Source organism: Corylus avellana, chromosome ca5, assembly GCF_901000735.1.
Source record: "Corylus avellana chromosome ca5, CavTom2PMs-1.0".
Classification (NCBI taxonomy): Eukaryota; Viridiplantae; Streptophyta; class Magnoliopsida; order Fagales; family Betulaceae; genus Corylus; species Corylus avellana.
In genome coordinates, this window is record NC_081545.1 from 34078659 (window position 1) to 34147559 (window position 68901).

At 36.4% G+C, this 68901-nt stretch overlaps 9 protein-coding genes across 17 annotated transcripts in view; 5 read left to right on the plus strand and 4 right to left on the minus strand.

The window, feature by feature from the left end:
• The first annotated feature begins 2900 nt into the window (after positions 1 to 2900).
• On the plus strand, positions 2901 to 5880 carry LOC132182351 (protein KINESIN LIGHT CHAIN-RELATED 2). The gene is made up of 3 exons (XM_059595577.1): positions 2901 to 2974; positions 3326 to 5286; positions 5428 to 5880. The coding sequence occupies exons 2-3, from the start codon at positions 3341 to 3343 to the stop codon at positions 5642 to 5644; spliced, it is 2163 nt and encodes a 720-aa protein (XP_059451560.1). The 5' UTR covers positions 2901 to 2974; positions 3326 to 3340; the 3' UTR covers positions 5645 to 5880.
• A 1455-nt stretch (positions 5881 to 7335) lies between these two features.
• On the minus strand, positions 7336 to 12127 carry LOC132180814 (L-aspartate oxidase 2-a, chloroplastic-like). Of its 3 annotated transcripts, XM_059593779.1 has the most exons (7): positions 11849 to 12126; positions 10483 to 11085; positions 9779 to 10021; positions 9520 to 9576; positions 9358 to 9438; positions 9006 to 9067; positions 7336 to 8607 (listed from the first exon to the last, which is right to left on the minus strand). In XM_059593779.1, exons 2-7 carry the CDS (start codon positions 10720 to 10722, stop codon positions 7596 to 7598), a joined length of 1695 nt encoding a protein of 564 aa, XP_059449762.1. In that variant the 5' UTR covers positions 10723 to 11085; positions 11849 to 12126; the 3' UTR covers positions 7336 to 7595. The 3 variants fall into 3 exon arrangements, with proteins under 3 accessions (XP_059449762.1, XP_059449760.1, XP_059449761.1); XM_059593777.1 differs by having other exon boundaries at positions 9358 to 9576; positions 11849 to 12127; XM_059593778.1 differs by lacking the exon at positions 11849 to 12126 and having other exon boundaries at positions 9358 to 9576; positions 10483 to 11835.
• Positions 12128 to 12575: 448 nt separating this feature from the next.
• Positions 12576 to 18397, minus strand: LOC132180815 (L-aspartate oxidase 2-a, chloroplastic). Its single transcript, XM_059593780.1, has 8 exons — positions 18093 to 18397; positions 17230 to 17374; positions 16542 to 16896; positions 15824 to 16066; positions 15397 to 15453; positions 15208 to 15288; positions 14389 to 14450; positions 12576 to 13782 (listed from the first exon to the last, which is right to left on the minus strand). Exons 2-8 carry the CDS (start codon positions 17361 to 17363, stop codon positions 12771 to 12773), a joined length of 1944 nt encoding a protein of 647 aa, XP_059449763.1. The 5' UTR covers positions 17364 to 17374; positions 18093 to 18397; the 3' UTR covers positions 12576 to 12770.
• A 4111-nt stretch (positions 18398 to 22508) lies between these two features.
• LOC132180749 (uncharacterized) lies at positions 22509 to 29303 on the plus strand. The gene is made up of 14 exons (XM_059593680.1): positions 22509 to 22784; positions 23277 to 23421; positions 23576 to 23643; positions 23750 to 23803; positions 23929 to 24012; positions 24113 to 24198; positions 24889 to 24969; positions 25439 to 25569; positions 26833 to 26874; positions 27659 to 27735; positions 27807 to 27894; positions 27975 to 28056; positions 28483 to 28555; positions 28844 to 29303. The coding sequence occupies exons 1-14, from the start codon at positions 22696 to 22698 to the stop codon at positions 29010 to 29012; spliced, it is 1269 nt and encodes a 422-aa protein (XP_059449663.1). The 5' UTR covers positions 22509 to 22695; the 3' UTR covers positions 29013 to 29303.
• A 2257-nt stretch (positions 29304 to 31560) lies between these two features.
• On the plus strand, positions 31561 to 38357 carry LOC132180751 (uncharacterized). Of its 2 annotated transcripts, none has more exons than XM_059593681.1 (14): positions 31561 to 31850; positions 32343 to 32487; positions 32649 to 32716; positions 32823 to 32876; positions 33002 to 33085; positions 33186 to 33271; positions 33958 to 34038; positions 34482 to 34612; positions 35891 to 35932; positions 36703 to 36779; positions 36851 to 36938; positions 37019 to 37100; positions 37514 to 37586; positions 37875 to 38357. In XM_059593681.1, exons 1-14 carry the CDS (start codon positions 31762 to 31764, stop codon positions 38041 to 38043), a joined length of 1269 nt encoding a protein of 422 aa, XP_059449664.1. In that variant the 5' UTR covers positions 31561 to 31761; the 3' UTR covers positions 38044 to 38357. The 2 variants fall into 2 exon arrangements, with proteins under 2 accessions (XP_059449664.1, XP_059449665.1); XM_059593682.1 differs by having other exon boundaries at positions 37000 to 37100; positions 37875 to 37963.
• An 8615-nt stretch (positions 38358 to 46972) lies between these two features.
• On the plus strand, positions 46973 to 52156 carry LOC132180898 (protease Do-like 1, chloroplastic). Of its 2 annotated transcripts, XM_059593886.1 has the most exons (9): positions 46973 to 47450; positions 47544 to 47666; positions 48461 to 48632; positions 49166 to 49203; positions 49398 to 49596; positions 49735 to 49887; positions 50096 to 50230; positions 50739 to 50847; positions 51980 to 52156. In XM_059593886.1, the coding sequence occupies exons 1-8, from the start codon at positions 47032 to 47034 to the stop codon at positions 50814 to 50816; spliced, it is 1317 nt and encodes a 438-aa protein (XP_059449869.1). In that variant the 5' UTR covers positions 46973 to 47031; the 3' UTR covers positions 50817 to 50847; positions 51980 to 52156. The 2 variants fall into 2 exon arrangements, with proteins under 2 accessions (XP_059449869.1, XP_059449868.1); XM_059593885.1 differs by lacking the exon at positions 51980 to 52156 and having other exon boundaries at positions 50739 to 51277.
• A 1548-nt stretch (positions 52157 to 53704) lies between these two features.
• Positions 53705 to 55124, plus strand: LOC132180900 (transcription factor WER). The gene is made up of 4 exons (XM_059593887.1): positions 53705 to 53787; positions 53908 to 54053; positions 54165 to 54294; positions 54544 to 55124. The coding sequence occupies exons 2-4, from the start codon at positions 53924 to 53926 to the stop codon at positions 54914 to 54916; spliced, it is 633 nt and encodes a 210-aa protein (XP_059449870.1). The 5' UTR covers positions 53705 to 53787; positions 53908 to 53923; the 3' UTR covers positions 54917 to 55124.
• A 1166-nt stretch (positions 55125 to 56290) lies between these two features.
• Positions 56291 to 59748, minus strand: LOC132181057 (carbonic anhydrase 2-like). The gene is made up of 10 exons (XM_059594101.1): positions 59508 to 59748; positions 58511 to 58572; positions 58257 to 58400; positions 57991 to 58039; positions 57667 to 57783; positions 57424 to 57477; positions 57249 to 57334; positions 56868 to 56973; positions 56601 to 56759; positions 56291 to 56394 (listed from the first exon to the last, which is right to left on the minus strand). The coding sequence occupies exons 1-10, from the start codon at positions 59700 to 59702 to the stop codon at positions 56356 to 56358; spliced, it is 1011 nt and encodes a 336-aa protein (XP_059450084.1). The 5' UTR covers positions 59703 to 59748; the 3' UTR covers positions 56291 to 56355.
• Positions 59749 to 64449: 4701 nt separating this feature from the next.
• LOC132182346 (phosphoglucan phosphatase LSF1, chloroplastic) overlaps positions 64450 to 68901 on the minus strand; it is a 6867-nt gene continuing 2415 nt past the window's right edge. For all 5 annotated transcript variants that reach the window (XM_059595569.1, XM_059595568.1, XM_059595567.1 and 2 more), the window contains 5 exons: positions 68668 to 68883; positions 66449 to 66554; positions 66101 to 66213; positions 65299 to 65443; positions 64450 to 64780 (listed from right to left, as the gene is read on the minus strand). In XM_059595569.1, coding sequence (XP_059451552.1) covers positions 64661 to 64780; positions 65299 to 65443; positions 66101 to 66213; positions 66449 to 66554; positions 68668 to 68883 — 700 coding nt within the window. In that variant the 3' untranslated portion in view covers positions 64450 to 64660. The remainder of the gene's footprint in view (positions 64781 to 65298; positions 65444 to 66100; positions 66214 to 66448; positions 66555 to 68667; positions 68884 to 68901) is intronic.

The window sequence follows — 68901 nt, forward strand, 5'->3', positions numbered from 1 at the left end:
TATATATATATATATAGGGAGTTATTTCTAAATTTCTTTAGGCATTAGCCAGAAGCACCTTTGTGTCTAAGTATTCACCTTTTCTTCAGCGAATGATATATGACACCATCAGGCATCAGCCTCGAAAGCTGTTGACTTATTGGATAGATAAATCTCAGCCACAAACGGCGCCACGCGCCATCTCATTTGCCACTCACTAAAAAATCTTCCACTCTCAACCACACCGACCCCATGCGTCGCCTTCGGATCCTACTCCAGACAGCCTTTTTCTAACAACCAAAAGTACTCACATGCTCTACTAGACCCGAACCGACCCAGTCCCCGCCCAATCCAACTCGATCCAATGTTTTATTAATTTCACATTTGTTTCTGTCGCACGAAAAATATATACAGAATTCCCAAATGGCCCACTATATATATTGTATAACTCTATCAACCTTTGTTGGGCCTCAATGCATGGCCCGATACTCAGTCCATCAACCACTCATTATCAATAAACAATACGCCGTCACTTCAAATACTAGGTAGCAAACAACCATAATAATGCACGTGGAATTTTCAGAATTTACCTTTAATTTCTCTAAACTTCACTACATTTTTCGTTCATCCAAAAGAGCATGGATAAAATAATAATAATAATTAAGAAAAATAGCCATCCATAGCTTAGCAGTTTATATGCTTTGTATTGGATATAATATGACTAAGTATATATATCTTTTTCATATGGGTTTCTATTTTCAATTCTGGTGGGTGGTGTCTTATTGTTGCTGTTGAAGATGGGACAATTTTTCCACTCAAGTTGAAGAGCGGTTTAGGCATATTTGAAGCTTAAATTGTTGGTTGGTGCATCAATTTTAGATTCCCTATCATGGAATTAGTGGGACACCTACTGATCACCTCTATTATGCAAGAAAAGAAATTAATTAGCACCATTAATTCCCATTATAATCAATTGGGATTTTCTCATCATATTTAATCCTAATATTAATCTTTAGGGTTCCTCAAAGTTGGGTCCTAGCAACCTAACCACTACTACTAGACAGGGCTTTGCACCATCAGAATATACTGTGGTTATGAATTAATTATGATAATGTTAATTATAAAAATTAATAACCTTGGCAATTGCCATGTCTTTTTGTCTTCAAGTATGGAATATATATATATATATTCCCTGGAATTTGTTTCATGACCCTCCATGGAATCTCTCTATTCTTTAATAAGAGTAGAGTTTTCTACTTTTTGGACCTGCGTGTTAGGTCTTCTTGGGCACCTCTCAACTCCAAAAGATAGTTCAAGAGGTGAGGCTTTTCTTCACACTTATAAAGTAACCATCAGCCCCTTCCACAATCGATGTCGGATAACCCCAACAATCTCTCCCTCACACATTAGGCCCTGGGTCAGAGTACGTAGCGACAACCCGTTTCTTCCATAGACTGTTGGGTCGAGACTTGTTGGTAAACTTGGGCTATAATACTAATGTTAGGTGCTCTTAGGCCTCTCAACTCCAAAAGTTAGCTAAAGAGATGAGGCTTTCCCTCACACTTATAAAGTGACAACCAACCCCTTTCACCATCGATGTGGAATAACCCCAACACTGCAATCATGTATATATATATATGAGCTCCAATAATTCATTTCGGTCAACTCAACTGAGCTTCCTAAGGCCCTTCTATTAACCGAAAAATTAGTGTTAATAATGGCATCAAAGTTTCAGCCATCCACCCGAAAAGGTTTTAAGAAGGAAAACCTCCTTCATATGAGTCCATTGGTTAACAATTTAATAAGCTAAGGTAGTATTTACTCTAAAATTGGTTTGTTAAATCAGTATTTACCCCAAAATTTTGTATTCATAAAAAATAAAAAATTTAATTAATATTTTAATACATTTTGAAGAATATACTTGAATTGCTAGGTGAGATTATCACCCCGCTTTACCTTGACCTTTTATCAAAGCAAAAGAAGCGCTTGATAGATTTCCCTGTCTCCTTTGGGCGATACGCGCCCGCTGTGTTTGCTTGGGCCCACATAGCCACACATTAAATTTTTTTAAAAAAGAAGCTGGGCCCAAACAGCACCAGCGCGGCTGGATGTGGCCCACGTGGAATCCTTCAAAGGCCTCCAATCATTAGATCACATCAAAATAAAGCTGAAATCTCCTTTTGCCACGTGGTAAAGCAAAAAAAAGTTAAAAAATGAAGTCCCAAAAATTCTCGAGGGGGGCAATCCTGTCAGATGAACAAATCCCCAAGTCCTTTTGGCGTTGAAAAGCCGTTAATCCCGCCAACTTGCAACAATTACAGCCAAATATATTAAGATTAATTAAAATATCATTTAATTTTAATCAGTTTTATGCATGGACAGTTTTCTCTAAATTAAATTGAAAGAATTTTCCACCATAAATTGTTATTTATTTTTTTTTTTTGACATGTCCTTACAATAAAAATGAGGGAGATTCGAACTAGTGACCTCCGCTTCATTAGGCGTGGTCCCAGCTGATTGAGATACCTTTTGGGTTAGGACAATTGTTACGTGTTCATTAGCATACAAAAAACACTTTTTGTTTTTTTAATTGAATTTATTTCAACTCTGTTAATATTATAAAAAATATATATATGAGGTGTTGGAAGAATAGATGACAGTTTTATAGGCTAAATTATAGGAAATTAGTTTGGAAGAAAATTCTATAATTTATGTAAAATTGTTTATTAATTTTTTTGAATCAGAGGGGGGTGTTGGGGTGGGAGAGGGGTCACCTTCCTTATTGCTTCAACATTCCAACTCTATGCAACCCCACACCTATACATATATTATCTGTTAAAACTCACAAATTTTGAGAAACCCCATTTTTGCCCTCACCCTTCTGTCATATATAAGTTCATAGACATATCAACCTCCCCATACCTCTCTTCTATCTTTCTGTGCATTAACACCCTGAGAACTTTGGGAGTCAAAACTTCTGGGCACAACATTTAAGGTATGTCTCTTTTATATGGTTTATGTACGTCTTTTGTTGGGTTTCTTTTGAAAGCATTGATGATACAAGTACATTGACTTCTATTTCCAAGGTTGACTTATTTATGTATTTTTTTTGTTTTTTTTTTTCATGTCAAGTGTTGTTTGTGTTCTCTTCTTTTGGCTATTGGAGTTTGATGCCTGTGTTATTCTTTGGTGCTTGGTTCTTGGTTCTTTTGATCATTGAGTTATAAGTACTTCTGTGGTTTGCAGAGACCCCATTAAAGCCAATATTGAATGGCTTTAATCTGCATATGTGTAGTTTGTTGTTTCTATCTGATAACTGTTTTTGTGTTGTGTTTTATTTCATTAGTATATACTTAGTGCAATGCCTGGATTAGCTATGGAGGCATTATATGGGGATGGTGTAGTAGACGAATCCAATGGAGGTTACACCCCATATAAGGAAAGCTTTACCCAGCAAGGCTCTCCAAGAAGTCCATTGAGTCCACAAAGCCCTCAAAGTGACTCCATTGATCTGGCTATTGATGGTGTGATTGACACCTCTATCGATCAGCTGTATCACAATGTATACGAGATGCAGAGCTCTGATCAGTCACCCTCGAGGGCTAGCTTTGTGTCATATGGTTGGGAATCGAGGATTGATTCAGAATTGCGTCATCTTGTTGGATATAATGAGGAATTTGAGGTGACAAAGGAAGTGGTGATAGAAAATAAGGAGAAGGGTAATGGAGGTGACTTGACTCCCGGGTCTATTGGTAAAAAGTCAGCAAAGAACCAGCTTTCTCGCTTGCACTTGGACTCTGGAGCATCAGCAAAATCAAGTCCTAAGAGTAAATCTTCTCATGAGAAGCCTCCAATTGATAAGAGGTATGAGAAGAATTCAAGAAAAGGGAATGCAGTTTTTGCCATGAAAAGGCAGAGAAATTTGGCTTTACTGGGAGCTAAGTTTCAGAATGGAGTTGATAATCCTGTTGTGGCAGCACTAGATAATCCAGACCTTGGCCCCTTCTTGCTTAAACAAGCTAGGGATATGATTTCTTCTGGTGAAAATCCTCAGAGGGCTCTTGAACTGGCTCTTCGGGCAATGAAGTCATTAGAGATATGTGCACAAGAGAAGCCCAGTTTGGACCTGGTCATGTGTTTGCATGTTTTGGCAGCAATATACTGCAGCTTAGGCCAATACAATGAGGCAATTCCAGTTCTTGAGCGCTCAATTGACATTCCAGTGATAGAAGATGGCCAAGATCATGCCCTAGCTAAGTTTGCTGGGTGCATGCAATTAGGTGATACCTATGCAATGCTAGGGCAGATTGAGAATTGTATTCTGTTTTACACAGCAGGCATGGAAATCCAAAAGCAAGTATTGGGAGAAACAGACCCTCGACTTGGCGAGACATGTCGGTATGTAGCTGAGGCCAATGTTCAAGCATTGCAGTTTGATGAGGCTGAGAAGCTTTGTCAGATGGGTCTTGACATCCACAAGGAGAATGGTTCTCCTGCTTCTCTTGAAGAAGCAGCAGATAGGAGGCTCATGGGACTTATCTGTGATGCAAAGGGTGACTATGAAGCTGCTCTTGAGCACTATGTTTTAGCAAGCATGGCCATGGCAGCCAATGGCCATGAAATAGAAGTGGCTTCGATCGATTGCAGCATCGGCGACGCTTATCTATCCTTGGCTCGGTATGATGAGGCAGTCTTTTCTTATCAGAAAGCACTGACAGTCTTTAAGTCAGCTAAGGGAGAGAATCACCCTACTGTTGCTTCAGTTTTTGTTCGTTTAGCTGACTTGTACCACAAGATAGGAAAGTTCAAGGAGTCCAAATCTTATTGTGAAAATGCTCTTCGAATCTATCAAAAGCCTAATCCTGGGATCCCTTCGGAAGAGATTGCCAGTGGTCTTATTGATGTTTCTGCTATCTATCAATCTATGAATGAACTGGAGCAGGCACTCAAGCTACTTAAGAAGGCTTTGAAAATATATGGTAATGCCCCAGGTCAACAAAGCACAATTGCTGGAATTGAGGCCCAGATGGGTGTCATGTATTATATGATTGGGAACTACTCTGACTCTTACAACACCTTGGAAAGTGCCATTTCAAAGTTCCGGGCCAGTGGAGAGAAGAAATCTGCGCTGTTTGGGATTGCTCTTAACCAAATGGGACTTGCCTGTGTGCAGCGTTACTCAATAAATGAGGCTGCAGATCTTTTTGAAGAAGCAAAGAGTATTTTGGAAAAGGAATATGGGCCATATCACACTGATACATTAGGGGTCATTAGCAATCTTGCTGGCACTTATGATGCAATGGGCAGGTACCAGTCTTTAGCTATATTTTAGCGAACTGATTTATCTGTGTTTTTATTGTTTTCCACAGTAGCTGTGATCTTCTCCCTCTGCTCCCCTTTACCTATAGTTTGTGATATCTGTGTGCTTTCCAACTTATGATTTCACAGGCTTGATGATGCCATTGGAATTTTGGAATATCTGGTTGGCATGAGAGAAGAGAAGCTTGGAACAGCAAATCCTGATGTGGATGATGAGCGGCGGAGGCTAGCGGAGTTGTTGAAAGATGCCGGCAGGGTCCGGAGCAGGAAAACCAGATCACTAGTTACACTCCTTGACACCAACCCTGAGATCATAGCAGATGATGATTGTATTAGGGTATTGTAATGATGGTGGTGTATATATGCTTGTTTATAAGTTAAATATCTTTCAGAAGAGACTTAGGTGGTCGGTTTGTTAGATTGTTCTTGGCAAATTTGGGAAACTAAATAAACAATAATAACAGCAAGGAGGAGATCATCCTGGTTCAAATTGTTTGATATAGTACTAGGTATCAACAGAAGTTCATTTATACTTTTGTTGTATATTGATTGATGAATTAATATGTCACATTCTTCTTTGTATCTCTCGATGTCAATAAATTGGTGAGACATCATTTTGTCAATGTCAATATAGAATTGATGAAACTTTCATTTTCCATTATTGGTGCACCAACTGCCTATGGAAAACCTCTAATTGCTTCATACCATAGATAGAGCGAGATACTAACCTTTTAATATATTTTTTTGATAATTGCTGGCGATGTGTAAGTTTCTGATGTTCATAGAAAATGATATGACTTTTTCCCTAAGCAATTTGTTCCAAATGACATTATATCTCAGTTAGCCATAGAAGAAAATCTGCAGAGAGCCAATTTCTGTCACTCTCTTTCTAATGGGAGTTGCTGTTAAGAATTGGCACCCGGGCTCATACGTTATTCTATTAATGAGTGCTTGATTTAGACCAAAGTTGGGCACTTTGGATCTATTTTCAAACTAAATTTTTCTCCAAATTGCATCGGAGGAAATTCCTCCAGTATAGTATATTAAACTGATATTTGTCCTTAGAGTACGAGTCACATGCATTTGCTCTAAAAACATATGCCAATTTAATAAAATGGGTTAAAGAAAATTTTTTCAACCCAATTTGTAGGAAAACTTTGTCATAAATCTTTCATCTGCCAATGTGAGTGCAGTGTTGAGCTGTACACATAAAAAATTCTTTTATTTGGCATCCAATTATTAAGATGGTTCAGGTGGAAAGTATGGAATTCCAAAACTCCTAGATAAAGAACGACATTGATGCAGCGTGGTGTAGTGTAGTAGGTCACAAAATTAACACACAAATCTCAACTTTTTCCAAAGCCAATAACAAAATAAAGGATTTGAGGGAAAATTGGAGAAAACTCAACATTTTGAGTGTTTCTTATTGGTATATAACAGGGCTTGGTGGCGGCACTCCATCCATTGCCAAGGGTGGTTCCAAACCTTTAAACAATTGGTGGTTGTAGTTGGGCTGCAATTGTCTTGAGGTGAAAGAAGAGCATCCTTGCCCTTCCCTTTCTTTAAAAGTTCTTCTGATGGAAATTTTTCCCAAGAATGAAGCTTCTTTAACTTGACTCTAACGGTAGAAGAGATGTTTTCAAAGTCAAATGAGGCAGAGGAAGGTGTTACGATGAAATAAAATACAATGAAGAAATTGTCACATCTGATTTCCTTCTTAAATTTGGAGCTAAGTAAAGGATGAGAGAGAGAGAGAGAGAGAGAGGCACCTTATATTATATATATATATATATATATATATATATATATGACTGTGACAGTTCTAACCAGCCCTTAAATTTTTTTTTTTACAATGATTGATCCAAGGATTGTTAGGAACTTAGCACTATGAGATAATTGTGGAATAAAAATATAGTTTATAGCATTACTCTTGTTAAATAGACCAAAACTTTACAGTAGTTTCATATTTAATAAAAAGTAGGTTGAAAAAAACCACAATTTAATATATATAATGGTTTTAGAGTGGCTAAATCTGTTAAATAGGCTATTATTCATTAGAATCAGAAACTTACACATTGGCCAATAATGGAAGAAGAGCACATGAAGGATGACATTATCATTTAAATCAATAGGCTATGGTTTATAGGGTTTTTCCCATAATTGGTACTAAATCTATAGGCCATTATTCATTAGAATCAAACATTGGCCCATAATGGAAGAAGAGCACAAGAAGGATGACATTATCATTTTGATACAATTCTAAGAATAAATTTTTATTGGCAGGAAGGCTCCTTTCTTTAACACATGAGCTGCTTGTGTAGTTGTCGTGAACTCCAGGTACTCTTGACTGATGAACAAGGGAAAATAATTGTTGGGAGCCTCTTACTTTCCTCCAAATTAGGAAAATCAACCGTGTAGTGAAGCCCACGGCTTTCATGCCTGGAAAGGGCACTGCTGATCACCAGCTCCGCACAACAAAAGAGGTTCCTCATTTCACAAGCCTCAAGCCCCACCATTGTTGGCTCCCACCCTTGCTGAAATAAGTACTCCTCCCATTTAGCCTCCAACTCACCAATCTTTTGCTCTGCAAATTCCAGCCTTGTCGTCGACCGAACAATTCCCACATAATCCCACATGATTGATTGCAATTCTTTCCTTATTGTTCTTGTCATTGTTAAAATTTTGTCCATAGCATCACTCCCAAGTGAAGAAGTAACAACTGGTTTACCCCACAAATTTGAAGTACTAGGATCATGTTTAGAGCTCTTCATGTGATCAATTGAGGGCTGGACAGCTCTTCTTGCAAAAACTAAAGCTTCAACTATTGAGTTACTAGCAAGTCGGTTTGCTCCATGCAAACCTGTGCATGCAACCTCTCCTGCCACGTACAAGCCCTGAATATTTGTCTCCCCATGAAGCCTGGCGTGCACACCCCCACACATGTAATGAGCAGCGGGAACCACTGGAATCGGCTGCCGGGTAATGTCCAGACCATACTTTAAGCACTCAGCAGCAATGTTGGGGAAGTGGGAGAGAATTTTTTCGCTGGCCCTGTGACTAATATCAAGGAGCACATATTTCTCATTACGCTTTTTAAGCTGGTCATCTATACTTCTTGCCACCACATCCCTGGGAGCAAGCTCAGCTCTCTCATCATACAAGGGCATGAACCTTTCCATGCCTAGATTGTACAGGATGCCTCCGGCGCCCCTAACAGCTTCAGAAATAAGAAATGCGTTCTCTCGAGACTTGGTTGGTTTGATGGGAAGGCCTTCGTCAGCTAATGCAGTTGGGTGGAACTGCACAAATCTGAGCAATGATGCTATTATTACCTTATTTGTAGTGTATTCACCTATCCTATTTTTCCTATAAGTAGGGATGATTTGTTTTGTAAAATTAATCAGTTGAATAAGAGTATAGGCTTAGGGCTTTATTATATGGATGTAGGTCATAGACCGAACCAAGTAAAATACATTTGTCTATTTTATTATTTCAGCTATCCTCTTTATCTTTACATTTGATTATGATTTCTTTTAGCATTCAAATGCTACGAAAAACAAGGCATTATGATTTCAGTTTGGGATATTTAAAATCCTTTCAGAATTCGTGCATGATTATGAATTATCAATAATAACACAGCACTTTGAATATGATTTTGTATGACAATTAAGATAAAGACTATCAATAGTTGATAAATATTTACTCACTCCATATTTGAAATAACAGCTTGAGCACGATAGGCCATGGCCATTCCATCTCCTGTGGCTATCTGTAAGAATATCAAGCATGAAGCAGACCAAAGATCATTATACTCATTATCAAACAGGTTTATTCTTTTAGATGATGTTTTACTATCCAATTAGAGTGAGATTTCACCATTTATAGGAAGAAATATAATATCTGAAGTAAGTGTGATACATGTTAGATAACTCCTTGGTAGGTGTCAGACTTTTCTACACATAAAGATATTTGTAGTCTTTTGCAGGGGCTATATATATAGGAGGCTCTTAAGGAGCAGTCTAGGTTGATAGTGGATGGTAGAAGTGTGAAAACATTTACCAGAGGATTTGTAGTTGTTGGATAGATATGTCCAGCCCCACCTGATGCAAGTAAAGTCACCTTTGAAATAAACCTTATCGCCTGAAAATTCAAAAAAGTAAAGGTTATGGAATGAAGATAGTGAGATTTTTGGGCATAATAAATGGTAAATTTTGTTGTTACCTCTAATGTTTCAGTATTAAATGTGTCAACACCCAGACATATTGTGTCAGAACAATCCTGTAATGTCGGTAAGGAATTCACTTCAGTGAATGCTCATAATGTGTCTTAATCCCACATCTAAGATATGCTTAAAAATCATTCCACAAACAGAAAAGAAAAGAAAAAAATCATTCCACAAAAGGGTTGCATATATATATGAGCATGTAAAATAAAAAGAAACAAACAATCATTTTTCAAATAAGTTACTTGAATAAATGACCTGGTACGTTAGCAAATCTATCGCAAAATGGTGATCAAACACAGAAATATTTGGATCATTGACAACTGCCTTCAGTAGAACCCGCACAATCTCCCTTCCAGTCATATCAGCTACATGAGCAATTCTGTGATGAGAGTGCCCCCCCTCCCTTGTTAGATGCAAGTTTCCATCTTCCCCGTGATCAAATGAGGCACCCATAGCCATCAATTCTCTGATTCTGTCAGGTCCTTCTGTGCAGACAACCTGTTTAAAAATAACCAAACTTGAGAAATAGCTCAACAATTATGCAACTGGCGTTACTAATTAACACTCAAATAAGACAAGACAACAGAGTAAACACAACCAACGAACGTGCACAAAAAATTCGCATTTTCTCTTCTTTTTTCTTTCACAACAAAAGTGCTTACTAATTGAAACTTATTCAGAGGAACAATATGTCATTCTCAGTTCATATAAACCAAGGGCATTAACTATAGCTCTAAGGGGGTTGAGAAAAATGAGACAATGCAAATCAATTTGATTGTTGCCATTCATTTTAATCCATGGATAAATTGTGGAGAGTAAGAGACTCAAACAAACATTTGTTAGCTATAAACAAAAGTCCATATTGTATGGCCATCGACATCATAATGTAATAAATTTCATACCAGAGAGCAGAGTTCATAAATGAATGATATAGACAAATTTTTAGATTTGAAACTAACCCTGACAGTCTCCTCATCACATAGATAAGCCCCAGCTACAATGGTGTCATGCATGTGACTCTCCACAGAATCTGAAGGGCTCAACACAGAACCAACACCACCCTGAGCATAGTTTGTGTTGCTCTCATGAGGCTCAGCCTTGGTAATCACAGCGACAGAACCATGCTTTGCAACATCAAGAGCATAACGAAGGCCTGCAACTCCACTGCCAATGACAGCAAAATCAAAATACTGAGACATTAGGGATCATTAGCAATCTTGCCGCCACTTATGATGCAATGGGCAGGTACCAGTCTTTAGCTATATTTTAGCAAACTGATTTATCTGTGTTTTTGTTGGTTTCCACAGTAGCTGTGATCTTCTCCCTCTGCTTCCCTTTGCCTATAGTTTGTGATATCTGTGTGCTTTCCAACTTATGATTTCACAGGCTTGATGATGCCATTGGAATTTTGGAATATCTGGTTGGCATGAGAGAAGAGAAGCTTGGAACAGAAACTCCTGATGTGGATGATGAGTGGCGGAGGTTAGCGGCGTTGTTGAAAGAAGCCGGCAGGGTCCAGAACAGGAAAACCAGATCACTAGTTACACTCCTTGACACCAACCCTGAGATCATAACAGAAGTTCATTTATACTTTTGTTGTATATTGATTGATGAATTAATATGTCTCATTCTTCTTTGTATGTCTCGATGTCAATAAATTGGTGAGAGCATTCTGTCAATGCCAATATAGAATTGATGAAACTTTTATTTTCTATTATTGGCGCACCAACTGCCTATGGAAAACTTCTAGTTGCTTCTTACCATAGATAGAGCAAGATACTAACCTTTAATATATTTGTTTGTTCCAAACGACATTAGATTTCAGTTAGCCATAAAAGAAAATCTGCAGAGAGCCAATCTCTGTGAATGGGGGTTGCCAACTGAGCATTAAGAATTGGCACTTTGGCTGATACGTTATTCTACTAATGAGTGCTTGATTTGGACCAAAGTTGGGCACTTTGGATCCATTTTCAAACAAAATTTTCCTCCAAATTGCAGAGGAAATATCTCCGATATAGTATATTAAACTGATATTTATCCTTAAAGCACGAGTCACATGCATTATTAATAATGCATGTGAGAATTACGTGCTCTAAGGACACATGTCAATTTTTCATCTGGTGAGTGCAGTGTTAAGCTATACACACAAAATTCTTTTGTTTGGCATCCAATTATTAAGATGGTTCAGGGGGAAAGCAAGGAATTCCAAAACTCATAGATAAAGAACAACAGTGGGTTCCAAAATCAACACACAAAAATCTCACAACTTTTTCCAAAACCAATAACAAAATAAAGGATTTGAGGTAAAATAGGAGAAAACTCAACTTTTTGAGTGTTTCTTATTGATACATATAACGGGCTTGGTTGTGGCACTCCATTGCCAAGGGTGCTTCCAAACCTTTAAAGACTTTGTGGTTGTAGTTGGGCTGCAATTGTCTTGAGGTGAAAGATGATCTGTAAACATTCCAGACACTCAAGACGAGCATCCTTGCCCTTCCCTTTCTTTAAAAGTTTTTTTTCTGATGGAAAATTTTCCCAAGAATGAAGTTTCTTTATCTTGACTCTTAAAGGTAGAAGAGATGCTTTCAAAGTCAACCGAGGCAGAGGAAGGTGATAGGACGAAATAAAATACAATGACGAAATTGTCACATCTGATTTCCTTGTTAAATTTGGAGCTAAGTAAGGGATGAGAGAGAGAGAGAGAGAGGCACCCAGTCGTCATCATAGGGTAACCAAAATTTATAAAATGGCTTTAGGATGGCTAACCTAAATCTATAACAACTAGCATTTTATGACTGTTTTTTGTTGTTTAATGTTAAATAGGCCAAAACTTTCCAACAATTTCATACTTGGATGCATATAGATTCAATACTTGTACAAAAAATTCACCAACAATGGTTAATAAAAAGTAGGGTTGAAAAAAACCACAATTTAATATAAAATACGGTTTTAGAGTGGCTAAATCTGTTAAACTTACAATTAAATTATAATAAAAAAAACCTGCCAGATAGGCTATTATTCATTAGAATCAAACACATTGGCCCACAATGGAAGAAGAGGGGACAAGAAGGATGATATTACCATTTTGATACAATTCAAAGAACAAATTTTTATTGAAAAAAAATGAATCAGTAACAATAAATAACAAATGCTGTAAGATACACTTCCACCCTAACCTCAATGATGACTTACAAATATAATGGTAAAGACTTTATAAATACAAATGTTGGCAGCAAGGCCCCACTCTTTAACACATGAGCTGCTTGTGCAGTTGTCGTGAACACCAGGTACTCTTGACTGATGAACAAGGGAAAATAATTGTTGGGAGCCTCTTACTTTCCTCCAGATGAGGAAAATCGACCGTGTAGTGAAGCCCACGGCTTTCATGCCTGGCAAGGGCACTGCTGATCACCAGCTCTGCACAACAAAAGAGGTTCCTCATTTCACAAGCCTCAAGCCCCACCATTGTTGGCTCCCACCCTTGCTGAAATAAGTACTCTTCCCATTTAGCCTCCAACTCACCAATCTTTTGCTCTGCAAATTCCAGCCTTGTCGTCGACCGAACAATTCCCACATAATCCCACATGATTGATTGCAATTCTTTCCTTGTTTTTCTTGTCATTGTTAAAACTTTGTCCATAGCATCACTCCCAAGTGAAGAAGGAACAACTGGTCTACCCCACAAATTTGAAGTACTTAGATCATGTTTAGAACTCTTCATGTGATCAATTGAGGGCTGGACAGCTCTTCTTGCAAAAACTAGTGCTTCAAGTAATGAGTTACTAGCAAGTCGATTTGCTCCATGCAAACCTGTACATGCAACCTCTCCTGCCACATACAAGCCCTGAACATTTGTCTCCCCATGAAGCCCAGCGCGCACACCCCCACACATGTAATGAGCAGCGGGAACCACTGGAATCGGCTGACGGGTAATGTCCAGACCATACTGTAGGCACTCAGCAGCAATGTTGGGGAAGTGGGAGAGAATTTTTTCCCTGGCTCTGTGACTAATATCAAGGAACACATACTTCTCATTGCGCTTTTTAAGCTGGTCATCTATACTTCTTGCCACCACATCCCTGGGAGCAAGCTCTGCTCTCTCATCATACAAGGGCATGAACCTTTCCATGCCCAAATTGTACAGTATGCCTCCGTCACCCCTAACAGCTTCAGTAATAAGAAATGCATTCTCTCGAGACTTGGTTGGTTTGATGGGAAGGCCTTTGTCAGCTAAGGCAGTTGGGTGGAACTGCACAAATCTGAGCAATGATACGGGAAAAAAAAAACAGAGCTATTATTTCCATTCACACACACACACACACACTATATATATATATATATATATACACACCCTAAATGAGATCTTCCAATATTAAAATGATTCAGGTGTGCACAAGCAGAGGTTAATCCTGATTTAGGATATTTTTAATCATATAACCAACCATACACAATTGGGCTAATTGACCAAATGAAACCAGGTAACCTCTTAACAAAATCATAAAAAAAGAACGGCTTTCATTCTTCAAAGCCCCTAAAAAAGACTAAAAGAGGAATGTAGCTTATCTGGTATTGAATTCTACCCGTAGAGAATATCACATTGGTTCACTACAGAGAGATCATTTTTAGGGCAATATATACATATACATATATATATAAATCTATATAATCTCCAATTTCATGCACCACCAAACGGATGACCTCACGCAGTCAAATGCTACGAAAAACAAGGCATTATGATTTCAGTTTGGGAAATTTAAAATCCTTTCAGAATTCTTGCATGATTATAAATTATCAATAACACAGCACTTTGAATATGTATGACAATTACGATAGAGAATTTCAATAGCTGATAAATATTTACTCACTCCATATTTGAAATAACAGCTTGAGCCCGATGGGCCATGGCCATTCCATCTCCCGTGGCTACCTGTAAGAATAAATCAAGCATGAAGCAGACCAAAGAGCATTATACTCATTATCAAACAGGTTTAATCTTTTAGATGATGTTTTACTATCCAATTAGAGTCAGATTTCACCAATTATAGGAAGAAATATTATTTCAGAATTAATATTAAATGGAGCACTACATGCAAAAGAAAAGAAAAAATTATACAATGGAGAGAGAGAGAGAGAGAGTGAGAGATGCGCTTGACTTCTGATCTCTTCGAAATCATCTCTCATTCTCTCACTATGTGCATCTTAGGTTAGAGCGCATCAATAATAATAAAGGAAAACTTTGAACTTGAAGCTCTTATTTATTAAGTACTGCAGCAAGAAATCCATTTCGCATTAGCCCAGGAATGGGAGTAGCCGAATGGTCAAAAGTGACAGACTGTAAATTGTTGTAATATTCTGAAATGTAGTATTCAACCCATAAATAGAACCACATCAATAACTTTCTCAGACAGAAAAACTTTCATTGTTATAATGTATAACATTTTTATGAGGGTATTGTCATCTTAAGAAGCAATTAATAAGTTTGTTCAGTGTGATACATGTCAAACAACTCCTTGGTAAGAGTCAGACTTTTCGGTGTTGAAATAGCTTCCTTCTACACATAAAGATATTTGTTGTCTTTTGCAGGGGCTATATAGAAGGCTTTTAAGGACCAGTCTAGGTTCCCACTCGCAAACATTTTGATAAGCGCTGTAGATTCTGGATGGTAGAAGTGTGAAAACATTTACCAGAGGATTTGTAGTTGTTGGATAGATATGTCCAGCCCCACCTGATGCAAGTAAAGTCACCTTTGAAATAAACCTTATCACCTGAAAATTCAAAAACGTAAAGGTTATGGAATAAAGATAGAGAGATTTTTTGGCATAATATTGCCCCATGGAATTTAAGAGACTTTAAATGGTAAATTCTGTTGTTACCTCTAATGTTTCAGTATTCAATGTGTCAACACCCAGACATATTGTGTCAGAGCAATCCTGTGATGTTGGTAACAAACTCACTTTAGTGAATGCTCATAAAGTAGTCATGCTACTGTGAAACGCCAAAGTTTACAAAGATAAATCAAATCAACATGAATAAAATCAATGAAGACTATCAGGACATTCAATTAGTATCATATGTTGAAATAGTGTCTTAATCCCACATCTAAGATATGCTTAAAATTTCTTTCTTAAAATCATTCCACAAATAGGAAAAAAAAAAGGTTTTTTTTTTTTAATTTTTTAATTTTTTATTTTATAAGTAAAAGAAAGAAAGAAGTTATTCCACAAAAGGGTAGCATATATGAGCATGTAAAATAAAAAGTCAAAACAATCATTTTTCAAATAAGTTACTTGAATAAATTACCTGACAAGTTAGTAAATCTATCGCAAAATGATGTTCAAACACAGAAATATTTGGATCATTGACAACTGCCTTCAGTAGAGCCCGCTCAATCTCCCTTCCAGTCATATCAGCAGCATGAACAATTCTGTGATGAGAGTGCCCCCCCTCCCTTGCTAGATGCAAGTTCCCATCTTCCCCATGATCAAATGAGGCACCCATAGCAATCAATTCTCTGATTCTGTCAGGTCCTTCTGTACAGACAACCTGCTTAAAATAACCAAACTTGAGAAATAGCTCAACAACTACACAACAAGCACTCAAATAAGACAACAGAATAAACACAACCAACGAACATGCAAAGAAAATTCACATTTTTTTATTTTTTGTCACATCAAAAGTGCTTACTAACTGAATGTTATTAAGTGGAACAATATGTCATTCTCAGTTCATATAAACCAAGGGCATTAATTATAGTTCCGTGTACTAGCTCTAAGGGGGTTGAGAAAAATGAGGGCCTGAGATACTGGACAATGCAAATCCTGTATCAATTTGAATGTTGCCCATTCATTTTAATCCATGGCTAAAATTGTGAAGAGTAAGAGACTCAAACAAACATTTGTTAGCTATAAACAAAAAGACCATATTGTATGGCCCACAACATCATAATGTAATAAATTCATACCAGAGAGCAGAGTTCATATATGAATGATATAGACAAATTTTTAGATTTGAAACTAACCCTGACAGTCTCCTCATCACATAGATAAGCCCCTGCTACAATGGTGTCGTGCATGTGACTCTCCACAGAATCTGAAGGGCACAACACAGCACTAACACCACCCTGAGCATAGTTTGTGTTGCTCTCATGAGGCTCAGCCTTGGTAATCACAGCGACAGATCCATGCTTTGCAACTTCAAGAGCATAACGAAGGCCTGCAACTCCACTGCCAATGATAGCAAAATCAAAATACTTTGTGGAACCATCTCTCAAGCACGATGAAGTGACAGTTCTAAGGGGCTTCCAATGCTCACTAAATGGAGATTGGGAAAAATTACATCTCTGGATCTGCAAGAGCTTAGATACTCCACGTGACCTGGAAGATTAAGAGGGGGGAAGGAGGGAGTTCTACAAAGTTAGAATAGAAGTATGAGCCAAATTTTTTGAGAATTTCCACTTCATTGACATAATTAACAGTCAAGGGAACCGTCTCAATGCTAACATAAAAACAGTGACATGTGGACAACCAGTGCTCTCTGGTAGAACGGAAGTGTAAATCAATGACATTAGAATGTATGGAGACATCCAACTCATTCTCAAAAATAATCTTTTGAAGGCACAAGGAAATTGTCCCCGGAAAACTTAATTGGGCACTACTTATAGAATAATTAAAGAAGTTGTATAAAAAAATTGATGTCTAAAAATGTACCATGAAAGCTCTTTCTGTATGCATCTCTTGAATGTTACACCGGAAACCCAAGAAGTTGTTCTACAACCTTGTCCCTTGCCTAGTGTTGCACTATAATGCAAGCTGCCGGTTCCAGCAGGTATACAAGTTGTCATTTGCAATACCTCTGCCAGATAACAAGAGTAAGAGCTCAAAGTTAGATCACTACTTCTCTTTTCAAAATAGACTCCACTTCTAAAATTTCGTGCATCTTTTGCAATTCAATGCATTGTGATCCACAGACAACCTTGGTAACTAAGGAAAAGAAACGGACCAAACAAGAAGAAGTAAATAAACAAATAGCAGCGACATAAACAGAAAAACAATGATATCAACAAGGATCACGCTACCGTTTGAATGCATTCACTCTCCCTTCCATTTATCTTATGTACTTCCTTTAAGCACAATCAGAACAGCCCAATATCGATACTAATATATATGTCAATATGTTATGATCACAATTCACAACCCACCCAGAGGATCGCATTTAACAAACCAAAATTCATTATCTACGAATTAAATAAAAAATAGAGAGGAAAAAAAAAAAAAAAAGTGATACTGACGTTGGCTAAACTAATACAAACAGAAACAACCAAAAATCATGAGCAAACAACAACCCATCATCCTCAGACCAAAACCATAACTACCCACCATCCAAAAAGAGCAGTTACAACAGAAAAGCCAACATGAACCTCTTAAATGAATGATGACAAACGGAACATCGGCACGCTGAGCACACAAATCCCAGATTCAAGAGCCCGTCGAAGCATTGAATCAAACAGCTAAACCTCAACTCAACACCACCCAAACAAAACAAAACAAAACAAGACACCCTCAATACTTACAGAGTCTGCTTTCTTCTATATGAACTCTGGCTATAGGCTAATATTAGCAAACAAACGTATCTGAGTCTGGGTTTCCTTGCTCCTTTTCAAAGATGAACCTACAGGCTACAGCCAATAAACAAGAAAAGGGACAAAGATAGATTCCCAGAATCTTCGCTTTTATCGTTGATTCATTCTCAAAAAATAGAATGTAATAAAAAATGGGAACTCGATAAATTTTTATGAGAGGTGAATATAGGGAGGCCGACGTTTACGAGGCGCCACACCCAAGATTTGCTACAGACACATCCTAAAACTTCGCGCCATCCTCTTTCTCTTTTTGCAGCCGCACCCTCTCTCTCTTCTTTCTTGTCTTTGTTATTAACGTTTCCTACTTTTTTTTTAATCTTTGACTTTGATTAATCAAGCTGATGTGGAATTTTTAGTTTTGACAAACAAAACAAAATCTTGATACCAAAATGGAGAGGAGCGTGTTCTAAGATTTATATCAGGATTTATTATTCTTATAATATGATCAATAATTAAAATAATAAATATTGATAAGATAATATCTCAATCATTTAATTTAAAAACAATGATTAAGATTAAAAAAAATTATTTGACAATCATAATCCTTCTTATTCATGTTCATTATGAGTTAATATATTTGTTAGGGGAATGCTAGGTGTTCTCGTGATGTTTTTCTTGTGTTTTCCAAGAACTATATTGATATTATTTTATTTTAGATAAGTTATTTTTAAATAAATAATTTATGGTTTACAATATCAACATACATTCTAGAGATTCTATATTTCTATATGCCTCTATCTTTCATCCATTTATATAAATAAGACCTACAAATTCAATGATAAATTTGTAAAAAAATATATAAAAAAGAAAAGGAAATGCAATAGAGATATACATCTCAATTGAATGTAACAAAGACATACAAACTTGATAAATATAATGAATTAAAAAATAAAAACTTTTAGAGAGGACAAAATTAAGATGAACATTTGAATTATTAAAACTTTAAAATAACGACTAATTATTTTTTGTAAAAATAACGCTGACTAATTGTTATAGGAACTGCGCCTACTAATATGGATTGAAATTTCCTTCAATTACTTAAAATCGGAGATTCGGGGTCAACCGGCCAAAAAAATATATTCATGGTGGTTTATGAGCCACGGGACTGTAATCTTCAAAAAGTGATCATAGCCACTCAAATCGTCCAAAAAGTATTGGAAAACCAGACTCGTGTCGTGGGCTTCTTTCTTAGCTTTCTATGACTATTTAGTCTATTTTGTAGTTGTTATTTGGTTGGTCAAAAAAGACAGGAAGAATATAAAGCAGGGAAATTACCTAGAAAGTCTCTTAATTAATAATTTTTCTCTACTAATTAATAAGGATGTGATTTTATTTTTTATTTTTTTCAAAAATTGATAATTAAATGTATGAGTTTTGGCTTCATGACAAATAAAAAAAATCTTTTATCTCATATTTTCAATCATCGTGTTAACGTCAAATCAATAAAAAATGTATTATATGTATCCAAATTTTATTCAAAATAAATTGAAATAAAATTTTCTAATTCAATTAATAAAACTGTACGTGATTTTTGAACATATAAAAAGGTATATATTTTTTAATAAATCTATTAAAAAATTCATAATTCTTACCTAATAATTAAAAAATTATATGTTTTCACATGCATTATAGTGTTGATTTTATTTTTTATTTTTTTCAAAAATTGATAATTAAATGTATGAGTTTTGGCTTCATGACAAATAAAAAAAATCTTTTATCTCATATTTTCAATCATCGTGTTAACGTCAAATCAATAAAAAATGTATTATATGTATCCAAATTTTATTCAAAATAAATGCATGAAATTTTCATAATTCAATTAATTTTTTTTTTTTTGAACATATAAAAAAGTATATATTTTTTAATAAATCTATTAAAAAATACATAATTCTTACCCACTAATTAAAAAATTATATGTTTTCACATGCATTATAGTGTTATATATTAAGTAAAATATTTTATCGAAAGAAAGTTACATCCGTCTATATATATATATGGGCCGTGATACGAAGAATGCCGGCATGCATGACTGTTCATGCACGCCATGCTTTTTTTTTTTTTTAATAATTATAATAATAAAATATTATATTTTATTATTTTAAAATATCAAATCACCCCGGCATTCATCACACCGGGCATGATGTTTAACCTCACATATAACACTCGTCAAAAGAGTATTAATTGAGCCAAGTGGGAGGTGGCCCCAACATCACTCCCTCCACAGAAGAAAAGATGAGCTTTTAGATTGAGGAATCCAATTTGTTCTCTCATTCAATTGTCCATGCTGGAAATCGATTGCAAGAACCCCAAGCAGAAGGGGGCCTGCATCTTTCTTTTTTGTTTTTGCTTCAATTATTCCAAGAAGGCTCCAAGAAATTGCTCCTCTAGTATGCCATAATATGCAATAAAACAAAATATGCACAATTAATTAATGATTTATATTTATTTTAAGCAAAATGGAGAAGATTCTGGTATATTTTAAACACAGTATCACGTCATTTAAATGAGGTGATAATATATACACCATTAAATATGTGAATCATCATGTCATAATTGTCGAGTTTTGTAATTTTAGTTTTGGTAGTAAAGAATCATAGCAAACCTGAAAATTGATTTGTTCTGCTAGCTACATAAGATCAACCTAGTTTTCTAAGACGGTGAAGAATTGGTTCTGCGATTTTTGGAAGAAAGATAGAATAAATGTTAAAAAATATATTTTTATCTTACGATGATGTGGCGGTTCTTACTAGTTACTAATTATTGAATTAGTCATTGTTAAAAAAGAAGTCAAATATTAGTTGAAACTAATACATTAACATTATAGAACAATTATAAGATAGAAAAGTGATTTTTTAGCATTATTTAAAAATAAAAGAAGAGAGAGAGATTATGAGGTGGGTCTTTCTCCAATAAAACAAGAAAACGAAAAGTATAAGTTAACCTAGATAAAGAAAATGCCGTCATTCTTTTGATGTACCTCCCATTTTGGAAGTACCTCTATCATCTTTGAAGGTGATTCTCGTACTACCATTCTCACTGTCAACTCTTCTTATGTTTCGAATTGGGCTTCTCATCTTAGCCGACATAAGACAACAACTTCTTTCTTTTTAGAATTGGATTGCATTGAAGACATCAAGATGTGCAAATTACTATGCACAACATGTTAACAAATGGATTGCTTCGAACCGTGTGTTTAAAAACATTCCCTTTTTAACAAATCCAAGATTTAGCACTTAAAGCATAAATGATTAATGTAGTGGCTATTCGAAATGGATTGGGCATATGATGTCTTCCATGTAGTCGATTTAGTCAGGAATGAAACCAAAATTTTGTTATTAAGAGAGGTTAAAATATAATTATGGGGTCAAATTTAATTTCTTATTAATAGTGGGATGTTTTTGAGAGAGACTTAATCTGATAAAATGATTGAGATTTGAAACAATTTATTTAATAAAATATGGGAAAACTTCACTAAAGACTCCTGAACTTCCACCCGATTTGATAAACCCCTCTAAACATTAAAATCTTTCAATTTAGTTTCATGAACTTTCAATTGCTCTCAATTTAGATCCCTCGGTTAGATTTTAAACGTTACATGACGTTTATACCCTTGACTTTTGTATAAAATTTAAACTTCCAAAACTTTTTTTTTTACTTAAAAAAAAAAAAAAAGTCAGGGATATTTTGGTATTTTTTTGTATTTTTAATAGCTAAAATTGACGAAGGGATCCAAATTGAGAGCAATTGAAAGTTTAGGGGACTAAATTGAGAGATTTTGAAGTTTATGGGGGGTATTTCAAAACGGGTGAAAGTTTATGGGTCCTTAGTGAAGTTTTCCCAACAAAATATATTAACAAGTTGAACATATCACCATTCATTGAGCACAACACAAAAGGAGGAAAAAAAAATAGGGTAAAAAGTTCACTTAACTCCCTAAAACTATCACCCTAATGATAATCTACCCCCTCAACTAATTACCACAATTTACCTCTCAAACTACCAAGACAATGACAATGTACCTTCCAATGCTAGCAAAATGAAGAAATTATCCCTATAGAATTTTCAATAAGACAAAATTACCTTTAAAATTTTGAAAAAAAAAAAAAAATGAGTATTTTTGTTTTTATTTTAATAAGGATAATTTCGTAATTTTTTTTTTTAAATTAGGGGTACATTGTCATTGTTTTAATAGTTTGGGCGGTAAATTATCACAATTGATAGTTTGAGTGGTAGATTGTCATCGAATGGTAGTTTGAGTGGGTTAAGTGAACTTAAAAAAAAAAAAAAAAAAAAAAAAAAAAAAGAAGCAAGCTTCTGGTGCCACGTCACTAGCTCGCTGTTGGAAAGTTGAAACCGTCGTGGAGCTGAATTGAGAATTGAGCGCTTTCGGTTCCCGCAACTTTCTTTTTCTTCTTCATCTTCTTCATCACACTCCCTCACTCTAATTCCATTTCCACTTTCAAGTCTGTTGGGAAACCCTAGCCATTGTTACACAAGCTGAATTTGAGAGAGAGATAGAAGGAGCAAGACAGAAATGGGGAACTTGATGAACAAGGAGCCTCCACCGCCAATGGTGCTCGTCCCACCTCTCTTCGATTTCCCGCCCCTCGCTGCTCGTACCAGGTTTCCCCTATCTCCCTCCGTTTTTCCATTCCTGGTTATACATTATAAACGTGTCTGCATCTATATCTGACCAATTGAATTCTGCATATAAAAAGTTTTCAGTTTAGAGTTCCTTTTATAACAATGTCTCATCACTTCATTGTATGCTTAAATTTAATTAGCACTAGTTTAGCTGCAGTCAATTCTAGAATTTGGACTTTGAATGATTCACCTGCAAGGAAGTTCTGGTTATGTTAATTTGAGCAATCTATAATGAATCAATTCATGCTTAATAATTTGGAATATCAGGTCTTAATTTTGCAGGTTTATTGTTAATTTGTTACCATTTGGTTTACATGAAGTGGCTGTTAAAAGCCCTTTGTATGAACAAGGTGTTGGGTGCATTTTCTAATATTGGGGTTTGATCCCTAAAGGGAGTGAGATTTTCGCGTCTTGTATAACTTGTTGGGAAGTTGGAATAACTTTTAATGAGGCTTCTATGACATGATGCAGGATGTTGGAGTCGTCATATAACTTCTTGTTTGGGAAGCTTGCTTTGAAATGCCTTTTTGAGGACTATTTTGAAGAAGCAAGGCATTTTAGCGCAAGAATTATGCTTAAGCCAATTGATGACCCTAATGTGGATTTGGTTGCTACAGTATCCATGGAAATTCTGACTTTCACTGAATTTGTCTAGTTGTTGTGCGAGATTGGTTCTTTTGCTGTTGTTTTATATTAAATCCTCTTGTTGAAATGTGAATTTTGAGGAATAAAGCAAGGAGAATATATTTTCTTTCCCTTAATTTGATTAGGTTTCAGGTCCGCTTGATCATAAGCCTGAGGAGAAGATTGTAGGAAACGCTCTGTTTCGCTGGCAAAGGTATCGTAGAATGTGTTTACTGGTTCATCACGTCTTCTTTGTTCCCAACACATTCTATGCTAATTCTGTTATTAAACAATACTTTAATGCTTCTTTATATGAACAGTGATATTGATGATCCTCATACGTTCGTGGACCTTTTTGTATCAAACTCTGACCCGTAAGGAACATTTATCTGAAGTAAATAATTTTACTTTCTAAATAAGGTCATCTCTCCCCCCTGGCCGGTTTTCCCCTATTCAAGCTGTAATTCTTTAAATGCTACTGTACATGCTGTCACTTCAGGATTTTACAGATGAGGTCAAGTGCGTACCATCCTAAATATGGATTTGGAGCATTTGGCATTTTTCCATTATTACTGAAGAAAAGGTGGGTTCATATCAGTAAACCCATTCATATGGCATCTTCAGCTAGCTGGTAGTTACAAAGATCAGATGCATTTTATTGACAAAACTAAATATTCCTGCAGAGTGTCTTCCGAAGATTATGGTGTTATGGGATTGAGATATGGGTCGGGAAATTTATCATTTGGAGCCACGCTTATGCCTTTTTCCCGTATGTGACCTCAAATTTAGGACAATGAATTTCCTCTGGTTCCTTAGAATATAATTCTGCCATATTTATAAAAAAAAATTTAAAAAAATTTAAAAAAATTTTAAAAAAGAGAGAAAGAGAGAAAGAGAGAATATAATTCTGCCGTAATTACTATTTTGATAACCTATGAGGGTTATTCTTAAAAAATATATACTGATGGGTTTGTACAGTATAACACTTGGTATTAAATTTTTTCCCCATTTCTTGTTCAATAACTTCAATTTGTTTAATACAAGATGTTAGAATTTTAATCAATTGTTTTGAAGCTTAAATATTTGTTAGTTCTTAGAGGATTGGAGGGAATGGAGGGCCCTTTTTCCCCCTTACAAGAAACTCCTTCAAAAGTGGTAATAGGCCTCAAAAAGTCTTTGCATATATTGCAAGGACCTCATTAAGATAATAAATTATTCATTTTGCCCCTTCACCCTCCTTCTTCCCAATTAAGATTGAAAAGGAAAAAAGGAAAGTAGAAATATCCGGTCAACCCTTGTGAGTCTACATTTGAAAATCGAGATAAAAATTCTTCTGTTTTCCATGTTTGCCTCATTTAACTTTTTGTTTGTAACTTTGGAAATCTCATCTTTACACTCCCCACCCAAATATATTGGATACGAGATGAAAACTTCTGAATGTACTCATCATACTTTGCAGTGAAAGATAAATTCCCAAGAAATGCATGGTTCATAAGCAAGATGGGAAGACTAACTGCTGGGGTGCAATACGAGCCACAGTGTAAGCTTTACTCAATGAAATCAGTTTTGCAAAATTCCAAGTTCAGTTTATTCAAATTTTTATGTCAATTCGTTAAACCATTAGATAAGTTCGAGAATCTTTTTCTTTGGCCTAGAATGAAGTTTTGTCTTCTCACAGGTTTTCTGTTGTAATTATATATTTTTATTTAGCGTTGGATATCTCTTTAATATGTTCACTTGGGAGTGTCAAACTCGAGCTTTTTTTATGGACAAACCATGAAAGAAATACCATTCACCAATGGGAATGCTTTACATAAATGTTTCCATTAACCTATGGGTTGAATATGATTATATTGTTGATTTCATTATTACTTTTCATAATTCTTTCAAATATGCCATGTTCCATATCTGTAAATTGTAATATGAACACAATATCATGTGTGATTGGAATTTGAGCAAGATTGTAATTGATTTTTATTGTTTACCTTGTTGATGATGTTTGTTTTTAGATGAAAACAAAGACGGTGCAAAATATAAACATTTAATGAATTGGAGTTGTGCAATTGGCTATGGAGTAGGATCTGGCAGCCCCTTGAGCCCATCTTTCAATTTTGGTCTTGAACTTGCCAAAAGCTCTCAGGTTATTTTTCAGATAGTTCAATTTATTTTTGAATTTTCTCCAAAATCTCACTCTCTCTCTCTCTCGCTCTCTCTACTAAATAATGGCTTCCTTAGTATTGCAACTAGTTTCAATATCTTGGCTATAAATGAGACAGTTGAAGCATTCACATAATCTAAAACTGAGAAGAAGATGGGATACTTGAGATTGTTTGAGCACTGTGAGCTTGTCTTTAACCTCTACATGAAATGTGATCAAGAAAGAAGCTGACTTATTTGTCTTTGTGAAAGTATGTATCCCACGGGTACTTCAAAACTTCTTACACTTGCAAATAGCTCTATGTTTCCAGAATTCCTGGACTCCTTGGCATTGTTCTCTGTCAGAATGTCATTTAAAAGAGAAGTAATTATGTTGCTTTTGTGCCCATGTTCCCCTGATGCCCACATTTGATAAATTTTACTTAAAAATGGAAAAGCAAGATAGAATTAGCCTCTGTGTATATCTTGTTTTAACTGTTTAATTGCTTAATGAATCTATGTTGGATTTAAGATGACATTCTGGTAAAAGGTTTAGTGTATGATTCCTGAATGTCCTTTATGGGAAAAATGGTTTGGGATTCAACCTAATCTAAGTAGATATATGAACAACTTTTTATCATGTTTTGCTCCACCAGTCTAATTCATGTGGCCATCTAAAAAGTAAAATATACGGGTTAACATGTGACTGGAGGCAGGGTAGGGATCTGCTGCCATTCATTTGGATATATAAAATGCTAAAAATCACCAGTCAACATGTGATTGGAGGGAGGGTATCGATCTGCCACCCCAACTCAATGTGCTCATGAGAGGAATTTATATTACAACTGTGGCCCAGTCTCTGCATAATACAACAGTATAGGAACTTGAGGAAGAATATATCACCACAACAATACAATTTTTATCTTGGGGTCAATGTGCTAACGATGGTTCCCCTTTTGATATATATTTTTTTTGTTGTTGAATGGATCCCCTTTTGATATATTCCACAATGGAATTAGTTTTGGGTCAACCTCCTGCAAAGTAATTCCCTTGATGCCTCCCAAGCTTCATGGAATTAAGTGCATCTATGCTTGATTTTATTTCAGATACGTGACTTGTAAAGTTCTGTGCTTCTTCACTTTACAAGTCATACATCAGAAATAAAATCGAGCATAGATGCACTTCTTCATTTGGGCCATTTACTTATTAACAAAAAAAAATGTTATGTGCTTCTTCACTGAAATTTGCATACTGATACAACGTGCAGTTCATTGCCTCATTCTATCAACACGTGGTTGTCCAAAGACGGGTATGTGTCTGGTTTTTTGTTTTCCTTTTTCATGTCTTCTGCATGGCTTTTTTGTTTTTTGTTTTTGTTTTTTTAATGTTTTACCTTTGTCTCATTGCAACGTATGACATAGACTATGCAATCTCATTGATATTGTATAACCATTATGTGTCTGTGCGTTTTTATATGTTTTTCCAATGTCTCATTGCAACGTATGCATAGACTATGGAATCTCATTGATTTTGTATTAGCCCTAATGTGTGTGTGTTATTGAGCTACATGATGGTTGCCATTTAGTATATATTTGGTTGGTTAGTTGTCATAAAACTTATGCTGAACAATGCTGCAATTGTAACCACTAACTAGTAAACATGGTTGGTAGCTGGGCACCTACATGATCCATTCAGCTTACTTTGCAAGGCTCAAACCTAGGATAAACGGTAATTGTATCATATTCTCTTGTAGACTTCAGAATGGTGACTAGTTGGTAGAAAAGGATTTGAATAGTCAATTGAGCCCTCACAGTTATTTGATATGGAATATGATGCCTATTAGCTTGAGGAAGTGCTTACATTGTGCTAGTTAAATTTGGGAAACTTGTCTTTTATTACAGAACCTAATTCCAAATTGTACTCCTAAACATTCCATCAAGAAAGAACTGAGAGTATCATTTTTCTTCGTCTTATATTTTCTCCTCTTGCTATTTTCTTTCTCCTGTTATGTGATGTGGTACTTTATTAGTTGCTTCCTTTTAGTAATCAAAGATGTTGTTTTGACAAAAGTTTGAACTGCTTCAACTAAACAGGTCAAGAACCCCCTTGAAGAAGATGAAATCGTTGGAATTACAAATTATATTGACTTTGGCTTTGAGTTACAGACAAGGTATTCTAAGTAATAGAACTGATTTTAACCAGTGTGGTGATATCTGATTTTATTATGGTTCTGTTTTAAAGAGTTGATGATGCCAATACATCAAACAACCCCGAGTCCACTTTTCAAGTGGCTGCATCCTGGCAAGCCAATAAAAACTTCTTGCTAAAGGTAGCAGTTCTGGTGCCATCTTGTGTTTCGCCACTACAGATCATTATCAGGTTTAAAAAAGATTAACTTCATGTTTGCAGGGAAAGATGGGACCTCTAAGCTCATCAATATCATTGGCATTCAAGTCATGGTGGAAACCTTCTTTCACTTTCAACATTTCAGGTGCCTATAGTTGGTTGATTGTGTCATGGATTGACTTGAAAGTTTCTTTCTATAGTGGAAATTAAAACATGTGTCATCAGTATGAAATTTATCTGTGAAGGATACATGATGTCACACTGTCACCCCTAATATATAATAATAGTCCTTTTTTTTTTTTTTGTGAAGATGATGTAAATAATATTTATAACATAGTGACATTCTCTAAATTCCATCTTATGTCCTGGCACCTGATAAGTTAATTAGAAAATGATGACATTTGAAACTTATCTAGCCTTGTGCTCCTAAATCAACTTAGAATTGGGCCAGTTGACATAGAAAGATAGATTTGCTTTTATTATTTGGTTCTTGGTTTCAAGTAGAGAAGATGCATCATTAAATTGTTGATGGGTTCCAATTACTAAATCAGTAAATCCCATTATTTTGCAGCTACTAGAGATCGTATTTTTGGAAAGACAGCCTGTGGATTTGGCATTCGTGTTGAGAATCTTAGAGAAGCCAGGTTTCATATGTTTGTTTGCTTTAACTTCTTTGCTCAATCAAAGATTATTGTTTTGTAATTTGCTTGTGGGTCAGGGTCGGTGGCTTCTAGCCCTGCAAGCTTGAGTCTTATGGGTGTTATTCTATACCAGGAAATGAGAACTTTTACCTCCAAAGTTAGTGAAATTTGACATGTTACCAAATTTGCTTGAGCTCAAGCTCATGCGGTCACCGGCCCATGTTTTTTTACCTCGAGTTTTTTCAGTTTATTGTGTGGGCAAGTATAATGTATCATTTACCTCATTCGCAGTTATCAAAGAGCTGATCCAAATTTTGTAATGCTTACACCCAACAAGGAGCACCTAGCTGAGGGTATCGTTTGGAAAATTGGGAAGCGACCTATGCTACAATCAGACGTCAATGCTGGAAATTTTGACGGCTTGCCTAGAGAATTGAGACCTTTTGACAAAATTTTGTAATTTCTCCTTTTGGTCCCCTCCCCACCAATTGTTGGTCGTTGGAAATTTTAGGAGTGGATCACTGAATAGGTAATCATTCTAGGATGATGAGTTTGAATATTTTTTGTCTTGGATTCGTTAGTCTTGTGAAAAAATGCTGAGCTTTGGTCGAGGGACCACTACGATACAGGGTTGAACAAATTTTACTTGATATTTTCTTGATTGTATCTACTGTTTTTGTAATGGTTAGGGTGTGAATATGTGATGGTGAACTGAATTGTGATAAGCATAAGATTAGATGGTTCTCCATGATTCATCGGGTCACTTGCGTGCATTGTGCTGTTAAATATGTTAATCTTTTATAATTTGTTTATAACTTGTTGATGCATGTCAGTATAATTGGAGTGTTAACTTTTTGTTAGTAATAAATGTGACTCTAATCACATGTTAACATGTGTAAGCAAATTGTAAAAAATTATAAAAAATTCTTAGTCTATAATATGAATTAGGCACACAATTCATTTATCAGAATGACCAAGAAAAAATATTTTCAGTATTAACTTTCTTTCCTCATTAATGATTACTATTCGTTTTTAGTAAATGGTTCGAGGTAGGGGACTAGGCCCAACAAATAAACAAAATTCAAACAGATTGCAAAATGGGCCAAAGTCCAGCTCAGCTTATTTAAACGTGCCGATTTCTCCTTTACCCGCGTATTTAAGCCCTTCTTCACCTTCTTCTTCCCACAAAATCAAGTCTAATCCGAATTTTTGCAAAGCTCTTCTTCTCCAGAACTTTACCCTTCCTTCATTGGTCATGACTATTCACAAATACTCCTATGATAATTAAATGTACGAGTTTTGGCTTCGTGACAAATATAAAAAGCTTTTATCTCATATTTTCATTCATCGTGTCCATGTCAAATCAATAAAAAGTGTATTATACGTATCCAAATTTTCGTTAACATAATGCCAAACAAATATAAAAAAGACTAATAATAATAATAATAATAATAATAATAAACACAAGAGGTGGAGATTCATCCCACCACTACCCTTCATCCGATGAGAGAGGGAGGCCGTGAAGGGTGGCTCCTCAACCCTTACCTCTATAAGGCTTGAGATTCATCCCATCTATCTTCTTCCATAATAAAATTGAAATAAAATTTTCTAATTCAATTAATAAAACTGTACGTGTTTTTGGAGCATATAAAAAGTATATATTTTTTAATAAATCTATTAAAAAATCACGTAATTCTTACCTACTAATTAAGAAATTACATGTTTTCACATGCATAAGTATGACTCGTCAAAAGAGTATCCGTCCATATATAATTCGTCAAGTGGGAGGTGGCCCCAACATCACTCCCTCCACAGAAGAAAAGAAGAGCTTTTAGATTGAGGAATCCAATTTGTTCTCTCATTCAATTGTCCGTGCTGGAAATCGTTTGCAAGAATCCCAAGCAGAAGGGGCCTGCATCTTTCTTTCTTTTTTGCTTCAATTATTCCAAGAAGGCTCCAAGAAATTGATCCTCTAGTATGCCATAATATGCAATCAAACAAAATATGCACAATTAAGTAATTATTTATATTTATTTTAAGCAAAATGGAGAAGATTTTTAAACACAGTATCATGTCATTTAAATGGTGTGATAATATATACACCATTAAATATGTGAATCATCATGTCATAATTGTCGGGTTTTGGTAATTTTAGTTTTGATGTGGCGGTTCTTACTAATTATTGAATTAGTCATTGTTAAAAAGAAATCAAATATTAGTTGAAACTAATACATCGGCATTATATAACAATTATAAGATAAAAAAGGTGATTCTTTAGCCTTTTTTTTAAAAAAAAGGAAAAGAAAAGGAAAGAAAAAGAGAGATTATGAGGCAAGTCTTTCTCCAATAAAACAAGAAAACGAAAAGTATAAGTTAACCTAGGTGAAGCAAATGCCGTTATTCTTGTGATGCACCTCCCATTTTGGAAGTACTTCTATCATCTTTGAAGATGATTCTCTTACTATCATTCTCACCGTCAACTCCTCTTATGTAGCCTTCGAATTGGGCCTCCCATCTTAGTCAATATAAGACAGCAATTTCTCTATTTTTAGAATTGGACTGCATTGGAGACATCAAGATGTGCAAATTACTATGCACAACAAGTTAACAAATGGATTGCTTCGAACTGTGTGTTTGGAAACATTCTATTTTTAACGAATCCAAGATTTAGCACCCAAAGCATAAATGATTAATGTAGTGGCTATTCAAAATGGATTGGGCATATGATGTCTTCCATGTAGTCGGTTTAATCAAGAAGGGAACCAAAAATTTTTTGTTAAGAGAGGTTAAAATATAATTATAGGGTCAAATTTAATTTCTTATTAATAGTGGGATGTTTTTGAGAGAGAATTAATTTGATAAAATGATTGAGATTTGAAACAATTTATTTAATAAAATATATTAACATGTTGAACATATCACTATTCATTGAGCATAACACACAAGGAGGAAAAAAAAAGGAGAGAAGGGAGCCGCTGGTGCCACGTCACTAGCTCGCTGTTGGAAAGTTGAAACCGACGTGGAGCTGAATTGAGAATTGAGCGCTTTCGGTTCCCGCAACTTTATTCTTCTTTTTCATCATCTTTTTCATCATCTTCATCACACTCCCTCACTCTAATTCCATTTCCACTTTCAAGTCTGTTGGGAAACCCTAGCCATTGTTACACAAGCTGAATTTGAGAGAGGGAGATAGAGGGAGCAAGACAGAAATGGGGAACTTGATGAACAAGGAGCCTCCACCGCCAATGGTGCTCGTCCCACCTCTCTTCGATTTCCCGCCCCTCGCTGGTCGTACCAGGTTTTCCCTATCTCCCTCCGTTTTTCCATTCCTGCTTATACATCATAAACGTGTCTGTATCTGTATCTGACCAATTGAATTCTGCATATAAAAAGTTTTCAGTTTAGAGTTCCTTTTATCACAATGTCTCATCACTTCATTGTATGCTTAAATTTAATTAGCACTAGTTTAGCTGCAGTCAATTCTAGAATTTGGACTTTGAATGATTCACCTGCAAGGAAGTTCTGGTTATGTTAATTTGAGCAATCTGTAATGAATCAATTCATGCTTAATAATTTGGAATATCAGGTCTTAATTTTGCAGGTTTATTGTTAATTTGTTACCATTTGGTTTACATGAAGTGGCTGTTAAAAGCCCTTTGTATGAACAAGGTGCTGGGTGCATTTTATAATATTGGGGTTTGATACTTAAAGGGAGTGAGATTTTCGCGTCTTGTATAACTTGTTGGGAAGTTGGAATAACTTTTAATGAGGCTTCTATGACATGATGCAGGATGTTGGAGTCGTCATATAACTTCTTGTTTGGGAAGCTTGCTTTGAAATGCCTTTTTGAGGACTATTTTGAAGAAGCAACGCATTTTAGCGCAAGAATTATGCATAAGCCAATTGATGACCCTAATATGGATTTGGTTGCTACAGTATCCATGGAACATGGAAATTCTGACTTTAACTAAATTTGTCTAGTTGTTGTGCGAGATTGGTTCTTTTGCTGTTGTTTTATATTAAATCCTCTTGTTGAAATGTGAATTTTGAGGAATAAAGCAAGGAGAACATATTTTCTTTCCCTTAATTTGATTAGGTTTCAGGTCCACTTGATCATAAGCCTGCGGAGAATATTGTAGGAAACGCTCTGTTTCGCTGGCGAAGGTATCGTAGAAAGTGTTTACTGGTTCATCACGTCTTCTTTGTTCCCAACACATTGTATGCTAATTCTGTTATTAAACAATACTTTAATGCTTCTTTATATGAACAGTGATATTGATGATCCTCATACGTTCGTGGACCTTTTTGTATCAAACTCTGACCCGTAAGGAACATTTATCTGAAGTAAATAATTTTACTTTCTAAATAAGGTCATCTCTCCCCCCTGGCCGGTTTTCCCCTATTCAAGCTGTAATTCTTTAAATGCTACTGTGCATGCTGTCACTTCAGGATTTTACAGATGAGGTCAAGTGCGTACCATCCTAAATATGGAATTGGAGCATTTGGCATTTTTCCATTATTACTGAAGAAAAGGTGGGTTCATATCAGTAAACCCATTCATATGGCATCTTCAGCTAGCTGGTACTTACAAAGATCAGATGCATTTTATTGACAAAACTAAATATTCCTGCAGAGTGTCTTCCGAAGATTATGGTGTTATGGGATTGAGATATGGGTCGGGAAATTTATCATTTGGAGCCACGCTTATGCCTTTTTCCCGTATGTGACCTCAAATTTGGGACAATGAATTTCCTCCTTGCGTGGTTCCTTAGAATATAATTCTGCCATATTTATAAAAAAAAAAAAAATTTAAAAAAATTAAAAAGAGAGAGAGAGAGAGAGAGAATATAATTCTGCCATAATTACTATTTTGATAACCTATGACGGTTATTCTTAACAAATATATACTGATGGGTTTGTACAGTATAACACTTGGTATTAAATTTTTTCCCCATTTCTTGTTCAATAACTTCAATTTGTTTAATACAAGATGTTAGAATTTTAATCAATTGTTGTGAAGCTTAAATATTTGTTAGCTCTTAGAGGATTGGAGGGAATGGAGGGCCCTTTTTCCCCCTTACAAGAAACTCCTTCAAAAGTGGTAATAGGCCTCAAAAAGTCTTCGCATATATTGCAAGGACCTCATTAAGATAATAAATTATTCATTTTGCCCCTTCACCCTCCTTCTTCCCAATTAAGATTGAAAAGGAAAAAAGGAAAGTAGAAATATCCGGTCAACCCTTGTGAGTCTACATTTGAAAATCGAGATAAAAATTCTTCTGTTTTCCATGTTTGCCTCATTTAACTTTTTGTTTGTAACTTTGGAAATCTCATCTTTACACTCCGCACCCAAATATATTGGATACGAGATGAAAACTTCTGAATGTACTCATCATACTTTGCAGTGAAAGATGAATTCCCAAGAAATGCATGGTTCATAAGCAAGATGGGAAGACTAACTGCTGGGGTGCAATACGAGCCGCAGTGTAAGCTTTACTCAATGAAATCAGTTTTGCAAAATTCCAAGTTCAGTTCATTCAAATTTTTATGTCAATTCATTAAACCATTAGATAAGTTCGAGAATCTTTTTCTTTGGCCTAGAATGAAGTTTTGTCTTCTCACAGGTTTTCTGTTGTAATTATACATTTTTATTTAGTGTTGGATATCTCTTTAATATGTTCACTTGGGAGTGTCAAACTCGAAAGAAATACCATTCACCAATGGGAATGCTTTACATAAATGTTTCCATTAACCTATGGGTTGAATACGATTATATTGTTGATTTCATTATTACTTTTCATAATTCTTTCAAATATGCCATGTTCCATATCTGTAAATTGTAATATGAACACAATATCATGTGTGATTGGAATTTGAGCAAGATCGTAATTGATTTTTATTGGTTACCTTGTTGATGATGTTTTTTTAGATGAAAACAAAGACGGTGCAAAATATAAAAATTTAATGAATTGGAGTTGTGCAATTGGCTATGGAGTAGGATCAGGCAGCCCCTTGAGCCCATCTTTCAATTTTCGTCTTGAACTTGCTAAAAGCTCTCAGGTTATTTTTCAGATAGTTCAATTTATTTTTGAATTTTGTCCAAAATCTCACACCACTCTCTCTCTCTCTCTCTCTCTCTCTCTCTCTCTCATTCTTAGTATTGCAACTAGGTTCAATATCTTGGCTATAAATGAGAGAGTTGAAGCATTCACATAATCTAAAACTGAGAAGAAGATGGGATACTTGAGATTGTTTGAGCACTGTGAGCTTGTCTTTGGCCTCTACATGAAATGTGATCAAGAAAGAAGCTGACTTATTTGTCTTTGTGAAAGTATGTATCCCACGGGTACTTCACAACTTCTTACACTTGCAAATTGCTCTAGGTTTCCAGAATTCCTGGACTCCTTGGCATTGTTCTCTGTCAGAATGTCATTTAAAAGAGAAGTAATTATGTTGCTTTTGTGCCTATGTTCCCCTGATGCCCACATTTGATAAATTTTACTTAAAAATGGAAAAGCAAGATAGAATTAGCCTCTTTGTATATCTTGTTTTTACTGTTTAATTGGTTAATGAATCTATGTTGGATTTAAGATGACATTCTGGTAAAAGGTTTAGTGTATGATTCCTGAATGTCCTTTATGGGAAAAATGGTTTGGGATTCAACCTAATCTAAGTAGATATATGAACAACTTTTTATCATGTTTTGCTCCACCTGTCTAATTCATGTGGCCATCTAAAAAGTAAAATATACGGGTTAACATGTGACTGGAGGCAGGGTATGGATCTGCTGCCATTCATTTGGATATATAAAATGCTAAAAATCACCAGTCAACATGTGATTGGAGGGAGGGTATCGATCTGCCACCCCAACTCAATGTGCACATGAGAGGAATTTATATTACAACTGTGGCTCAGTCTCTGCATAATACAACATTATAGGAACTTGAGGAAGAATATATCAACACAACAATACAATTTTTATCTTGGGGTCAATGTGCTAACGATGGTTCCCCTTTTGATATATATTTCTTGTTGTTGAATGGATCCCCTTTTGATATATTCCACAATGGAATTAGTTTTGGGTCAACCTCCTGCAAAGTACATATTCAACATAATTCTCTTGATGCCTCCCTAAGCTTCATGGAATTAAGTGCATCTATGCTTGATTTTATTTCAGATGTGTGACTTGTAAAGTTCTGTGCTTCTTCACTTTACAAGTCATGCATCAGAAATAAAATTGAGCATAGATGCACTTTTTCATTGGGGTCATTTACTTATTAACAAAAAAAAATGTTATGTGCTTCTTCACTGAAATTTGCATACTGATACAACCTGCAGTTCATTGCCTCATTCTATCAACACGTGGTTGTCCAAAGACGGGTATGTGTCTGGTTTTTTGTTTTCCTTTTTCATGTCTTCTGCATGGCTTTTTTGTTTTTTTAATGTTTTACCTATGTCTCATTGCAATGTATGACATAGACTATGCAATCTCATTGATATTGTATAACCATTATGTGTCTGTGTGTTTTTATATGTTTTTCCAATGTCTCATTGCAGCGTATGCCATAGACTATGGAATCTCATTGATCTTGTATTAACCCTAATGTGTGTGTTATTGAGCTACATGATGGTTGCCGTTTAGTATATATTTGGTTGGTTAGTTGTCATAAAACTTATGCTGAACAATGCTGCAATTGTAACCACTAACTAGTAAACATGGTTGGTAGCTGGGCACCTACATGATCCATTCAGCTTACTTTGCAAGGCTCAAACCTAGGATAAATGGTAATTGTATCATATTCTCTTGTAGACTTCAGGATGGTGACTAGTTGGTAGAAAAGGATTTGAATAGCCAATTGAGCCCTCACAGTTACTTGATATGGAATATGGTGCCTATTAGCTTGAGGAAGTGCTTACATTGTGCTAGTTAAATGTGGGAAACTTGTCTTTTATTACAGAACCTAATTCCAAATTGTACTCCTAAACATTCCATCAAGAAAGAACTGAGAGTATCATTTTTCTTTTTCTTATATTTTTTCCTCTTGCTATTTTCTTACTCTTGTTATGTGATGTGGTACTTTATTAGTTGCTTCCTTTTAGTAATCAAAGATGTTGTTTTGACAAAAGTTTGAACTGCTTCAACTAAACAGGTCATGAACCCCCTTGATAAAGACGAAAAAGTTAGAATTACAAATTATATTGACTTTGGCTTTGAGCTACAGACAAGGTATTCTAAGTAATAGAACTGATTTTAACCAGTGTGGTGATATCTGATTGTATTATGGTTTTGTTTTAAAGAGTTGATGATGCCAATACATCAAACAACCCCGAGTCCACTTTTCTAGTGGCTGCATCCTGGCAAGCCAATAAAAACTTCTTGCTAAAGGTAGCAGTTCTGATGCCATCTTGTGTTTCGCCACTACAGATCATTATCATGTTTAAAAAAGATCAACTTCATGTTTGCAGGGAAAGATGGGACCTCTAAGCTCATCAATATCATTGGCATTCAAGCCATGGTGGAAACCTTCTTTCACTTTCGACATTTCAGGTGCCTATAGTTGGTTGATTGTGTCATGGATTGACTTGAAAGTTTCTTTCTATAGTTGAAATCAGAACATGTGTCATCAGTATCAAATTTATCTGTGAAGGATACATGATGTCACCCCTAATATATAATAATAGTCCTTTTTTTTTGTTAGGATGATGTAAATAATATTTATAGCATAGTGACATTTTCTAAATTCCATCTTATGTCCTGGCACCTGATAAGTTAATTAGAAATTGATGACATTTGAAACTTATCTAGGCTTGTGCTCCTAAATCAACTTAGAATTGGGCCAGTTGACATAGAAAGATAGATTTGCTTTTATTATTTGGTTCTTGGTTTCAAGTAGAGAAGATGCATCATTAAATTGTTGATGGGTTCCAATTACTAAATCAGTAAATCCCATTATTTTGCAGCTACCAGAGATCGTATTTTTGGAAAGACGGCCTGTGGATTTGGCATTCGTGTTGAGAATCTTAGAGAAGCCAGGTTTCATATGTTTGTTTGCTTTAACTTCTTTGCTCAATCAAAGATTATTGTTTTGTAATTCGCTTGTGGGTCATGGTCGGTGGCTTCTAGCCCTGCAAGCTTGAGTCTTATGGGTGTTATTCTATACCAGGAAATGAGAACTTTTACCTCCAAAGTTAGTGAAATTTGACATGTTACCAAATTTGCTTGAGCTCAAGCTCATGCGGTCACCGGCCCATGTTTTTTTACCTCGAGTTTTTTCAGTTTATTGTGTGGGCAAGTATAATGTATCATTTACCTCATTCGCAGTTATCAAAGAGCTGATCCAAATTTTGTAATGCTTACACCCAACAAGGAGCACCTAGCAGAGGGTATCGTTCGGAAAATTGGAAAGTCACATATGCTACAATCAGACGTCAATGCTGGAAATTTCGATGGCTTGCCAAGAGAATTGAGACCTTTTTACAAAATTTTGTAATTTCTCCTTTTGGTCCCCTCCCCACCAATTGTTGGTGGTCGGAAATTTTAGGAGTGGATCACTGAAGAGGTGATCATTCTAGGATGATGAGTTTGAGTATTTTCTTGTCTTGGATTCGTCAGTCTTGTGAAAAAATGCTGAGCTTTGGTCGAGGGACCACTACGACGATATAGGGTTGAACAAATTTTATTCGATCTTTTCTTGATTGTATCTACTCTTTTTGTAATGGTTATGGTTAGGGTGTGAATATGTGATGGTGAACTGAATTGTGGTAAGCATAAGATTAGATGGTTCTCCATGATTCATCGAGTCACTTGCGTGCGTTGTGCTGTTAAATATGCAAGTCTTTTATAATTTGTTTGTAACTTGTTGATGCATGTCAGTATAATTGTAGTGTTAACTTTTTCTTAGTAATAAATGTGACTCTAATCACATGTTAACATGTGTAAGCAAATTGTAAAAAATTATAAAAAATTCTTAGTCTATAATTTGAATTAGGCACACAATTCTTTTATCAGAATGACCAAGAAAAAATATTTTCAGTATTAACTTTCTTTCCTTATTAATGATTACTATTCGTTTATAGTAAATGGTTCGAGGCAGAGGACTAGGCCCAACAAAAAAACAAAATTCAAACTGAATGCAAAATGGGCCAAAGCCCAGCTCAGCTTATTTAAACGTGCCGATTTCGCCTTTACCCGCGTATTTAAGCCCTTCTTCACCTTCTGTCTCCCACAAAACCAAGTCTAATCCTAATTTTTGCAAAGCTCTTCTTCTCCAAAACTTTACACTTCCTTAATCGGTCATGACTATTCACAAATACTCCTGGGATGAAAAAGGGAGAGAGAAAAGAAAATACGACGAATTCATTCCAACCCCCAAATATTCGAACAAGGACTCCATGGGTGGACACCTCGGCACGACGGCTGGACCACCTGCACGTTGTTTTTCTTACAACATCGTTTTCTCTGTGAGTGATAATGATACTGCGACGGAGGATGATGGAACTATGTGGTCACGTTCAAGGTGGTATGCCGTTAGTGTTCAGGCTGACGGTCGCGGCAAGGTCTACCCAAAACCGCTCCGTCACTTTTGGAGAGGAAAAGTTCCCACGATGGCTGCCTTAGCAACCCTAGGCCCCCATATGGGACATCTACTCCTTTGGGGGAGTGAACTACGCTAATCCATCGCCACTGGTCATTCGGGAATGCTACAGATTAAGGATTACTCCGCAGGTGGGTAAGGAATTTGTCCCTGTTTCTCCGATGGTCTCTCGGAGATATATTTCGGAAGCTTCCGTTCTAGGGAACAACATTTGTCTCCGTAATAGTTTATCTCGAACACCTCTTCTTCATCATTGTTGGGGTGAGGTTTTTGACGTCGACAATGGTAAATGGGAAGCTCTCCTTGTTGTGCAAAAGGTCTCAAATCTCTTACACAATCAATCAAGGGGAACAAACGTGATATAGTGTTTAAAGAAAAATAAACAGCAATAACAACAAGAACACAAGATTTAAGTGGTTCGGCAACTTGCCTACATCCACGGTGCAACAGTAGAGAGATTTCACTTATTCAAAAGGGGAGACACAAAAGAGTGTTAAAACACTCACAAACCCAAATCCTCAAGTACACCCAAGTCTTCCTCACACTCAAAACAATACTGGTACGTCCTAATTTCTGCAGAGCAATACAAATGTTTTTCAATCTCTACAAACCAGCACACTCTCTCAACTTCTTCTTGCAATGAAACTTATGGATATTTATAACCATATTGTACAAGAAGTCAAAAAACAATGGCTTGCTCCTTTTGTTGACAAATGAAGAAATAATGAAGGAGTTAATGCAGCTGCTTCTTTTGTTGACAAAAGGAATAACTAAAGAGTTAATGCAAGGCTAAGTGTAGCTACAACTCTTAGGTGCAGAGACTTCATTGTTGGAGAAATCTTCATACGGTGTATTTGGAGAAGAGGAGCATGACAGGTTTGACAAAGAGACAAAATCTTTCTTTTTTGACTACTATGAGCCAATTTTTCAACAATTCTCCACCTTGGTGAACATTCTCTACTTCACTGTTGCACTCCCAATTTGCTTCAAATCTTCACGATATGGCTAAGCTCAAACAATGTTTGAACTTAGCTCCAGTAACCACTTTGGTTAGCATATCTGCAAGATTATCTGCAGTTCCAATCTTTTGAAGAAGAATGTCTCCTTCTTCCATAATTTCACGAACAAATTGGAAACGGACATCGATGTGTTTTGTTCAAGCATGATGAACTTGGTTCTTCGCCAAATGAATAGCACTCTGACTATCACACAAAACTTCCGCATGCTTCTGAAAACTACCCAAGTCCTCAATCAAACCATGTAACCAAATTGCCTCCTTTATGGCATCAGCAACTGCCATATATTCAACTTCAGTAGTCGACAAAGCAACTGTAGTTTGCAAAGTTGACCTCCAACTAACTGGTCCTCCTGCTAGTGTAAAGGCATAACCTATTGTAGATCGTCTTTTAAAAATATGCAATTTATTATAATCATTAGCCGGTTTACCTAACCATACTTCAGTAGGAGTTTTTCCATCAATTGCAGCAGCTGGCAACCTATTTATAAGGTGACATGCATAATTCACAGCCTCAGCCCAAAAACTCTTGCCCAATCCAGCATTGGACAACATACATCGTACCTTCTCCAGATTAGTACGGTTCATGCGTTTTGCCACCCTATTTTGTTGCGGAGTCCTATTGACCGTGAAGTGTCTGACAATCCCTTCATCCTGGTATATCTTCAAAAAAGGATCCGATGTGTACTCACCGCCATTATCTAACCTAAGTCTTTTAATTTTTTTGCCAGTTTGAGTTTCGATCATTTTCTTCCATGTCAAGAAAATTCCCAAGACTTCATCTTTATGCTTCATGCTATACACCCAAATTTTCCTGAAAAAATCATCAACAAAGGTAACAAAATAATGTTTACCTCCTAATGATGGAACCTTCGTAGGTCCCCAGACATTTGTGTGAACATAATCAAGAGTCCCTTTTGTGTTGTGAATCACTGTGCTAGACTTGACTCTTGTCTGCTTGCCCAGAATGCAATGTTCACAAAATCCAAATTTGCCTATCGTGGCACCATCCAATAGACCTTGCTTCGCTAGCCCTTGCAAAGCCTTCTCACCTGCATGACCCAATTTCATATGCCATAATTTATTTCTATCAGGGATTACCTTTTTAGAGTTGTCAGAAATTGTGGCAGCTGCTTCTATAATGTTAGTCCCTTGCAGATGATACAACTATTCTGTCAAGCAGCTTTCATCACCACTAGTGCACCATAAATCACTTTCATGATTCCATTCTCCATAGTGATTTTGTAGCCTCTCGAATCAAGAACACCCAAAGAAATTAGATTTTTCTTCATGTCCAGTACATACCGAACTTCTTTCAAAACTCTAGTTGTTCCATCATGCAACTTCAACCGGATTTTTCCTATCCCTTTCGTCTTACAGACGACGTCATTTCCCATAAGAACTACTCCACCATCAATCAAATCCAAACTAGAAAACCATTCCTTGTTTGGACAAATATGAAAGGTACAAGCTGAATCCATTATCCATCCTTCTGAATGGCAATCAAAGCAACATCTGAATCTGAATCTGAATCTTCAGTTTTTGTGCTCACCACATTAGCTTTATGCTTCTTGCCCTTAGCTTGTATTCTAGGACAATCCTTCTTCCAGTGGCCTTTCTGACGACAGAACGCACACTCATCCTTCGCAAGAAATTTCCTGTCTGATGAAGTGCCTCTTTTCCTTGAAGCAGAACGGTTCCTACCAGAGGGTTTCTTACTTTCAGATCTGCCTCTTACTGTCAAGGCCCCTGACGTTCCACTGTGTGCATGCTTATCCTTCCTTCGATACTCATCGTTCGTTAGTGCATTAGATACATCATCAAATTTAAGTGTATCTTTACCATACATTAAAGTAGTAGCAAGATGTTCATATGTATCCGAAAGCGAATAAATCAACACCACAGCTTTATCTTCATCATCAATTTTAACATCGATCTAAATTTTGCAAATTAGCAAGTATTTTATTGAGATTATTCAAATGCTCTGGCATAGAAGTACCTTCAACATACCTGAAGCCGAAAAACTTCCTCTTCAAATAGAGCTTATTTTCGATGCCCTTGGTCATATACTTGTTCTCCAGCTTGTTCCACAACTCCTTTGCCATAGACTCCTTTATAACAAAATACTTATGATCCTTTGCAAGACAGAGCCTGATTGTTCCACAAGCTTGACGATTAAGCTTTTTCCAATCTGCTTCTGACATCTCTTCTGGCTTGTCCTCCAGAGTCGCATCAAGTTCTTGTTGCACCAAGACATCCATAACTTCCCATTGCCACATGCCAAAGTTATTTCGTCCATCAAACTTTTCAACATCAAATTTTGCATTCGAGACAACAGATCTCACCATAGGTGCAGGTCCACCAGATTTTGGAATTCCACCAGATTTCGAAGTTAATTCCTCCGTCATCGTGGTATTCCAAATTTTTCAATAAATATTAAATCACCCAAACAATTGCCTAGGTTGAAACCCAGAGCTCTGATACCAATTTGTTGTGCGAACGGTCGCGAATCTCTCATGCACACAATCAATCAAGCGGAACAAACATGATATAGTGTTTAAAGAAAAATAAACAGCAATAACAACAAGAACACAAGATTTACGTGGTTCGGCAACTTGCCTACATCCACGGTGCAATAGTAGAGAGATTTCACTTATTCGAAAGGGTAGACACAAAAAAGTGTTAAAACACTCACAAACCCAAATCCTCAAGTACACCCAAGTCTTCCTCACACTCAAAACAATACTGGTTCTTCCTAATTTCTGCATAGCAATACAAATGTTTTTCAATCTCTACAGAAAACCAGCACACTCTCTCAACTTCTTCTTGCAATGAAACTGATGGATATTTATATCCATATTGTACAAGAAGTCAAAAAACAATGGCTTGCTCATTTTGATGACAAATGAAGAAATAATGAAGGAGTTAATGCAGCTGCTTCTTTTGTTGACAAAAGGAATAACTAAAGAGTTAATGCAAGGCTAAGTACGGATACAACTCTTAGGTGCAGAGACTTCATTGTTGGAGAAATCTTCATACGGTGTATTTGGAGAAGAGGAGCATGACAAGTTTGACAAAGAGACAAAGTCTTTCCTTTTTGACTACTATGAGCCAATTTTTCAACACTCCTTGACCCACCAAATTATCCTGTACAATATCCGGAATCTATAGAAATCTATAGTCATTTCTGCATTTCTTGAGAATCCGGAAAGGGTTATTGTGGCTTACCGTGCACCGGGTGATTGCCTTTCTGCTATCTTCTATGCCTATAATGTGCGTCATAGGTCTTGGGGAATGCTTGCGCCTGCTAAGCGCAGGCTCCACCACCATATGGTGTAATGATAATTGGCCTGGAAACTCTGTAAGTACCGGCAACACTCTATACCGGATCAAACGCAAGAAAGCATTTAAAGATGATATGCTATTCATTGCCTACGATTTGGGTTTAAATATGTGGCTAGAAGGGTGTCTTAAAGGTCATGGAATTTATTTTTTTTTTCCCAAGATTATGGAATCTTGGACGGCGAGGGAAGCCATCCTGGCTTCTTCCATCTCGAGAAGCAGAGGTTCTGCCTTTTGCATTGTGCTGATGATGACTATGTTCGTTGTGTTGTAGTTCATGTTTCTCCTATGCCCCGAATGAAGACTTTAGACATAGAGGTTGTCTGTGACCAAAAGTATGCTATGGAACGAAAAATCTGCCCCGGATTACCCCCAGTCTTGGCATATTGCGACACAGTGTAAGTTTCTTGTTGTCCTATTTGATTTGAAATATTGAAAATCTATAATACTCTGCTGCCTTTCTTTTCATTATATATTTGTCAGATTTCAGTGGGTTTATGTCTTGTGTCAGTGCGAATGTGCTAATGGGGTGCCTCTTAAACTTGCAGGCGTAAGAAGATAGATTTGGAGGAGAAATCAACCAATAAGGAAGCGCGAGGTCCGAGGAGCAAATTATGGTATTAGGTATTCTCTATTTGTTCCATGTTCTTATGCAATCATTTTATTGATTGTTGTTATCGACCTCTTTCTAATTAAATAGCATTACTCTGATGCTTGTTCCTGTAAAGTATATCATAACGAGGTGAGATATTTGTACCAATCTCAAATCCCTCGAACCATATCAGATACAAATTTCATGTGATTTTTCACACCTAGTGATGGATTTCCAACAAAAGATTGCAAGTGAATCTTGCATCAACTTGGAATTGTTGAATAGAAGTCACCTTAGGGGTGTATGTTCAAGCCTAACAAGTCACTCTTGAATGGTACCTCTATATCCTTTAGCAGCGTTTACGGTCCCTACTCCGAAAGCAATTCTTCCCAATCTCTCTATCTATGAACGAAAAAGGTAGCAATCTCCTCGTTGTGGTTGGTTTATATAATAAAGCAAGAAGCTCATCCCCCTTCTCGAGCCTCTACACTTGCTTCCTAAAGCTCTGTGGCTGCCTGCCTGTGATCAACTTCTTTACTTTTCCTTTTTTGAGCCTTTTCCTTTGTTGTTAGCTGTAGCGTGCTGTCTTAGCCGGCTAGCTTGACTTTATCTTATCATGTTCTGATGGTGTTGTGTGTGTTTTTTTTTTTCTTTCCCTCCAGACCTCGATTGACAGCCTTTCTTTGCACATAGCTAATAAATACCCTTCGTCTTGAAAGCAGAATTTCAAACATCCAACAATAGGCTGAACCATCTCAAGTTCATAAGGCCAAAGAAGTGTTCTAGAATTGTCCTTTGAGGTTTGCTTTCTGTAGATTTCAGCTTGGATATTTCTTATCAAAAAAAGGATTTCCGCTTGGATATCCTCCCTTCCATGTTGTATAGGATAAAAAACACATGGTCGATTCAAGGAAGACTAATTCCAATAAACCTTGTGCTAGAATTTTTCTTGGCTATTATTTTCAATCTTTGTCAGATGAAATTTTAGAAACGTCCCTAGCTATTTTTATTTTTTTTCTTTTCCCTTCAATTCAGTAGGAGAAAAATTATAGACTTTGCTAGAGGGAGGACTCTAGATTTTAATTGCAGTAATCAAGTAATCGGTAGAAACCTTTGTCAATAAAGCATGTAGTCAGACTCTACATTGTAGATTATGGGTGACTTATATAGTCTTGAAGAAGGTGGGCTTGTCTAAGTTTGGCATAAACTCCTAAACATATCATTCTTTCTCTACTTTCTTTGATATGGTGGTAAAAATTTGAAGGTGTTGCACTTAAAAGACCTACTAGCTTGGATGCCGAACAAGCTTGATTTGTAAACTTTGTAGAAATGTTAGTGGACATTAAATTTTAGTTCTCTGCAAGATCCTTAGAATCTATAAGAAATGTGTGCAGACATAAAATTTAGATGTACAAGATGTGGCTACAAGATACTAAGAGGCTGCTTCCATTTATCAGAAGTTAGCACCCATGGCCCTCTGAATGATGTTCTCGAGCATTAGTTACTTTTAATAGGAATCATGGTGCTGCCATCATTTTTTTCCCTTAACCATGCTCTGACCATGCACTAGGAGGGGCTAATTTTATGTGCACATAAGAATGACATTGCTGGTTTGCATTGCTTATGATTGTGTTAAACTTGCAGGGGTAAGTAGATTTGGGGGAGAAATCAAGCAAGCAGGAAGTGGGTGAAGCAAAGAGTGTTTTTTGATGAGTGCAAAGAGAGTTATGATACTTCTATGTTTTTATGCAAGCACTTCATTGAGAGAAGATTGCTACAATGTCCAATGCTGCCAAAGGAATATCTTATCTTTTCTTCTTTTTTGTGAGGTTGGAAAAAGTGTTTTGAATGGTGTATTGCTCTAGATATATATGTTAGTGTAGGTGGAATGAGATAGGCAAATAGCAGCAATCCGTATCCACTATATGCTTGTTTAAATATGGTTCTCTGTTTATACCAATGGACATATGGTTATTATTTTCAATCTCATTCTCACACACAAATGGACATATATCACTGTTTTAGACACTAAATTGTATGAATTTCTACCTACAACCCTAGATTGTGCCGCCCCAACAAAGTATCCTTTACCCTCCCACAATCTTGGTAGCATTTGATGTAAGGGAACTGATTTTTTGGTTGTAGGGCTCACGCATCAGCTTTGAAGATGAGAAAATAATAATTAATGGAATGAATAGAATTACTAGTAAATTAATTTATAATATCATTTTCATCAAATGTGAACAATCAACTACCACCAATTCCTTTCATAAATCTCACGGTGGAGATGTAATTTAGAAAGTATTTTAATAAAAAAAAAAGGATAACTTCACTTTATATTCTTGAATTACCGCGCGATTTGACAAGTTTTTCTCAAACTTCAAAACCTTTTAATTTGAATTCCTGAACTTTCAATTGCAGTCAATTTGAACTCTTTTGTTAAATTTTAAACGTTAAAAGTGAGACAAACAATGATATTTATACCCTTGATTTTTTTTATAAAATTTCAAATTTACCTTAATTTCAAATTAAAAAAAAAAAGTAAAAAAAAAAAAATTAGGGATATTTTAGTCTTTTTAGGTATTGCTGTCAGAAGTTAACGGCTACTTCTAACAGAATGATTCAAATTGACTGCAATTGAAAGTTCAGGAGTTCAAATGAAAAGGTTTTTAAGTTTAAGAATTTGTCAAATCACGTAGTAATTCAGAGTCTAAATGAAGTTATCCTAAAAAAAAAATTTCAGTTGTTAGACATTTTTCCAGCAATCCAGGCATTTGTGCAGCACAATTACCTTTTTATCCCGTCGCCACAACAAGTACCTTCCTTAAGTAAGGGTAAGAAGGTGCATATGAATAAATAAAATATCGCAGCAAATGGCAGTGAAGATCTCAAACAAGTCAATCCCCTCACAGCAGCTGTCCCCAAAAAAACAGAGATGGCTGCTTATTCTGCAGTCCTTTCCACACACTTCCACTCTTCTCCCACCTTTTCCTTCCCATTTTCTCGCTCCCCAAGCAGAAAGCTCGTTTCCTTTCCCTCCAAATCCATCTCTTCCACTCCCCACCCCAACCTCCCTACCCTCTCCCTCCTCCGCCACCACAACGACAGTTCTCTTACCCAAATCAGTAACAACCCCCTATGCGCCAAAAACCCCTTTTCCTCGGCTCTAGACTCGGTCCTCATTCTCTGTGCTTCGCTGGCCTTGTCGTTGTCCCTCTTTGTTGCCGATGTGGACTCGGCCTCGGCCTTCGTCGTCACCGCCCCGAGGAAGTTGCAGTCCGATGAGCTCGCTACGGTTCGTCTTTTCCAGGAGAACACGCCCTCCGTTGTTTACATCACCAATCTAGCTGTCAGGTATGTTCTATTCTGTTTTGCTCATAAGCATGTGTTTGTGTCGGTATTGTCTGTTTGATGGGTTTGTGACTGTGGTGGTGGTGTGGTTTTTAGGCAGGATGCGTTTACGTTGGACGTGTTGGAGGTTCCGCAGGGTTCTGGGTCGGGCTTCGTTTGGGATAAACAGGGTCACGTTGTCACCAATTATCATGTGATTCGCGGCGCTTCTGATCTCAGGTTCGTCCGCTTCTCTCGATTCATTTAGTGTTTCGCTGCTTTGGATTGAGAAGAAGGTGTTTTGTCAGTTTTGACTTGTTTTAGTTCAAGCAAATTTTTTTTTGTTTTTTTGCTTGTGGTGTTGGTGTAGGCTAAAGGTGATAAAGGATATAGAAAATGAGGTGTTTTTTGTGGACTGGAATCCTTTCAAATTTGGGTAGGTTAGTTTTTTTTTTTTTTTAAATAAAATAAAAATTTATTGCCTATAGTGTGTGCATCCATTATGTTCTCCGGAGTTGCCTTTATGGTGACCCATCAATGTGAGCAAAGCTGTGGAGTAAAGGGGGTGGTTGCGTACCTTTCATAAATTAACAAAGATGAAGTTTGGAAGCCATGGATACATTGAGTGCATGGGATTTATTAGAGTAGACATCTTCGATAGTTAAGGCTGTTGCGGCAGGCAATGGGATTGATTGTATGCTCATTCCCACTGCTTATAAAGTGGCATTTCTGAAAATAATGGACTGTTGTGTTAAGTTTTAAGCCCTTAAATTTGTGGGAGATTATGGAGCTATTTGCATTGCGGTTTTACTTATCTGAAATTAGTACCTTTTACCTTTTTACTCTCTGTGCAGTTTAGTTCTTCCCTTAGATTCTCTGTTTGCTATGACGATTCCTTTGTGGTCAGATTTGCTGGACTATGATAAATGTTGGATGGCAGATTTTGTTCTTAAGAAGTTTCAAAATGTCATAATTAGGCTGTCACTTTTAAGCTTCTTATTGTTCGCATTTAAATTGGTGCTAGTTACGTGCAGGGTTACTCTTGCTGACCAGACAACTTATGATGCAAAAGTTGTTGGGTTTGACCAAGATAAGGATGTTGCAGTGTTGCGTGTTGATGCACCCAAAGACAAACTCAGACCTATGGCTGTTGGTATCTCCGCAGACCTGCTTGTTGGTCAAAAAGTTTATGCTATTGGGAACCCTGTGAGTAATACTTATTAATCTGCTTGCAGAATATATACTTTAATTGCAGTATTGCGTCAAAGTTGACTGTTTTGCTGTTATTTGAACAATATTACTACTATATAGGATTACAGAGAACAATTCACTTTTGGCGAGCAAGGGAATAGTTGATTTCTTAATTATTTAAATAACACTAAGTGTTAATTTTTTTGATCTATTTTTAATCCATGTGTGACAGATCAGTTAGCTATTAAGCACATAAATTCATTTGCTTTTCATCTCATCTGGCCAAAGATGTCGCTAGCTATTAAGCACAAAATCATTTTTTGGTCTATAAGGATTAGAGCTTAATAGTGGCAGGATGCTTCCAGATAGTTGGTGGCTTGTCACTTTACTATTCATTAGAGTTTGTTACGTATAGTTGCCTCCAACTCTGCAAATTGCTAATGAGTGCCTGATCAAGACTTCGAGCATCATTTACCATGAATGTCACCAATTGCAGTTTATTATGGTTCAAATGAATTAATCCTCTGTTTTATTGTTTACTTTTGCAGTTTGGACTTGATCATACTCTTACAACTGGTGTTATCAGGTACAAAGCCTGTTGGGGTTTATTATCTTAATGCTAGTATATGTTTTTTAATACTATTTGAATTTTCTCTGTAAAGAATAAGCCAACATGACTATCAAGAAATGTGGCCTTTCATGTTAATTATCAAGAAATTAGCATGACTTAACATGTATAAACAAATATGTGTTTTCTAATGTGTTCTTTATGTTTTGCAGTGGGCTTCGCAGAGAAATCAGTTCTGCTGCTACTGGCCGACCCATTCAGGATGTTATACAGACCGATGCTGCCATTAATCCTGGTAATAGTGGAGGGCCACTATTAGATAGTGCAGGAAACCTTATCGGGATAAATACAGCTATATATTCTCCGTCTGGTGCGTCCTCTGGTGTTGGATTTTCGATCCCTGTTGACACTGTGAGTTATTATGTAGGCCTTATTTTTTTTTTCTTCATAGGAGAACTTTGGTATTAGCATCACTAGATCTCACTGAGGCAAAACTTCCTTATTTTATGCTGTAGACCAAGTCACTAATCATCATTCTTTCATATCCAGGTAGGTGGCATTGTTGACCAGTTAGTGAGATTTGGGAAGGTCACAAGACCAATTTTAGGGATTAAGTTTGCTCCTGATCAGTCTGTAGAGCAATTAGGGGTAAGTGGGGTGCTTGTCTTAGATGCTCCTGCTAATGGTCCAGCTGGTAAAGCGGTATGCACATATTCTATCCTCAAGTTTTATTTTACTTTGAAATGAATTTCCTGTCAGAAACGTGGAATGCTCATTTTTGTTTAATATTTTGTATATCATTGTAGTTCGTTTCCTGGTTTAATATTATTTCTTTTACTGACATAAGCTTCTTAAGGTTGAAGGTTTTCTGCTTTCATTTAATCAGAGTTGATCAATCTCTATGCTGCAGGGCCTGCTACCAACTAAACGTGATGCCTATGGTAGGCTCATTTTGGGTGACATCATAACATCTGTGAATGGTAAAAAGGTCACCAATGGCAGTGATTTGTACAGAATTCTTGACCAATGTAAAGTGGGTGATACGGTATGGTGTTGTTTTGATTTCTTCAATATTCTTATGCTCTCTCTCTCTCTCTCTCTCTCTCTCTGGGATGGGTGATGTGAGGGGTAGAGTTGGTTTTTTCAAAATAGAAATCTTTACTCTGATGACAATTAGCCATAGAATTTAAAACTTCATATGTTATGTTTAGCGGTGAAGTAACTTATCAAAAAAAAAAAAAAAAATGTTTAGCGGTGAAGTATGATAAAACATGGAAGAAGACTGATTTGAACATTCAGACAATTTTTGTGTAAGGACATTGCGGAATGTAAATCACATCAATTAAATGCATGGCCTGAGCATATATATAGGATGTTATAAAAATTTCAACTTCTTAACAGCGAGCTTAACCCATTGGCTTTCTGTTTTGTGCTTATCATGCAATAGATGAACTATTGCCTGAAGATATAAGGTGGTTAATTAAAAATTTCTTTAGTTATGAAGATGATTCTGTTAGTTTCTGAAAGTGTATGTTAATTATTTTGACATTCAGGTGACTGTGGAGGTGTTGCGCGGCGATCACAAGGAGAAGATTGCTGTAATGCTTGAACCGAAGGCTGATGAGTCATGATATACCTAGTGGCCCGGCATGTATATTTTAGGTATATATATATATATTTAAGCACAGTAGATATACCTTGTTTTTGTGTATGAATTGTTTCATGCGAAGGGCTCCTATTGTACATATGTATTTCAATTGCTGCACTACCTCTGATAACAAATATATTTTTTTAGGGACAGTTTTCCTCCAAATTGGGTTTGAGAAATTTTCTTCGACTTAATCTATAAAAGTGACATGTGAGATGCACATGAGTTTTTAATAAAATTTATTTCAACTTTGTCCTTACTATTAAAAAAACATGTGCATCTCACATATTCATGGAATACATGTCACTTTTATAGATTAGGTTGAAGGAAATTCCTCCAACCCAGTTTGAAAGAAAACTTTGTCCTTTTTTGAGGTGAAAATGTGTAACAGTAATCTCCTTTTTAATGGTACCAATGGAAAGTGAAGAACTTTGGCCCGTTTTAAAGGACCATTTATTCCAAAAGAAAGAAATGCATGAAGATTTTCTGCAAAATTTCCATCATATTTTTCTGGGTAGTAAGTTACGCCATTCAGTAGAAAACAATGTGTAAAAATGAGGCCCATTTACGTGGAAGCCATGAAAAATGGGCCCACAGACTGATTTAAAGAGCATGTCCCATACAATTCATGGTGGGTGGCCGGACCATTCCAGTTACTCTCATGGGATGATTATTGACCGCCCTTTGGAGGGTGGCCGACCACCTCTTCAAATGTTGATGGTGGTCAATCCGCCCAACCATTCTCTTGGGGTTAGGGCTGGTAAAACAGGTATTTGACACGATCTGATTACAATCTATGGGTACTCGTTACACGATTAATCTATGCACGAATACGACTCGTTTAGCTAAACGGGTTAGCGGGTTTGATACGATTATAACACAAAAAATAGCTAGGTAATTCGATACGACCTATTTAAAATAATTGGGTCATATCGGGTAGATACGACCCGTGCGCTTAAAAGATAATCCTATCTGACCCGTTGAATCAAATATGTTGGTCTAAGAATTAGAGGAGAAAATTGATACTCTGTCAGAAAGTTCTAGATCATCTGAGAATAAAATGGTTTGCAATTTCTGTCCTCTCAATTATACTACAGTTTAGACTGTTTTCTTGCTGTACTAAGCTTGTTTCATAATATATTGCAGCAAGATTTATTGCTGAAAATTTCAGAATTAGAAATGGAGAATAAAGACAATTCTGAGAAATTACAGTAAGAGATACAGAAAAAAGTGGAAGAAATGGATATTTTGCAAAAAGGGTGTGAGAAAAGTAAGCAGCATGTTGATTTGATAGAGAAACAAGTCAACCAGCTTCATGATCTCTTAGAGCCTTAGAGAAAACGGACCAGCTTATTTTGAAAGGTGAAGAGCGAGAGAAGAAGTTGGAAGATGATGTGAAGGAGGTTCTGGAAGATCATGGGAGAGAGACCGAGAGTCTCAGAGAAGAGAGGCGCGGGCAGCATAGGTGAGGGTTACTCGTTACTAGGTTAGTCTCTAGGTTTTTTTATTTTTTATTTTTTAACCGGGTAAATGTTTTAGACATGAAATTAACTGAGTTTTAAATGGGTAAACCCAAAGGACTCAAACCCAATAAGGTCAAATTTAATCTGTTTTTTCATATTGTGTTCATATCAAATTTGCGGATCGTATCAAAACTACTAACCCTACTTGAGGTTACTAATCACTGTTTCAAATGGTAAAACAATGATCCGACCGGTCCTTTATTTATTTGGCCTTTAAAGATTTACGTGGTTAAATTGGGATCGTCTATTTTGAAAGTACGTGAACACTCTAGATCCCTAGAATATCCCTCAAGCAAATTAATTTTTCTGCACTTAGATCCATATAATTGCTGACTTTCGTGCTTTACAATACAGTTGACTGACATCTGAAAAGAAATAGTGCAAGGACAATTCTGGTCCAGAGTTACAGCTCCGGCCTCTGACATTACTCGAGAATAAATCAGATCTACGGTAACTCATTGCACTAAGACGAAAGGACAGAGTACTTCTTTAACAATAATTTGTTGTGCCCAGTCCCTCACTCATGTGGCCAATAGGCAATAAATGCTCTTACAAAGGGGATGATCCTCTTTATTTATTGGTCCAACTGCTAAAGGACATTGGGTACAATGCCTGCATGGAATTGGCTCTAGTCAGACCCTACTCTAGAGCAGTATATTTAGGAACTGATCTAGTGGGCTTTTTCCAAATGGTGCATTTGCCCAAAGTTGGGAGAGGGTAGGTGACCTCATCCATCTTCACGTTTGTTCGAACAGCAGAGACTTGTTCAGGCGGTCCAAATATGGCAAACGACATCTGTCTTTTTATATTAATTATTTATATTGTATTGCAATTCAAGCGATTAATTGCACCCGACCCCTTATTGTGAAATAATAAAGTTAAAGTGCCCTAAAAAAGGTTCAAAGTTGTCGGACTGTATGTATAGAATTGTGTTTGAGAAATAGAGCGTTTAAGTCAAAAATTATTTTTTTTGGCAATTTTTAAACTTTTTGGACCCTTAAAAACGCTTTTAATTTTTTTTATCAAACGGATACTCTTTTTTTTTTTTTTTTAAACAGACTTTTTAAGTGTTAAACGCACTTTTAGACCTTACAAACACATACCCAATCAAGCGGAGAGACTACCTTGCCTTTACAGAGGAAAGGGTTAGAGGATAACTTGGTAGCACATAATGGAACAGCTTAAATCTGAATGTTAGTCAAGTGTCATAATAAATTTAATTTTGAAATGAACTAGAATTGAATGAGATGGTGCTAGCCTAGAGGAGGAACTACTCAACTAACCTTTGCTTATTGCCAATGTTATAAAGCTTGTGCACTGAATCTATTAAATTTTCTGTAGATGTGGACCAACTCTGCGCTGTAAATTATCCAAAAGACAGCATCTTCTGTTTGGCATTTCAGTCCATGGCAGAGTCCGGTATCCTGAAAGGTCTCCATCATTATCTCATCATCAAGCTCATTTAAAGGTCACACTTTTCAAAACTGCATTAACTAGCTAGTTGAGAAAATCATCCAAAATTCGCTGCTCCCCTTCCCCACTTTCAAGCAGGAGGAAGAAAAGACCAATGACAAAGACAATGGAAGGGGGGAACCAGTATAAGAAAGGTTTATGGACAAAGGAAGAAGACAGGATACTTACGGATTGCGTTAAGGTGCATGGAGAAGGGCGGTGGAATCATGTTGCTAAGAGAACAGGTACAAGTGTATATTTACTTCCTTTCAAGTGAAAATCCTTCTTTTCTTATCTTCACTTGCTTTTTAGTAGAGAAGATGAATTCTAATATCTGTGTTTCTAATGGGATGTAGGCTTGAAGAGATGTGGGAAGAGTTGCAGGTTAAGGTGGATGAACTACCTGAGCCCCAATGTGAAGCTAGGCAATTTTACGGAGCAAGAAGAAGACCTCATAATTAGACTCCATAATCTCCTTGGAAACAGGTAATTAGACTCATAATCTCCCGAAGTCTTTGTCCAATTTTTGCAAACTTAATTGCTTCCATGAAACATGAGATCCGAGAAATCATTGAAAAAGCAACCATGATAGTTTAATTTGTTCTTCCATAACCACAATGACATGAACTATTTTTTGCAGTAAATTGCAAGGAGAGTATTTACCATTAATGTTGCAGTAGTAATGCTAAGAACCTATTGTTTCTTTGAAAAGCTAATGCTAATTCTTGTGTTTAGGTGGTCTCTGATTGCTAAAAGGGTGCCTGGAAGAACTGACAATCAAGTCAAAAATTATTGGAACACTCATCTAAGCAAAAAGCTGGGCCTCAAGAAGCGAAATAGCCATCTTGGTGTTTCTGGCCTCACAGAGTCCATGGCAGTGATAGTGTCAGAGACCCCAAGAACTTTAAGTCCTTTTTCTAACACCAGCAAAGTCATTGAAGATGAGGTAAGCACAGGCACAGGCACCCAGAAGATGGATGAGGCCTCAGACTCACAAGAATTCGTTATCAGCCAGAGTTTTGTCAACTCTTTTTGGGAGTCTGATAGTATCTTGGAGTTGAGCAGCCTTGATGGAATTCTGGGATGGAACTCTTTTGATTTTGCTTGACATTATTCATTCCTCAATGAGGACCGACAGAGTTTCTGAACTAGCAAGTAGGATTACTTCTATTTAATTAGGTGATAACTTTTCTTTGGTCATTAAGAGGGGTATGCTTAACATGTTCGTTTATTTCAAAAGAACAAAAGTGTCGTACAAAAGATGTTACACAAGCAAAACTTTATTCGAAAAAAGGAAAAGAAGAAAAAGGGGCAGGGAGATTACTAGTTAAGACAGACTAAATCTTTCAACTATCAAGCAATGCCACATGAAAAGCCACTCTTAGTTGTGGTAGGTTTTTTGGGATAGAGACCTTTAGCAATTTTGCTATTTAAATTGCTAATAATTCAAACAGTAAATGTGAGAGAGACCTTATAGGACTCACTTGTATAAATAAGTTTTGGGCAGCCCGCCCCTTTACTTGGATAGATGGCCCTATAAAAGCTCTCTTAGAAATCCGGACAATAAATTATTGGGAATCCGAATCCGGTATTTTTTTTTAAGAAATATTGCTTTAAAAAAAACCTTGAGAATTTCATCACCAATGACCCTTCTGAGGGTCAAACATATGGAGTGTACACTATCTCGCGGCAATTTCTTAGCTATAGATTGTGCAACCTGTGTTGTTGATTTAAGCAACAAAATTCTCAAACACTACCCATAAATAAAGGTGCAATAATATGGTTTGAAAGTTGTCTATTGAAGCATTTAAATGAGGACTTCTTTGTTTTTAGCCTAATTGACTACCAAAATAATTTCTACCTAACCTCGTGACATTCAATCAAACAACAAAGCCTTTGAGCCTGTTAGAAAAGTATTTACCATATCTATTGGTAGGATTTGATTTCCTTTCGTCTTAGCTAGCTTATTTTACCTACCAATTTTCCCAATAAACAAAGACATATTTCTCAGTTTTTGGAGCAATGGACTGTTAAACTTTTTTGCCTGAGATGCATATTTTGGCCTTCTCATATATTTTGCCCCTTGTTTTTCATCATGAGAAATCACTGCAGTCTTGTGTATATATGCTTGTTTCTACATCTTATTATGTTTTCGATTATTTTGTAAGACACTAAAAGCATGTTTGGGATTATGTTTGAAAAATAGAGCCAAAAATGGTTTTTTGACAAAAGTGCGTTTTGGACATTTTTAGGCTTTTTGGACCATTAAAAGCGCTTTCAATTTTTTTTACCAAACGGATACTTTTTTTTTCAAACGATTTTTTTAGTGTTAAACACACTTTTAGGCCCCTCAAACCCACATCCAAATAGGCCCTAAGGCTGAAGGCCAGAAACTAATTAAGAAGCTAGGAATATGTGAGGAACTTAAGATGAACAAAGAAATTCCATGAAAGAGGGTTTGTCTTGTACATAACCCCAGCTCAAGTTATTAGATAACATGAAAGAAGAGCCTCATCTTTGCAGGGAATATTGACCTCTAAGCATGCCCTAGAGCTTCCAATGCAGTATCGTGGCCACATCTTTTACCTAACAAAGAAACAAAGACCAAAAATACTTATTCTTTATTGAAGAAAAGGAAGTTTATTGTGCACTTACTTCTCTTACAAATACTGGTTTATGTAAAATATTAACTCATCACAGCAAGCCAATAACAGAGTACATTTGTAGGTAGAAAAAGTAGTTAGCTAGGGAACCAAGATCATGTGGTGACTGATAATGGTTGGTGTTCATACGGAGAGAGAAGGAGAAAGGTTAAACTCAAGCCCCCAGAGCTCAAAGGTTCCTTTAACGAAGTTGTAGTAACCGCCCTTCAATGCCAGAGTCTTCTTCACCAACCCGTCTCTTACAAATGGATAGGTTAGCAGGTTTCCAATGGATACATTCACTGCTTCCTGCAATCACAATTATTTTTCAAACATTTATATATATATTTCAGATAATCCTTCCTTACTTAAACATGTGGGAAAGAAGCTGGGGGAAAAAGGGTGTTAATTAATTACCTTTTCACAATGTCCACATAGTTCTGGAAAAGGTGCATCACCAAATTCTGCTTTCACCTTGGCCTTGGCAGGCAAAGCAATTTTGACCCAGTCTTCTATGAAATCACTGCATGCACATCCCAAATCAATAGGAGAAATTCACCTTCTTACTCCAATCATCTATAATGTTGTTAATTTCTTCTTCTTAGGAGTTGTATGTATGCACTCTTGGCATGGCAGATTCAGAACTTGAATTTTTTTTTTTTTTTTTTAATGGGATCTTTAAAGTGGGATTTATGGAAATGCTTTGGCTTCCCAACTTGTGGGTCTTAGATATGGAAAGTAATGAAGATTGAAAAAGGTGAAAAGAAAAATGATGAATAAAGCTGAGAGAGGCCTTACGTAGTGTGGGGTCCAGTATCTGGGAAGGATAAAAGCCCCTTGATTCCACCACAAGCGCTGTGCCCAATCACCACAATGTATTCCACCTGCGGATGATTACCAAATAAAGTATTCAATTCAAAAAAAAAAAAACTACTTCGTTGTTAATGTCTCTGCAATGCATGTGTGGGTTTACCTTGAGATGCAGAACTGCGTATTCAATCGCAGCCCCAACTCCAGAGTATCTTGTCTGTTGCACCCAAAAAAAAATCCAGAGTTGTAGTAAATTTTTTGACAAAAATGGGTTTGAAAAAGAAAGAAAAAAATAGCTCAAGCCATAAAAGTAATTAGGAGATAGAAACAACATATATCCCTTCAAGCTTTCGATTGTTGCGATGTATGCAATAAGATAGGCAAGGGTTGTATATATATATGGGACCTGATCATAGGGTGGAACCAAGTTCGCAACATTGCGGACCATAAAAGCATCTCCTGGTTGGAAATCCAACACATGTGATGGGCAGACCCGGGAGTCCGAGCATGCAAACACCATAAACTACAACATACAAAATTCACATTAATTCATTCATTCATTGTAATTAAAAAAAAAAAAAAAAAAAAGGGAGCCAGTAGGAATTGTACCGAACATAACCCCCAAAAGAATGTGAAAAAACAAAGTGCTACATGTTACAAAAAAGAAGACAAATCTACAGCCTGGCCATTCTTGAAAAATAAGAAAGAAAAACAAGAAGAAGATCATTACCTTCGGACTTTGGCCTTTGGCAAGTTCTCCATGCAAAGTCGGGTTAGTGCTGCAAAGAGAATTAGATGTTAATTAAATGATTAAGTTTATTATTTTATAAATTTTGAGATAATTAAGGATTTAACATAGTATTGAAGTAGTGAATTCTTGGTTTAAATTATATCTCTATATAATTCATTTCTAATTTTAACTAAATATAACTTTTGGATAACTGATGATTTAATGTAGCCAGGAATCAAGCAGCGTTAGAAAAATAGATGACTGACTCGTATTTCTCTTTCTTGTACTTAATGAAACCAGTTTTGATCCTCTCAACCGGGTCAAATTTGCCGTCAGGAGCTGGAGTCTGTAACTCTGCAGTTATCTGCTCCACTTTTGCAGCAGCAACAGCTTTCAAGTCCCCCTTCTCACTGTATCCAACACAAACATACAATGACAAAAAAAAAAAAAAAAACCTTTCAATTGGAGTGTTAGGATCGAGACAAGACAAGCCGATCGAAGGAGCTAGCTAGCTAGTTACCTGAGAAGTTTCTTGAGACCTTCAATAGCCTCCTCGTACGAGTCCTTTCCCATGTCTTCTCTCTGCAAATTAGTGCCACCCAAAATATATAAATAAATAAATAAGGATCTGGCTTACATGCCATAATTAATTATGACAAAAGTGGACTATTAGTAACCTTGTTCAAATTTACCCTCAATGTTTTACTGACAAGTACTGCTAGCTTGAACAAATTATATATATATATACACACTAGTTTTGAGTACCTAGTTTTCAACTGATGTTATGGAGTTGTCTTCAATTTTGAGAAGAAATGTTTGGAGCATGAGTATATATTCAGCCGAGAAACGAACTGAAAGGGAAAATTTGAGTGGTAGCAATGAAACGGAGAGGAAAAAGATTGTTTTTGCAAGGTATTATTGCATTTGAATGGACCATTTAATTTCTTCAAGAATTTTTGCTGCTGTTAATCCGCCAACAAATTACACCTCCATTCACTTCCACATCTATTACGTATTTTCTTTTTATTTTCCTTTTTTTCTATAAAAAAAAGGCTGTGTTTTCCGTGGACCTATTGACAACATTTATTCTCATATCATGAATAACCACAGCCATACATTTGTCAAGTGACAAATAGGCGTATAAGTCCCCATCGAGGGGAGCCCTGGTCAAGTGGGCAACATAATTGGGACCATATTTTAATTAAGCGATGGTTACAACGATTTAACCATTTCATCATTTCATATATATCATTCAATGTGAGAGAATTGATATATATATATAGATATATATATATATATATATATAGATATATATATATATATATATACACACCTAATTAAGTTGAATGTACGTTTTTCAGATAACTAAAGCTTTTGTACATAACAGTTTTCATGACACTTAAAATATGAACTACATTCGAGGAAAAATGAACATGCACAATGATATATTAATATCAAAGCATGCAACATGTAGATGCATGCATGCGGACGTGCAATGGGGAAGGAGAGAGAGGTACCCAAGAAGGGGTGATGATGGGAGCAGGGGCGGCGAAAACAGGCTTGTTCTGGATGAGGGAAGGGGGAGGAGGAGGAGAGGCGGAGGAGTTAACCCGGGCGAACACAGAAGGACGCAATGTAGCTTTCCTGGCAGAAGACTGGGCTGCAGAGCGGATTGATGAAAGGCAGCAACCGTTGATGGAAGCAGTCGACATGGCGCACAATGCACTTGGTTTGGGTAGATTTATACCATAAATATAGTTTGGTCCACGCGGCAGTCGACAGATAATGAAAGCGAAAGCCCAGTAAACAAGAGCTTCTAGCCTTGTAGATGAGGTTTGGACGCTGGAGATCGATGGAAGCTAGCTGCTAGAGACATATATATATATATATGGCCATGTCATGGGCCTTCACAACTTCATATATACATATCATATATCATATGTATGTATGCGTTTCACATTGTATATGTTGCAGCATCAGCATGCATTCAATGGCCTTGCCAAAGGCTATTGGCTCCTCTGAGATAAGGATGGAACAAATCCATCCATCGCTATTGCCCACTTATCCTCAAGCTGAACATTAATCTACATGCATAATGTAAAATATATGGGTTAGATACTTTCCATTCCTTATAATGCACTGCAAATGATAATATGATATAGACACATTTATATGTATATATATATATCCTTTGTTTTCTGATGAAAATCACATGAGAATTACGCAAGAATGAAGATTAATTAGTCAGCAAATTAATTAAATGACAATAGCGTCTCCATTTCATTAAGTCATGCACTCTCCGGCCAGTGTAGTAATATATATTTTTCAGAAATAATGTACTTATTAATTCCCAATAATTAAGCATATTAATTATACCAAGCTAGCTCTTGTGTTGTGGGGCATCAAAGTCCAAAGATGAGGGTAAGAAATTGCTTATTACCAAAAGGAAAAGGTAGGAGTACAAGACAAACTTGAGGCCTTCGCTATCCTTAATTAGGTGAAATCGAATGGCTTATATGGAGAGACTCGATGGGTGATGGATCGTAGAGATAAGGCCCTATCCTTAAAGCATGGCTCTTGTAATCTTGTGGTATTGTGGACCTAAATGGATGATGGATCCAATGGAGGATTCCTCTATCTGTGGACTGTGGTCTCTGTTGAATTACCACTAGACTTTAATTTATTTGATGGGCTTTCCCAAGAAAGTGACACGATCATTTCTTTTTTTCTTTTTTCTTTTTTCTTTTTTTTAAGTATATATAACAAGCAAAGGAAGAAACCACACTTAAGAGGAAAGGGGGAGGGGGGAGACTAGGTGGAATTAATGCAACCAAAATTTTTTTTGGTTGTAGTTCAATGCATGTGACCACATTGCATGTGGTCACATTTTATCTTGTAGGCTTCTCAAGAAGAGGAGGCCGATATGGTTGCAAAGGTGTTCAAAATGGTGGAGGAGATTCTCCAATCTTAGGTAATATTGGGATGTTGTAGGGTTAGAATCATAATCAAAGAGTAACATTCTAGAATAAAATTTTTTGAGCCGAGACATGATAATTTCAAGTCATTCGTGCAGTTTTTTTTTTTTTTTCCTCACATTTTTAAGCAAAAGTAGTCAAGTAGTTAAGTCCTTATCTTTTTTAGCCTGGGGTGTCTAGAATAGGCGGGATGAGGATCCCTGAAATTTTTTGTCAGAATTCGAGTAGGAAATGAGAGATGGGAGTTGGGTCTGGAGTGCTTCAAGCAACCTGATATGTGGGACCTGCCAGCTGCCTAGAGCACTTAAGCCCATCACCTCTCTCATTCTGTCCAAATTTCATAAAATTCGAGCAAGCAAGTTCTGGAGAACCATATCCAGCATAGGTGAGCTAGATTTACAAATTACAATCAACGCATCAAAAAAAAAAAACTAACAGTACTTTAATTAATATGCATGCGCATATACACAGGCAAAGATCCTCTCCATTTTGAATGGAATGATGATTATTTATTTCATGGTCAAGATTTAAAGTTGGTGCATCTAACATTCTACATGAAGTTAATGTTGACAAGTTTTTTTTAAAATTTAAATAATATAATATGATACACAAACTTTAAATACTAACCATAAAATAGAATGGATATCCTTGTCTCGCAAAGGTTCCGCAGGTATGCTAGGAGTAGGTATGCCATATGCCATATACACTTGAGAGAGAGAGAGAGAGAAAAAAGGTGAATGCAAACCGGTACAATCTCAAGAAAGGCAGCACTGAAATCAAACAGCCAATTTCCATGGAAGAGAAGCTTTTTGGTCATCTTTCTCTTGAGAGACAATGTGGCCGGGTTCCCTGGCTCACAAGAACACCCAAGAGAGGAAGGAGGATGCATGGGTGGGTGGTTGTGTTTCGGAAACGTTGGTTTTCTAAGTTAGACCGAGCAACAATGTCGACATTGTTTGCAAATTGCAAGGAGAATGCCAACATCCTGTTCTCATTTTTGTCATTTTTCCCAACATTTTTGGGCTGTTAGACCTATCCGGCTTACATTGACCTTGTAAAACCAAAATGTTACACATGTGATGTGACTAGTATACAGCTTTACTTTCTGCATTGGGTTAAAAGAGGCTTTACTATAAGTCTCTTATACATAGCTCTTATCTCATCGATCACTAAATAATTAAATTTATTAATCAAATTTAATTGATTAATTTTTTTCCCTATATGGCATTTAATCAGAACTTACCACCTTATGCGTAATGTGTGTCACACAAAGGCTTTGTCAGATAATACTCTTTTATTTCTCTGTTTTGCTTTCTTTATTTAAAACAAAAATATTCAAAATTACTCTTATATTATTTCACATCATAGTACTTTGAGAAGTGTTAGAGAGTCAAAGAGAATTGTCCAGAATTTTTTCCAAACTGACGTAGCAGAATTTCAGCCACCCCTAGAATTTTCATTTTAAAATTCTCCTACGTCAGTTTGGAAAAAATTTTGGACAATTCTCTTTAGCTCTTTAACACTTCTCTAATACTTCTTCAATCACAAAATGGATCGGGATCCCCTCATATTCTTGAAAATATCAGATCTTAACCGTTAATGAAATCTAATGATTTATGCAACTGCCAACTGTTTTTATTTTACCAAGACAGTAACTTTTGTTTTCAACCAGCCAGCCAGCTATTTTCAATTACATTTTGTTTTCCCTCCAAAAACCAAAAACTCTCTTCTTACTCAAGCTTCTTCTTCACGCTTTCTCATCCCTCCATGAAAGCTTCTTCCTCCTCACACCAGAAAAAGGTTTCTTCTTATTAGCGTTGGATTTCTGCCCCCAAACAACCAAAAGAAAGCTCCAAAGGACCAAAACAATATAAGTACTCTTAGAATTTATTTTCTCAAACCGTCTGGGGTGGAGGGAGATTTTTCCCAAAATTTTTCCTTCATCCTAGATATATGATCGGTGATTTTCTGTAGATTTTCTAGATTGTTTTGGATTAAACGTACATTTAAAACTTCTGAATAATCTCTTTCATTTTGGAAGAAAGTTTGTAAGACGTATAACTTGATCCAAGACCTGTTACTCGTATACAAGCTCGTTACTGGTTACTCATATAACAAGATTCAAAACCCACACCAATTTTTTTTTAAAAAAAAAAAGATCAAAGCTTGGATCGAAATTCGGACATAACCCACCGCCACCGGCTGTAACAAAACCCAGACGCCAAATCTTGCAGAAAACGAAAAATCTAAGGGGAGACACTAAGAATAAGAAAGAGGGCAAAACAGGCTCTGAAATGGAAGACAAAAGAGAGATGAGATGGGTGCAGAAATAGGTTTTTTGAGCTGAGAGAGAGACTGATAAATGGGAAGGATCTTTAATATTGTATATTTGTATTTCAACAAATGGGGTTGTCCCATGAAATAACCACCTTCTTATGTTGTTTCTGCCTGGCTGGTTGAAAACAAAAGTTACTGTCATTGAAAAATAAAAACCGCTGTAACTTGCATAAATCATTAGATTTCATGAACAGCTAAGATCTGAAAAATATACGCTTTCTCATATTTTCAAGAATTCGAGGGAATCCCAATCCTAAAAAAAACACCATCAATAAAACATTAATAAACAAACGGAGTACTTTAAACACCCTTGCACTTCCCGGTGAAAATGGCCACGTGGATATAAATTTTCAGATTTTGTCATGTGTGCAGAAGCATGTGGTCATCACATTGTCATTTTAATGGAATGGGATAGGTTACAAGCAAAGGACGAAAATTCTCCCATGCAGCTCTCACAAAATATCAAGCACTTAGAGAATAGCTTCAGACCATGATCAGCTTGCTTGCTATCATTTACAAGCCTAAACAACTCAATAACACCATGGATTTAGCTTAACCTCTCAAATTCAACCACAATCTCTATTTTGGTCCAATCATCCATTGGGTACGCATTGGTTTTTTTTTTTTTTTTTTTTGTTAAGAGCATTGGGTATGCATTGTTGCCTGTTGGGGGTATATGGCAATAACTTAATGAAATTTGACATCTTTCTATTAAATTGACTCAATAATTATATTCATTATAACAAAAGGGTTTAATTGAGAAAACTTGAAAAGTAAAACACAAAACTAATAGTTGATCTTAATGCAAGACCAAGAAAAAGATGAGCAACTCATTCCAATATCAATTTTTGGACAAATTGAGTCAAAACTTAAAAGGTTGCGATTTGGGGTTTTTTCTGTGTATGCAGGGCCAATAAAAGACACCACAAAGTTAGACTCAAGAATTACAACAGATTTGGAGTAAATAAAGATGCATCTTTCTCTAGTAAAATAAACTATTTGCGTAACAGCAATGAATAAGCCGGCCGACATTGTATAAATACACTGGGGCAGCACTTAACCAATGCTAAAGCAGGTTGTTTCCCGTGGATATGGTAGGACAATTCATATTCTATAAGTGTGCAGGTCACTCAAAGACACCAGAAAGTTACCTCAAGAATTACTACACTATTTGCATAAAGTAACTGACATGATAATTTCAAGTCTGAAGGAGAATACCTTGAGAACCGAGTCTAAAAGAGAATGACTTAAGAATGTACAACCAAGATTTGGTAATTATTGCCTCAACATGGGCTGGTTGAAAATGCCGCATTATTAGGTAATTAACAAACATTCCACTTAGGGTATTGTATGCCCAACTACTTGGGAGCTAGTCTGATTGGACAGACGGAGAATGCGACACACCGAGCTGCTTTTGCCAGCATAAAGCGCTCATTTTCTGTCAGAGGCCTCTCAATCACCTTCACAACATTCACATCCTAAAACACCATAGAGGAAAGCCAATATCAGAACAAAGATACAACCCTAGAAGTGAAAAGCATTAATAAAGGGATGAAAGAAAGAATACTTTCCCCAAAATTAATAAGATCAACAGTTATCGTTTTTTCTAACAAGAAGAATCCTTTAAGGGCCAACTCCATCACCATTAAATGGAAATACGTAAAGCCAAAGCATGGTATACAGTGAAAAACCTCTAACAAAAACCATAGCTCTTCTACGTACATAAACTTTTCAATTTAGTACAAGGTGAAGCGAAAAGCAGAGACCAAAATAGAAGTGGCTAGACCGTAAGTAGGCCATTATGCCTAACGCTTCTTCATCAAAAGCTATATGCAATTCTACAAAGAATTGAACATGAGATGTTTTTTTTTAACATGAGATGTTACTATGACTATATGATGAATCTGTGGTCTTTGAATGTCTGTGAACAGAAGAGACAAGGGTTGCATACATTTCAAGTTCATATAAGCAAAATGTCAGAAGACAGTGTACTAACCTTCTTTTGTTGATGGACAGAAGGTCTGATGCTGGCAGTATCGCCAATCACAATTACATTGTTAACATTCCCCCTTTCATCCCTTTCTGATGGTGAAGCTGTTGAATGTCTCCATTGCCCATTAATAATATACTTGTAGTAGTACCTTCAGGTAGCGCGTACAATCACATTTAGAAAGAAGTTTATATATATACACATGTACATACATACATAAATGTGTCTTCCAGAGTATCTAATAGAACTTAAATTATTGCATGATTTCTAAACAGTTAGAAATGTATGTGTCTTCCAGAGTGTGGAGTAGAACTTCAATTACTGCATGATTTTCTAACAGTTAGAAAATCCATTAATGAATGGCAACTCTGCTTAATGATTATAATTTATAATAGAGACTCTAACTTGTAGAATTTTACTATCATATATATCTCATAACATTCTTAACAAATATAAGTGGAGAATTATCTAAAAGAAGTATGCACAGAACAAAGGAGCCACAGCCAAGGTCCCATCTTGGATTAGATGAATATATCTCGTTATTATGGTTAACAATATATAATTTGAACATTTAGTTGCTTTACACTACTGAACTGCAAGAAAGTCTCGAGTCCCAGTCAACCATATATAATTCGCAGCTTCTTTCTTAGACACACTACAGTTACGAGAAATAGGAACTTACAAGTGCATGAATTTTGAGAGTTTTTCAAGCAGTAAAATCAACAAAGATGCAGTATGGCAGAATTAGAAAGCTCATTTTATATCATCATAAACAATTAAGAGAAAGTACAGAAACCTTGACACTTACTTTCCTTGTGAGAGTCTAACTTCTGCTTCATATCTAGGTCCACCCTTGTGGATTGCTTTAATTGGTTCTTTCCAATTTCCAGTAAAATCTCCCACCAAATTTACATCCTCTCCCTGTAATGCAGAGACAAATGGACATAGAAGAAGCCCCATCAAAACTTTGTGTTCCATAACTAAATCAATTATAGCAGATATTAGTATCCAAACACTACATGCTCTATTCTTTGACAGAATTACTTCTAGCCAATAAAGTTTCAAGAAAGAAAAACTGTGACATTTTTCCTTCATTTTAGGTGATCAAAAATCGAAACAAAAGTATAGTGAAGATGAAACTGAAGTCGTTACCCACCTCTTGCCCATTCCACACAAATGTCACAGCATGGGTTGCAGGACCATCATGCATACCTTTTTCCACCATAGCTATAAGATCCCATGTTGCCCAAGCAATAGCTGGTCTGCAAAAAGATTTTCTTTAGACACTTGTCAAGTTAAGGGAAATGAAAATTTAAAAGAGCACTTGTGCATACAATAGACCCTGTAGATTAATAATGTATGTTTTGTAAATATATGAAGCAGACACACAAGCGCAGACTAACATATCCCTGGGTCCTGGATCCTAAACTTTTCATTTACATTAGTTTTACACAACTACTTTCACACCGTGACCATTTTACTTGTGTGTGTGAGAGAGAGAGGGAGAGATGAACGTAAATAGTATGCATGATTGCAAGTTAATTTGAATAGTAAATCTAAGGTATGAAATATTTTTCTCTTGTTGTGGTAGCTAGCATACTTACAATTGGAAGAGTTAAACATCGCTTTAGTCAAAGTTATTAAAGCAACTCTCTCTCTCTCTCTCTCTCTCTCTCTCTCTTTGAATAGTACATCTAGCTAGCATATTTACAATGGAAGCGTTAACAATAAAAATTAGTCAAGAGACTCTCTCTCTCTCTCTCTCTCTCTCTCTCTGCAGATCAGCTAGCCAAATTTCATAGAGAAGTTTGGGAGAGACAATTTGCTTGAACTTCGATCGAGGTTTGCTCGATCGAAAGAACGAGATGTTGTTTAGTAGAAATTCTCGAAAGGTTCGATTGATGTTCGATCGATCAAAGTGATGAGGTCCGTTCAATAGTAATTCTCAAGAGGTTCAATTGATGTTTGATCAAGCTAAAATGCAATCTTTTGTTCAATCAATCCAATTTAATGTTCTATCGATCCACCTTGCGACAAGAGTAGTTGTGTACTTTGCTTTTCAGAGCTGCAATCCTACTTCTATTTAAGCTCAATAAGGACGAAATGGCCAACCACAACTTGTATTTTTCATTTTTCTCAATAAGAAACATTTTGAGAGTGATTTTTCTTCAGTTTTCCTACAATTCCTCGATTTTTCTTGGATTTGTGGAAGAGTAGTGAGTTATTGTGCTCGTAGATTCAGCTTCTCACAACGCCACGATTCTTTTTTTGATAAGTAATAAAAAGTTTTATTAAAAAGCGTAAAGGCGCCCCGGAGTAAACTGGGAGTATACAACAGGATCACTTAACTAGTAGGAAAAAATCGAGCAAGAAAATCATTATAATTAATTGACACCGGAAAGACATGCGCAATGGTCCAAAGATACAAAGTATGAAAGCAAGAAGCTAAGATGTCTTCCAATGTCCCCTCCATATCCTCAAAGCACCCATTATTTCTTTCCCTCCATAAACACCAAAAGAAGCAAGTAGGCACCATCTTCCAAACCGCTGCACTCCCCCTCCTCCTCGAAGACCACCAACAGGCGAGTAAATCCGAAACCCGTCTCGGCATCACCCAAGACAATCCAAACCGACCAAAAAAAGCACACCACAAAGCATAAGCAACCTCACAATGCAAGAGAAGATGATCCACCGTCTCCTAATTCCTCTTGCATAAATAACACATATTCGTCACAATCACTTGTCGCTTCCTGAGGTTATCTAGGGTCAGGACTTTGCCCAAAGCCAATGTCCACACAAAGAAACTCGCCCTTGGAGGAGCTTGAGTTCGCCACACGCTCTTCCAAGGGAATCTCCTCCCTTCAGAACGAGCCAAGGAAGCGTAAAAGAGCTCGACCTTGAAACGGCCTTTTTTGGAAGATTTCCACCGCAATCTATCTTCACACCCTCGATTCACTCAAGCAGACTATAACACCTAAAAGAAAGAGGCCACGTTTCATCTCTCTCCCTCTCTCCCTCTCACTGTCCAAAATATTAATCAAATTCAAATGGACAATTTGTCCTAATACTGATTATCAAAGCTCTGTTCTTTTTTGTTCCCCCTTCCCATTACCGGTGAATAAATCCTTCAATTATTGTATTTCAGTCGATAACAGAAATCCAACTGTGAAACAAATGCTAAAACACAGTGTCGTGCCCATGTCGATATTAAGCTCTCTAAAATAATAAACTTATTAACTAATGATGACAAAGAACCTTAGCTACCAGTCAATCATGTCACATAGAAGGAGTTTTTCAGTCAAAGCTAACACAATGATTATGTGACCGCATAGCCAAAGAAAAGAATCGACATGCGAGAGGGTTAGCAAGAAGAACCTGTCAGGTCTGCAAGAATGCAACCCAGTGACAAAATTGTAAGCTGCATGAAGGGAAGTATCTGTCATCCAATGCAGGTATGCAATCACACTAGCTGGAGCTCGATCAAAACCAGTAGTACAAGTAGCAAAAACACGGTGGTTCTTTTTTAACAAGCGTAATAGCAGCCCCACACAAAATGGTAACTTCTTTCTCATATCAAAAGAGTCTCCTTCCCTGCAAAAGAAAACCAAG

Bases quoted from the DNA above. Each gene is read 5' to 3' on its own strand.
- LOC132180749 (XM_059593680.1), top strand. From the start codon at position 22,696: ATGGGGAACTTGATGAACAAGGAGCCTCCACCGCCAATGGTGCTCGTC. The intron at 23,804-23,928 runs GTAAGGAACATT...CTGTCACTTCAG, and splicing joins TTTGTATCAAACTCTGACCC to GATTTTACAGATGAGGTCAA. The intron at 25,570-26,832 runs GTTATTTTTCAG...TACAACGTGCAG, and splicing joins AACTTGCCAAAAGCTCTCAG to TTCATTGCCTCATTCTATCA.
- LOC132180815 (XM_059593780.1), bottom strand. From the start codon at position 17,363: ATGACAACTTGTATACCTGCTGGAACCGGCAGCTTGCATTATAGTGCA. The intron at 15,289-15,396 runs GTAACAACAGAA...TTGAATTTTCAG, and splicing joins TGAATACTGAAACATTAGAG to GTGATAAGGTTTATTTCAAA. The intron at 13,783-14,388 runs GTGAGTAAATAT...ATCATTGCTCAG, and splicing joins GCTGTTATTTCAAATATGGA to ATTTGTGCAGTTCCACCCAA.
- LOC132180814 (XM_059593777.1), bottom strand. From the start codon at position 10,722: ATGTCTCAGTATTTTGATTTTGCTGTCATTGGCAGTGGAGTTGCAGGC. The intron at 10,022-10,482 runs GTTAGTTTCAAA...ATTTTTAAACAG, and splicing joins GTGATGAGGAGACTGTCAGG to GTTGTCTGCACAGAAGGACC. The intron at 9,577-9,778 runs GTCATTTATTCA...CCGACATTACAG, and splicing joins TAGATTTGCTAACGTACCAG to GATTGTTCTGACACAATATG.
- LOC132180751 (XM_059593681.1), top strand. From the start codon at position 31,762: ATGGGGAACTTGATGAACAAGGAGCCTCCACCGCCAATGGTGCTCGTC. The intron at 34,039-34,481 runs GTAAGCTTTACT...ATGTTTTTTTAG, and splicing joins GGTGCAATACGAGCCGCAGT to ATGAAAACAAAGACGGTGCA. The intron at 36,939-37,018 runs GTAGCAGTTCTG...TCATGTTTGCAG, and splicing joins ATAAAAACTTCTTGCTAAAG to GGAAAGATGGGACCTCTAAG.
- LOC132180898 (XM_059593886.1), top strand. From the start codon at position 47,032: ATGGCTGCTTATTCTGCAGTCCTTTCCACACACTTCCACTCTTCTCCC. The intron at 48,633-49,165 runs GTGAGTAATACT...TTACTTTTGCAG, and splicing joins TTTATGCTATTGGGAACCCT to TTTGGACTTGATCATACTCT. The intron at 50,231-50,738 runs GTATGGTGTTGT...TTTGACATTCAG, and splicing joins AATGTAAAGTGGGTGATACG to GTGACTGTGGAGGTGTTGCG.
- LOC132182351 (XM_059595577.1), top strand. From the start codon at position 3,341: ATGCCTGGATTAGCTATGGAGGCATTATATGGGGATGGTGTAGTAGAC. The intron at 5,287-5,427 runs GTACCAGTCTTT...ATGATTTCACAG, and splicing joins ACTTATGATGCAATGGGCAG to GCTTGATGATGCCATTGGAA.
- LOC132180900 (XM_059593887.1), top strand. From the start codon at position 53,924: ATGACAAAGACAATGGAAGGGGGGAACCAGTATAAGAAAGGTTTATGG. The intron at 54,054-54,164 runs GTACAAGTGTAT...AATGGGATGTAG, and splicing joins TCATGTTGCTAAGAGAACAG to GCTTGAAGAGATGTGGGAAG. The intron at 54,295-54,543 runs GTAATTAGACTC...TCTTGTGTTTAG, and splicing joins CATAATCTCCTTGGAAACAG to GTGGTCTCTGATTGCTAAAA.
- LOC132181057 (XM_059594101.1), bottom strand. From the start codon at position 59,702: ATGTCGACTGCTTCCATCAACGGTTGCTGCCTTTCATCAATCCGCTCT. The intron at 57,335-57,423 runs GTAAACCCACAC...AATCATCCGCAG, and splicing joins ACGCAGTTCTGCATCTCAAG to GTGGAATACATTGTGGTGAT. The intron at 56,395-56,600 runs GTATGAACACCA...TTTCTTTGTTAG, and splicing joins ACCTTTCTCCTTCTCTCTCC to GTAAAAGATGTGGCCACGAT.